Genomic DNA, 72,089 nt, shown 5'->3' with positions numbered 1-72,089 from the left:
CTTCTAGGACAGAGATGAAGATGTCTGGAGTGGAAACAGGTTGAGCCATTATTCTGTGAGAAAGCCAAGGTTGGGTGTTCAAGTGTGGATGAGATTCCAAACCTCTGTGGTGTGTTTGTGAAGGGAGCGGGTGTTAAGTAGTATGCATGCCAGTGGTTGTTGGTGGATGGTGGGTTAGTAGGTGTAATTGTCAGGAGTGGATCTGGGTGCTTGCGGGTGGCTGGGGTGTGAGTGAGATGAGAAGTGGCAGTGAGAGCAAAAGAACGGTCCTACCAGGGTGATTGGTGAGGTGTGGGAGCAGTGGTCAACACTCTGCCCAGGGTTCAGGCAATGGAGCTCAAGGGGAGGAGTAATTGTGAGTGATGCAGGGACCAGGGTTTCTAGCCTTGGCCATGTTCCAAGCACAGATGGGCTTGCCTTTGGAGTGTCCCCCGCATGGTCATGCTGCATTAAGTAGGTCGTGGTGGGGGTGGGGTCGAGAGGCAGAGGCAAACAATGGCAGAAAGCCACTGTGGAATGAGGGACAGCAGAGATTAAACAGAGGATTAAACAGAGGATTCATGCAGATTAAACAGAGGATTCATGCAGAAAATTACAATGAAAACTGAGCAGCGTGGTAGCAGCAGTGCAGGAACACTACAAACAGTAAGCAGCGGATTAAAAAGAGGATTAATACAAATTAAACAACGGATTAATGCAGAAATTTAAAAACTAACCAGCGTTGTAGCAGGAGCGCAACAAACAGCAAGCACTTGAGCAGGTTTATTGTTCGCAAGGGTAGGATTTTCTACGGATCCAGTGCCTTCTGCTATCTGAGCCAGATATCAGCAAATGGGTTTAGAGTGGAGATGTTATTTGAATGTTAAATAACTGGATCATCATTATGAAGAACTCGGGGACAGAGGAAGAGAGAGATAAGTAGCAGCATTCCATAATTTTGCTTTACTGTGATTATGGGGATTCTGGAAAAGTGTTTGCCAAAATGCATATCCTCCAAAAGGAAATGAGTCACTGTGCTGTAAATCTTGCGAGATTAAAGTATTGCCTTTTTGTTCTTTAGGAGCCATTGTCAATCACATGCAGTTTAAATTGCCATGGTTGAGTCAGTTTCAAACAGAAGACTTTCTTGCTTTATGGATTGAAGGATGGTTGAAGCAGGACTATGGAGAGATTTGTTTTCACCTCTAGGACTGAAAAGCTGCTTTTATAATGGTGGCACTAGGATTAAGTGGTCCTGGTAGTACAATTAACCCTCCTTCCCCCCTATGGACTATTTCTGCTTTGGCAGGAGAGCTATTAGTTCCTGGAGACAGAGGATACTTTGGCTACCAGCAAGAAAAGCAGTTGTTTGGCATCAATAGGATATGAAAACTACTTGCTTCTGTGACTGGGGAACCCTAAGTTTCCACTGGACAAAAGAGGCTGTGGCTACTGAACACAAATCCCAGGAGCAAGTTGTAGCTGGATATTTTTCATTTGACTTAAACTGGAGTTGTGGAGGCCCTTTGGGAAACTTTAATCAGTGAACTGAAGACAAAGGAACTTTTCTTTAAAAGTTGGGCACTTTCTGACATCCAGAAACAAAGTAGTAGAGCTTTTGGCTAGACATTGTGGCTTAGAAAAAAAGTTATACCTTGAAACAAGGAGACAATGGCACTCCTATCTGTAAAAGACTCAGGCCCTCATTATAACATTGGTGGCAAATGCCGCCTACCGCCACGGCGACAGCCTCTAACATACTGTTGCCGTGGCTACCGACCGTCCACCAAATTATGACCGTAGCTGGAATTCTGCCAGAAGGCTGGCAGAATTCCGGCTATGGTCATGGCGGCGGATGGTGGTAAAATGGAGCTGCTGCCAGCAGCAGCGCCACGCCAACAGAACGCTGCCGACCGTATCATGAGCCATGATACTGCCTGGCGGTGTTTTGCTGATGGAGGCTGCTGCTGGCAGCAGCGTAGCGTCCCGTCTCCTGCCGGAGGACCCCCTGAAATCAGGTAAGTCGGGTTCTCCGACAGGAGAGGTGGGTGGGGGGTGTTGTGTGCATGTGTGTGATTGTGTTTGAATGCGTGCATGCGTGTGTAATGCGTGTGTTCATGAATGGGTGTGTGTGCACGTGCATGTTGTGTTGTGTGATTGAGTGTGTGCCTGGATGTATGTTAGTGAGTGGTACAGTGAATGTGTATGAATGTATGCATGCGTGTGTGAATGTGGGAATGCGTGTGTGTATGGGTGTGTATGTATGTGTGTATATGTCGAGGGGTTGGGAGGGTGAGAGGGAGGTTGGGGGAGGACTGTGGGGAGGGGAAGGGGGGCGGAGGAGACCCCTATCAGTATCAGGGAAGGAATTCCCTGGCACTGATAGTGCCTATCGCCATAGTTTTCCTGGCAGTACAGAAACCACAGAAACCATGGCAGTGGGCGGGGTCAAAATGCCATGGGCGGCCTAGTGACGGCAGCCGAGCTGGAGACTTTAGACTCCAGCCCGGAGGTCGTTACCGCCATGGTGGTCGGTGTGTTAACTTGGCGGTTTGGCTTTGACCAAACTGCCAATGTCATAATAGTGGCGGTATGTACCGCCAGCCCGTTGGCGGTACTACCGCCACTATTACACCTACCGCTGGGGTCGTAATGCCCCCCTCACTCTTGGCAGCTTCATTTAACCACTGTTTGCAACTCTGATTTTTTTTAACTATAATGTATGAGCCAAACTAGTTGGCTTGGGGACCATAGCTTCCAGCCTTGGTCGGCTGAAGATTTTAAAAATCCAACATTTCGAAAGCCTGAAGGTATCTTTTTTGTCCAAGACATACTGTTATGTATGGGGAAAACATATTCAGCTACATTGGAATTTGCTCTAGTAGTACCCGGAACAGAGTTTCCTCTTTTCTATTCATCTCACTGATTTCAGAGGGGATATGTGAACTAATGTCCACATGTCCACTCTGTTTCATCCTTCCAAGCACCCTGTTATTTCCAATTTTTACACTAATAGGATATGTTATAACCAGTATTGATCATGTTGGTACCACCTTGCAACGGTTTAGTACCCAACATTCAGTTGACTTCTTAATGCTACAGGACGGTCTGTATTCCACTGAGAGGCATCAATATCTAGGGCTTCTTGGCCCACGGCCTATAAGCTCACATTCATGCGTCGATTTTCATCCTTCTCAGATCATTGGTCAAATACGTTTCCCTTTCCTTAAGGCCAGAAATATCATACTATTTTCCTCTATTCTCAGAGCATATGCTATCTCCACAACAGCTTAATTAATGCTTCACGAGCAAGGTGAAAACATATTAATAATTGAGACAGGACTACACAGAGCACACTATAATAGCACACACAGGAAAAGTCAATTATCCGATGTGTGTGGGCAAGGAAGCTCACGTTCCCTTATTCTCGTGGGCAGTACAACTTGCACATACAGATGTATCACAAAATAAATTAAAAATACTGTCTTTAATGTTCTACACCCTCCCTTCGTGGTTTCTTGTCATTTCGTCTTTGTTGGTATCAAATTATCTATATTATGTAGGGTGTGAGTGGAGTAGACATCATTTTGTCTCTGTCATCGCTCATTGATACTAGCCACTGTGGATTGTTGATTACTCACACAGTTCATTTCCCACATGCCTGGATGTATTTACCATGCTCTTCCTGCTACTGACTGTCAGTGTCATTGTTTCAGCCAAATCTACTTTTGCTTCTCCCAATCGATGCCCCCGGGGTCATACAAAGTAATATCTTGCTATTTCTTTAGTTGGTGCTGTTCTTTTCATCCTCTACACATTTAACACTTCCTTTCGGCTCTCTACTGCACTTCATATCCTTTTCACCATGCAGGAAACAATACTGTGGTAATTTTTTTAACATTGTTGGCTCTGCCCGATCATCCAACCCCTACATGCCATTGGTATCTTGCACGATTTTGGAATCAAAATCGTTGAATACACAATCGGTGTAAAAAGATTTGCCCCAAACTCACGGATGGTGATACAAGCATAAAAATGCATACAAAGTGATGAAAAGAAATGACTAACGATTAGCATATTCTCGGAGCACACTGACCTCCTGCGGACCCTATCTGCGCACACTCTGCATAACACTCACACAATGGTCTGCAATAATATACAATGGTGCTGAAAGAATATCTTCACAGCCACGACGCCACGATGATGCCCGAGGCAGAAATAAACAGTTATTTTCTTCAAAGAGAAAGGCATTTCAGGCTCTGGGAATAACACGTCATAAGTCATAACGTAAAACTGAGTAATGCTTTTATTGCAGAATATAGTCTTCGTCAAGGAAACCATTATATCACTGATATAGACCCGAAGCATAACAGAAATTGAGTGCCCGGCCTATTAGAAGCCTGGCTGCAAAAACTCTTATTCCTAAAGATAAGTATGTTTAAAATATAATAGCCGTGGCTAGTTGTTACCGTAAATGGAATCCACCCTAGGCCTTAGTGTCAAATCGCAATTGTACTCTTTTTCATGCACTAAGTATTCAATAGTATTCCCTACCCAAATGTTACAAACTTCTGAGCTATTCAGAGAATGGATTAGTGTAAAATGGTGCTAGTTGGCATATACAGAAAATACAATTTGATTGATAACACCTAGGGCCCATTCCACAAATTACATTTTGGATTGCCTAAAGTACTTCAGTAGCACTACTTACTTATTACAAACTGCAATTCATAAATATCCTGCCAGATAACCACAAATCTGCTTCTCCTATCTTTTCTATTTGGACATCTCCGCCATGTGGGTAGAAAACTCCACTCACATAGAAATAAGGTTTTGAAATTAATGTGGGACAGATAAGGGAAAGTGGTGTGAAAATTAATTTCACAAAATACTTAGGGGCAGATTTAAGAAAAGTGGTGCTGCACCCACTGCAGCGCCACTTTCCTTGTGCCCCTTAGTGCCTCCTACTGCCACCATGTTTGCACAGTATTTAATCCACGTGACAAGCCAATCTGCATAATGTGTAAGTGCAAGTCAAGGAAGCAAACACATCAGCAACAGCATGGCCCATACATGTAGATGAAGTTGTTGCAAGGTACTCATATCAAAATGGACACATGGTCAGTGAAATGTAAGAGAAGGTAGCACCATTGAACACCCTCCATGGGTGGACAAACAAAACACTCTCTTCCACTCATGAGACAAATGTATAATCCATATCAGGGGACAAGTCCAATACCATACATGCTAACATTGGCAAACCAAAGTTGAAATACTTACCATATCAAACATAACACAATGCAGAGACACCCCAATTGGATCACCATCCACAAATCCATACAGTGAACATCTGCCCTTTTCCTGAGGGACACCAGCACTCCCTACAAAGTCAAAATTTGCAAACAACAGCAACTGGATCAGCAATCAGGGTGAAACACACACAACTGTAGGCAAACAACACAAGTTACTCAGGAACAACAAAAAGGTAGAAAAGTAATGGCAGGACACATTTGTACCCAACAAAACAACAACTTGGGTTTATTAACACCAAACGTTTTAGATCAAAGGCCATTGGGGAGTCCATATTAGTTCATGCACTGTATTGTGCTCAAGCTTGACTCCAATCATTGCCAGTTAACCTCCACAGAAAGGGGCATCAAGTGGGCATGCAGGCACCCCAGAGATCATGCTTAGGTGGGGTTGGATTTGGAATGGGTGAGTTTGGGTTTGGGAGGCAGGGCTGTTTCTTCAGAGTGGTGTGCTTCTTCTTTGGGGAAGGGTATGGATGCTTGCAAGAGGACAGGTGTGACAGGGGAGGACTTGGATGTGGAAGGGATGGGCTGGGAAGTGGGTGGTGGCTTCTTGTGTTTGGGAGGGGGATAGAGGTAACAGGGGAAAGGACAAGGTCAAAAAGGAAACTTTCCCAGTGAAAACAGATGGGGTCATCAGAAGGGACTGGGGATTTGGAGGTTGAGGGAGTGGTGGTTTTATCTGTGTTGGGCTAGTGTGGCCTTGCCCCCACCGCCAGCGCCACATGCTAATGGACCTTTGTTGCTGAGTTCCAGCCCCACTGCCAGCGCTACTCTTCTCCGGTCTGAGCTCCCGTTCTCTGCTTCCCACAATCCCACTCTTTCATGCCTCTGGCCTCCACTTGCTCGTGCTCTCTTTGCTTTACTCCCTCTCTTCCTCGCTGCCTTGTCTGCTTCCTCAGCCTGACTTTCCATTCGCTTTAGCCACTCGGGCGGTTCTTTCCTTTTACTGCTTTTTGTGCCTTTACTGCCTTTCGTGCCTGTAACTGCTTTTTCTTGCCTTTTTCGGATCTTCTAGCTTTTTTCTGCTTCCTTTCTCCCGCTGTCTTCTCTAGTTTCCTGCGCTCTCCCCTGCCCCACACCACTCCCCACTGCCGTACCTGCTTCCTGCCCTCCCACTCCCAGCTGTGGCCCCTCCACCTGCCTCCATCCACTATTTATAGTGGCCGCTGTGTGGCTGTGTGCAGCAGGTGTGCTGCGGGTGCGCCAAAGACAAGCCCGTCTGCACCCATCTGCGCCTGGACAGCGCCCAGCGCCAGAAACCCTGGCCCCCGGACCTCCCACTTCCACAATGACCGCACCCTCCTCGCTCTCAACCCCGGCAGATTGCCCGCCTGCCACTCCACCTCTCCGAGAGACACCAAGGGACCCTTCACCTGCAGGAATTGCGACTTCACCAGCCTCCAGAGCACCACCGCAAGGACCCAAGGAGCAGGACGCAACCACCTAAACTGCATCCTTATAAACACCCGCTCCGTACACAAGCACGCTGTAGAGGTCTGGAACCTCCTCGACTCAACCTCCCCAGATGTCATCTTCCTCACAGAAACCTGGTTCAACCCCTCCTTGGCCACAAACTTTGCCACAGCTATCCATGACGGATACAAGATTGTATGCAAGGACCGCACCAATCGACCAGGAGGAGGCATCGCCATTGTCAACAAAGACATCCTCCGTGTCTCTACACACTCCGAAAACTCATCAGCCACCATGAGGCAACTCCACTTCCAGATCTGGACCAACCCCACCACCACACTCCGGGGAACCCTCATCTACAGTCCTGAAGGACCCCGCCCCCCATTCTGCGACTCCATCGCCGACCTTGCCAGCACCCACGCTCTCGCATCCAAGGACTACATCCTCCTGGGGGGACCTCAACTTCCACCTGGAAAACCCAAACAACAACAATTCCACTACCCTGATCGAAAACCTCACCAACCTCGGACTCAAGCAACTCATCACTACACCCACTCACTCGGCCACAAACACACTGGATCCCATCTCCTCCGCTAGCAATCACATCGCCGTCAGACACACCACTGAATTCCAATGGACCTGCCACCACTGCATCCACTGCACCTTCAGCAAGCCCATCGATCGCCATGACGCCCCCCAACTTCCCCCTCAGAAATTGAAACAAGGTCACCGAAGCCCAGCTAACCATCAGCCTCAATGCATCACTGACTGTGCCAACAACCTCGCCCCCCTCAAGACACCCCACAACAGAGGTACAGCCAAGAAAGCAAACTGGTTCACCCCGCACTCAAACAAACAAAGCAGGTCTGCAGAGGTCTAGAGAAGAAATGGCGCACCAACAAGACCTCCACAAACCACAAAACTTTCAAAAACGCCACCAAACATCACCACCAGCTCATCAGGACCACCCAAAAACTCATCCTGCAACAACGCATCAACAACAACGCCCACAACGGCAAGGAACTTTCCATCGCCATCAGCGAATTCACCAATCCCAACTCTGACGCCACCGACATCCCCCCTTCGCAAGAACTCTGCAAAAACCTTGCCAACTACTTCCACCGGAAGATCGCAGACATCTACGACAGCTTCACCATCCAGTGCCCCCACTACTTCCACCACCAGCTCGTCGACCGAAGCGTCACCACGCCCCCCGCCCTCATTTTGCTGGAACAACATCACTGACGATGAGATCCGCAACAACATGGCAACCATCCACTCAGGAGCACCCATGGACCCCTGCCCCCACTACATCTTCAACAAAGCCAGAAACGTCATCGCACCCAAACTCCGACACACCATCAGCTGCTCCGTCGAAACTGCCATCTTTCCAGAAAGTTGAAAACATGCCGAAATCAACCCTCCACTGAAGAAACCCTCCGCCGACCCTACAGACCTCAAGAACTACCGGCCCATCTCTCGGCTACCCTTCCCAGCCAAAGTTATCAAAAAGGCAGTCAACAAACAACTGACCGCCTTCCTGGAAGTCAAAAACATCCTAGACCCCTCTCAGTCACGATTCAAGAGCAACCATAACACCGATACCGACCTCCTCGGAGACACAGGTGACATCCACACCCTCCTCGACCGAGGCGAGACGTCACCCTCATCCTCCGGGACCTCCCTGCCGCCTTCAACATGGACTCCCATGACACACTACACACCCGACTCCATGACGCCAGCGTCCGAGACTCTGCACTACAATGGCTCTCCCCGTTCCTCACTGGCAGAACACAGAACGTCCGACTCCCCCCCTTTCTCTCAGAAGCCACCAAGATCAGCTGCATCGTCCCCCAAGGATCCTCACTGAGTCCCACTCTCTTCAACCTCTGCATGGCCCCGCTGGCCACCATTGTTAGAGGCCACGCACTCGACATTGTCTCCTACACCAACGACACCCAACTGATCGTCTCCCTCACCAACAACCCGACCACCACCAAGATCAATTTCCACGAAGGAATAAAAGCAGTCGCCACCTGGATGAAAGACAGTTGCCTCAAACTGAATTCAGACAAAACAGAAGTCCTCATCCTCGGTGCTACACCCTCAGCCTGGAACGACTCCTGGTGGCCCACGGCCCTCAGAAACACCCCTACCCCCACCGTCCACGCTCATAACCTCTGCATCATCTTAGACTCATCGCTCACTATGGACCGACAGGTGAGCGCTGTCTCATAAGGCTGATTCCACACCATGCGCATGCTCTGGAAAATCTACAAGTGGATCCCTACCGAAGCCAGGACAGTCACCCAGGCCCTCGTCAGCAGATGCCTTGACTACAGCAACACACTCTACACCAGAACCACCGCCAAGACCCAAAAAAGACTGCAACGCATCAAGAAAGCCTCCGCCCATCTCATCAAGAATGCCCCCCGATACAGCCACACCTCCGCCCTTCTCAGAGACCTACACTGGCTGTCTATCGACAAGAGAGTCACCTTCAAACTCCTGACACACACCTACAAGGCCCTACACAATGTCGGACCAGCCTACGTCAACCACAGACTCTCCTTCTACACTCCTGTCAGACAGCTCTGCTCCGCCGACCAGGTCCTCACCAACATCCCCCGCATCCGGAAGACCACAGCCGGAGGAAGATCCTTCTCCGACGTCGCCGCCAAGACCTGGAACACTCTCCCGATCCACCTCAGGCAGTCAACCACACTATAGCAGTCCAGGAAGGACCTCAACACCTGGCTCTTCGAATGATCCTCAGCAAGCCCCCTCCCTCAGCGCCTTGAGACCCTTACGGGTGAGTAGTCAAACTTTACAAATCCTTGATTGATTGATTGATCTGTCGGTGTTGATGCTGTTGGTGTGTGAGTGTGTGAGGTATGCTTGTGTTTGGGTGGTGTCTGTTGCGTGTGTGAGTGTGGGCATGTCTTGGTCTTGGCGGCTGTGAGGTAGAGGTACTGGGTGATGTGGGAATGGTGGATGTGTGTATCTGTTGGGGTGGTGTCTGTGGGTATGGTGGATGTTGTCTGTGTGTCTGTGTGCGTTGTGATGGTGTCTGTGGGTAAGGTGGATATGTCTGTGTTGGAGTGGTGTTGAGTGGTATGGTTGATGTGGTGGATGTGTCTGTGGGTGTCGTGGTGGTATCTGAGGGTATGGCATCTGAGGTGTTTGGGTCTGTGTGTTGTGTGTGTATGGTGAGTGTGGTGGATTTGTCCCTGGGTGTTTTCGTGGTGGTTGTGGTGTGTTGGTTGGTGGGGCGAAGGGGTGTCTTTCAAAATGGTGGCTGTTGTGGTGTCTGTGAGTGACTGTTGAGTGCTTGCGTGCCGGTGTGTCTTGTAGTGCTTGTGTCTATGTGTGCAGCTTGTGTGTGTTGAGGTGGGTACATGCGGATGTGTCTGTGTGCTTCGGACAGGTAGGAGAATAGGGAATTTGTATTGTATGGTACGCACTTGTCTGCTGAAGTAAGCTGCCCAAACCCTGGATGACATTCACAATGGCAGTCTGCCCCACAGAGATACTCCTCAGGAGGTCAATAGCCTCCTCACTCAGGGTAGCAGGTGCAGCAGAGGCTGGGGATGAGTAGCCTGGGATAAAGGAGAAGCCAACCCTCTTGGGTGAACAGGCACGGCCAACTGGGTGGGGAGCAATAGGGAGGGTGGAGATAGAACTCGGGATGGTGGACAAGGATGGTACAGGAGCAGGTCATTTTGGGTCCACCACCACTGGGGAGTGGCCACTGGAGACAGAATCTGAAGATGACAAGCTCAATCCTGTGTCCTCCGTGGCACCCCACTCACCCTCCAGGTTGCTGGGTTCCTCCGTGTTGTAGTAGCATACCTCAGTTACCTGTTGCCATACAATAGAAGGCCAATGCTAAGTTATTCCCACAGATCCCACACAAGATCATGCATACATCTATTTGTCACATACGCAATACCACAACAATAGGAAATGATGGTCCAAAATCCTGGCATGTTGCTGACAGAAGTACAGTAGCCTGAAGAAGGGGACATTGAAATACCCAAGTCACATTGGAAACAAATCATCAATGCTCCGTTCACCATGTGTAATTTCTCAAAATGGATTCATTGAGGTTGTACTAATGTCGCTCAGATATACAACACATCTTGCATGGAAATGTACACTGTAGACAAATTGTGCAAAATGTCAGGGAGATATGTATACAAAATGCACAATGAATCAGCTAGCTCCAGGGAAATCACCTCTCTTGGGTGGCACCCTTACATACTCTGATTGCATAAGTAGTAGCCAATAGTCCTTTGAATGTTGGAGAGGCCAGGGATTCTCATGTTGCTCTATGGGAAGCTAACTCCCAGTCTGCATTTTTGTCCTGCAAGCCTAGATTTCCGTGGCTGAATGGCTGTACACAACCACATGTGATTCCCACATAAATGCAAGTCACTCCCCAATGTATGCCAAGAGTCACGAGACGAACCTTCCACATATCACATGTGCAGAGCACTTTGCTACACAATGACACATCAATGGCACATAAATGCTCATTGTGGGAAAGCACTGTAGTCCTACCTGTCATGTCAATGATTGCTACTGCAGTTGTACATGCCAACTGACATGCAATGATGGGTGAGGGCATGTTTGAGTCATCAACCATTTGTGACACACTACTGTCTGGCATCACACGAAATGTAGCCCCATGACATGTGTCCAATTCCAAACACATATCAGCATGCACACATATGTGAGGTGTTAGAAATGGGGTCTTTGGTTGACTGTCAGGTTACCCCTGTTCAAGCAAAGACCCTCACTCTAGTCAAGGTAAAAGAGAATCACCCTCAGCTAACCCCTGCTTACCACCTTGGTAGCTTGGCAGAGAAGTAGGCTTAACTTCAGAGTGCTAGGTGTAAAGTATTTGTACCAACACACACAGTAACTTAATGAAAACACTACAAAATGACACAACACTAGAAAGATAGGAAATATTTATCTAAACAAAACAAGACCAAAACGACAAAAATCCGACATACACAAGTCAAGATATGAATTTTTAAAGATTAAATAAAAAAATAGCGCTTAGAAACACAAAATGCTTCGATGAGGTGTTAACACGGTGTCGTGACGGAGTAGTTCCCAACAATCCGACACCAGCGGCAGCAATCATGTAGTCACGCGGACCCCCAGGTACACCTTGGTGAAGAGTGAAGACAAGCCGATGCGGCAAGTCAGGGATCGCACTTCAAGCGGCGTTGGTCATGACGTGATGTGGCGACTTCCACGGAGTCACCGACTTCAGCGGGGCTGCAGCGATGTCGGGCCTGCGAAGGTCGTCGCGTTCCAGCGAAGATCACGGAGTCGGGTGCAGGCGGCATCACCGGATTCAACAGCGGCGTCAGTCCGAAGTCACCTGAAGTCGATTTCCTTGGATTTTCACCGGCTTTCCTTTCAAGGGCCCAGGGACTAGATAGGGCACCACTTGTCAGAGCAGGAGTCTCTCCAGAGACTCCAGGTGCTGGCAGAGCGACGTCTTTGCTGTCCCTGAGACTTCAAACAACAAGAGGCAAGCTCTAAATCAAGCCCTTGGACATTTCTTCACAAGATAGAAGCCACACAAAGTCCAGTCTTTGGCCTCTTACTCTGTCAGAGGCAGCAACTGCAGGATAGCTCCACAAAGCACAGTCACAGGCAGGGCAGCTCTTCTTCCTCAGCTCTTCAGCTCTTCTCCAGGCAGAGGTTCCTCTTGTTTACAGAAGTGTTCTAAAGTCTGTGGTTTTGGGTGCACTTCTTATACCCAATTTATCCTTTGAAGTAGGCTTACTTCAAAGTAAAGTCTCTTTTGAATGTGAAATCCTGCTTTGCCCAGGCCAGGCCCCAGACACTCACCAGGGGGTCAGAGACTGCATTGTGTGTGGACAGGCACAGCCCTTTCAGGTGTAAGTGACCACTCCTCCCCTCCCTCCTAGCACAGATGGCTCATCAGGAAATGCAGATTGCACCCCAGCTCCCTTTGTGTCACTGTCTAGTGTGAGGTGCAACCAGCCCAACTGTCCAACTGACCCAGACAGGGAAACCACAAACAGGCAGAGTCACAGAAATGGTATAAGCAAGAAAATGCTCACTTTCTAAAAGTGGCATTTTCAAACACACAATCTTAAAATCAACTTTACTAAAAGATGCATTAAATTGTGAGCTCATAGACCCCAAGCTCCACATGTCCTTCCGCTCCCAAATGGAATCTACACTTTAATCAGATTTTAAGGTAGCCCCGATGTTAACCTAGGAGAGGGACAGGCCTTACAACAGTGAAAAACAAATTTCACTGTCAGGTCATATAAAACACATTACTATATGTCCTACCTTAACCATACACTGCACCCTGCCCTTGGGGCTACCTAGGATCTACCTTAGGGGTGTCTGACATGTAAGAAAAGGGAAGGTTTAGGCCTGGCAAGTGGGTACACTTGCCAAGTCGAATTTACAGTTAAAACTGCACACACAGACACTGCAATGGCAGGTCTGGAACATGATTACAGAGGTTACTTATGTGGGTGGCACAACCAGTGCTGCAGGCCCACTAGTAGCATTTGGTTTACAGGTCCTGTCACTTCTAGTGCACTTTACTAGGGACTTACTAGTAAATCAATTATGCCAATCATCGATAAACCAATCAACCATACAATTTACACAGAGAGCATATGCACTTTAGCACTGGTTAGCAGTGGTAAAGTGCTCAGAGTTCAAAAACCAACAGCAACAGGTCAGAAAAAATAGGAGGCAGGAGGCAGGAGGCAGGAGGCAAAATGATTGGGGATGACACTACATAAGCAAAAAAGTCCAACACGCAGCCTGAGGTGGCTAGATTACAATGGCGCTGGAGCGGACAGGGTGTTATAGATGCGCAGGGGCGATATGTACTGGTGCGCGGACGCCTTGCTGGCCGCGCAGTGGTGCTGGGGTGTGTATATGCTCCGAACACAGACCAAGGAACTCATTACTTTGTACCACCAATGCGGCCTGAAATCCACTGGTCGTAATCTGATATCCCCGCAGAGTTTCCGTCTGCCAGCCCAGCGGGGATTACGGCCATAACATTCCAGCCGGCTCCTAAAGCAGCAGCACCCATCGCGCAATCCACTGCCCTTAATTTTGGCAGTGGATTGCGTGATGGGGCTGTCCATGGAACAGCTGTCGGATGGGGACTCGTAATCTGCAGCACTGCAAGCAGATTACAACCGGCAGGACCGCCAGGCTGGAGGCTGGCGGCAGCCTGGTGGTGTCGGCGGTATAACAGTGGTGGCTCCGCCACGTTCATAATATGGCGGTCGCACAGCCTCTTGGAATGAGGGCCCAAGTCTCATTCTTCCACATGTTATCCAGCCTCCTTTCTCACTGGAGTGACCGCCCCTGGCTATTAGGGGCAACTTTAATTGTATTGTGGACCTTTCTCTAGACCGCTCTTTCCTGCCGTTACCCACTGTGCCTACAGTTGCAGCTGCACATGCGCTATGCAACTGGCTCCAGCACTGGCATTTATTAGATGTGTGGCGCCAGCGTCATTCTAATGCTAGGGTTTACTCGTTCTTCTCTGCCCCACACCAACTACATGTCCGCCTTGACAGGATAATAAGTACCACTAACTTGTACCCCGCAATACTGGGGTCCGAAAATTTGGGACACATTCACTCAGATCACAATCCACAGCTTCTACAACTGGGATGGGACGCATCTCCTTCAAGCATCCCCACTTGGTGACTCCGCCCAGAGCACTTAGAGGATGCAGCATTTAGAGCATCGCTAGATGAGGCGATTCCTGAGTACTTTGAACATAATATGGGTACGGCATCTTCCGGACTTGTTGACTGGGAAGCATTTAAGGTCTTCTCACAAGTGTTACTATTCCCTATGCACCAGCTTTGGCACTGCTAGGTATGCAGCGTGGCCCATAGCTCACAATTGCCACTGAACTGGGGCCTTGGCAAGGAGCCGATCTACACACCCTGGTTGATCTTTATAACAAGAGTAGACTCATTCTGTTTAGTGAGCTCTCGGCAGGAAAGGACTACCGTCAGGTCAGTTTCTGCTGTACAACTCATTGTTAATGGTGCTATCACGCAGATGGGGATGTATGACATCTGAACCCTCAACACACTTACTAGTGCAATACATACAAGTTATGGGGCAAGATATGGTGGTTCACCGATGTGCTTAGAACGCACATGCTATATACCCACACTGCTTTGCATGCCAGCTGGGAGGGTGATCTGACTGAACCTTTTACTGAAGCTACATGGTCAGTGGCACTATCCAGCCATATTGATGTCCTCGTAATTCCAGATTTCGCCTTATTCAATTTTATATTCTTCACAGAGCTTACATCACACCAGCCCACATTAACAAATACTTTAATCGTGTAGACGTTGCTTGCCCCCGCTGTAACGTCATCCTTCACAATCTATGGTCTTGCCCTTCCTTAAACATTTATTGGCATGGAGTCACATCATCCCTATCAATGTGCACATGACGCCCATTGTTGACGGATTGGGGCTCCTGTCTCCTGGGTCTCTTCCTGAGAAATAAAAAGCAAAAATCTTCCACAAGATTCCTGGACCTGGGACTTCTGACAGCCAAGCGCCTCATCACTAAGAGATGGAAAGCCACTGAGCCTCCATCAGGACTAGCTTGGGAACGCTCCTTCCTGATATGGGCAGAGGGGGGTTGCACTGCGACGATGCTATAGGTGTGCGTAAATATCCCCTGTCTGCTAGCTGGGACGAGATGCTGACCCATTTACACAAAGTGGAACATGGCACAGACCCTGAGGACGCAGTTGCACATAACACTGAACTAATGCTGGATTAGTCAACTCATATGCTACAATTGCTACCAGGACCATTAATAGCATATTTTCCCACATAAACCCTTCATGGCAAGCCAAATTGATAATAATCCATTTGCCTGTCGTGCCTTGGACACGAGTGGAGATACAGTTATGCAGACGCAATGGGAGGCCCCTGGGCGGTGGAGATGGGGACAGTGAAACTGGGCTCTAAGTTTAGTTATCTGTTTTTCTTGTTTCATATAATTCTCTTTATTATCATTGCTGAATCTACAAGTTTATTAGTGGCTTTCTGAGCGAGAGACTTAGTTTACACCAGAAATGAGTAAACACTTTGTTTTCTGGAGATAGTTTACCGTATGTATTGAGCTACAATTAGCATGATGCTGATCACAAGTGCACTCTCCGCTATATGTCATTCCAATATTATTGTGCAGCTAGTCAATATAACTATTCCTTTATAGAACCAAACACAATTCATTGATCCTCCCACAGGGAGTTCAAGTGTATAGATAATGTACTTACTATATATGTATACAGAATGTCACTGCCAGATGTGCCTGTATTAAAAACAAATCTACATGGAATAAATAAAACCAATAAAAAGATTTTTTTTTAAAAAGGGCCACCGTTGCATAGCCACAGTGACTCTCTCACAGCCTGGAGTATGTCCGATACTGTGAGATATAGAACCTACATGATATTCACATTTCCCCCACTTCCATGCATGCTAGTACATCATGTGACCATCATCAATGTGGCTTGTGTGGAAACCTGAAGGGCATGGTGAGTCATGATATGCCTTCCAGACAACAGTTTGGCAGTGCCAGATGTGAGGTGAAAGATCTGTGGCACAATACACATTGCTTATAAGATCCTCAAATTACTCAGACAAGATGCATACACAGCACATGCTGTCATGCACATACATGTTGTCTGACATTTGCAACAATCATGAACAAAGAAATTTCATTGTATGGCAGTAAGGTTCCCTTGCTTAGTTATATGCATCCAATACAAGGAGGATCTAGGGCCATAGAGAACATCATACAACACAATGTGAATGTCCACAACATATATGACTGGTCTCCAATACCTACACCATGTACATCCCATTGATGCCACACAAACTGCAACTACAGGCATAGAAGAAGTCTAACTAGCACACAGGAGCACATTGTTGCCTGTGAGGAGGTAAATGGTGGTGTTGAACAGAGTCAATTGTGTCTATGATGTACTTATCTGCTCTTCTGGTGAGCCACAGAGCTGATCATACAGGGGAAGGACCTCATCCACAAGCCTCTCCAGCTACTCTGAAGAGAAGGCATGGGGCCCTTTCACCTGCTGGCAGTGGCATGATTGCCCCCACAGTTGGCACACAGTAGCTGTGGTGGTGGAGCTGCTGATGGCCGCAGCATCAGGAGTCAAGTGACTGATTTGCCAAAACCTGGTGTGCACGTACACCACGTATGCAGTCATCACTGCCAACGGCCATTGGGCTGTGACCACCAAAGGCAACAAAATTTGCCTATGGCTGTGTCTACCTCTGTTGGTAGTGCCCACTGCGCGAATCACTTCCGTCGGCGGTTGTGGGTGGTTCCTAATGTCCTAATGTCCAGTGCAGTAGGTCAGGCATCTGATATTTTGGAGGTTGCAAATACAGTAAATTGACTTGTTAAATGTGTCACAAAAACAAAAGATGTGTGTGTGATTGTCACAAACATCCCAAATAAATCTTGTTGTGTAGGTCCTACCACACAATCACCAGTGTAGTGTATTGCTGGGCACAGATGCCATATGACGGCGGTGCACTGTCCACCGCTGCTGATGGAGTTTCTGGCTACGGTGTGCCCATGATGATAAGGATGTCATCCCTTGCAGTGATGAGGGACATGTGAGTACTGTGGTTGCTGCAAAATCCAGATTGTGAGTTGTCTCTTTGTGCTATTCGATGAATGGGGAAAGCTGGCTGTTGATGGATTTTTTCAGGATTTTTCCAGGAAAGGGAATCAGGGAAATAGGTCAATAGTTGCTGAGGACTTCTGGGTCTGCAGAAGGTTTCTTGAGGAGGCGGGTGACCTCTGTGTGTTTCCAGGTGTCCGGGAATGAGGCTGTAGCAATGGATGTGTTGATATTGGATTATAATAATGGGCTCAGTGTGATGCTGCTGAGGTTGAAGAGGTGGTGCAGGAATGGATCTGAGGGGCTCTTGAGTGGGTGGATGCCATGAGCTTTGTGGTTTCTCCGGTGGTCAGTGGGGTTCTACCTTGAGAGGTTTGGTCCTCCTCTGGGGAGGGCCTGAAGTGCAGGCTGGGGGGTTATGGGAGTAGGAGGAGGGTTGAAGTTGTTGTACTGTATAAGTTTGAGATTATGTCATTGAAGAAATCTGAGAGTTGATTGCAGAGGTCTTGCGATGAGATGATGCTGTTGTACATAGATTCAGGGTGGGTGAATTAGTTAACGATCATGAAAAGCTCTTTAGGGCTGTTGTTGCTGACTTCAATTCCCTGGAACAATGCCCTCTTCTTGCCCTCTGGCAGCTCATAGTGGTAGGATCTGAGTGCATCTTTGTAGGTACTTTGGTCTGAGGCTTTTTTAGAGTAGCACCACTTCTTTTCAAGCTGTCTGTAGTGTCTCTTTGAGTTCCTAAGGTTGTCTGTGTACCAGTTTGCATGGTTAGGGGATTTCCTGGGTTTGTTGTATTTGAGGGGAGCTAGACTGTTGGCACAGGTGGTGAGCCGGTCATTGAGGCACTGGGCATTTATGTCAACATGGTCGGAGAGAGAAGGATGGTGTAGGTTGAGAGTGTTGATCCATGTTTGTTGAGTGATGTTCTTCCAGTTGAGGTTCATGGAGGGGGGTGTCGCTGTTGGCATACTTGCAGGGGTGAAGATGGTGAAATGGATGATGAATATTCCCTTGGTGGTTGAATTGCTGTCCGTTTGGATTTTGAAGTGGAGGTGCTCAATGATAGTGGCATCTGGGTCATGGGTGGCGATGCACTTTATGTTGTCTTTGGGGATTATTGCGATGCCTCCTCCTGGTTTTGAATTTCTGTCTTGGTGCAGGGTCTTGTAGCCTGCTGGGGCAGTGTTGAAGATGTCTGGAGCAGTGACAAGGTTGAGCCATTATTCCGTGAGAAAGGCAAGGTCAGGTGTGCATGTGTGGTTAAGGTCCCAAACCTCTGTGGTGTGTTTGTGGAGGGAGCAGGTGTTGAGTTGTGTGCATGGCAGTGAGGCATGGAAGCAGTGGTTGACACTCAGCCTGGAGTTCAAGCAAGGGCGTTCGGGGGAGGAGTAATTGTGGGTGGTGCAGGGACCAGGGTTTCTAGTGCTGGCTGTGGCTCATGCGCAGATGGGCTTGCCTTTGACTCATCTTTGGCACGCCAGTGACATACCCACTGTGCATGTCCCCGCGTGACCATGCTACAGCTGCCACTAAGTAGGTCCTGGGGGAGGCAGGGTCAGGAGGCAGGTAAAAAATGGCAAGAAGCCACAGTGAAATGAGGGACAACAAAGATTACGCAGAGGATTAAACAGAGGATTGAAGCAGGTAAACAGAGGATAAATGCAGAATATTAAAATAAAAACAAACCACTGGGATATCATTAGTGCAGGAGCACTACAAATAGTAGGCAAGCAGATGGCAAGAGAGCGGCCCTGATACAGCTGGGGCAGGAGGCACCTACTCAATTGGGTTGTGCGGTGGCTGCCATTAAGTAGGCCTGGTTGTGGGGAATCACAAAAGGGCAGGAAGGAACTGTGACATGCAGGCAGGACCCAACGCCAAAAGGGTATAATAATGAGGGACAGCAGGCATTAAACAAAGGATTAAGGCAGAAAACTTAAAATAAAATCTAACCAGCACAGTAGCAGCAGCACACTTGAGCATGTTTATTGTGAGCAAGGGTATGATTGGTGCTCTTTATGGATCCAGAGCCTTCTGCCATCTGAGCTAAATAGCAGAGATAAGGTTTAGAACGAAGATGGTATTTGACTGTTAATTGAACTAACTGGATCATCATTATGAAGAATTTGGAGACAGAAAAACAGAGAGATGAGTGGCAGCATTCTATTATTTTGTTTTTCTGTGATTATAGGGATTCTGGAATAGTGTTTGCCAGAATGCATATCCCTTCAAAAGGAAATGAGTCACTTTGTTGTAAATCTTGGGAGATGACAGCATTGCATTTTTGTTCCATAGGGGCCATCGTCAATCACATGCAGTTGAAATAGACATAGTTGAGTCAGTTTCAAGCAAAGAGTTGACAGGAAGAAAAGAAGAATTCTTGCATCATGGATTGAAGGGTGCCTCAAGCCTGACTATGGGGAGATTTGTTTCCAGCCAGGGGACTGAAAAGCTGCTTTGATAATGGTGGTGCTAGCTTCTTTTGCTCCCAATGACTAAGTGGTTCTGGTAGTACAATTAAGCCTCCGTGGACCCTGTGGAATATTTCTGTTTTGAATGGAGAGCTGTTAGTTGCTGGAGAAACAGGGTACATTTGCTACCAACAAGAAAAGCAGTGGTTCGGCATCAATAAGAAATTAAAACTGCTTGCTTATGTGAATAGGGAATACAAAGGTTCCACTGGACAAAGGAGGCTGTGGCTACTGAAAAAGAATCACAGGAGCAAGTTGTAACAGGACATTTTTCAGTTGACTTAAACTGGCGTTCTGGTGACCCGTTGGGCAACTTTAACCAGGGAACTGTAGTCACAGGGCCCTTTCTTTAAAAGCTGGGCACTTTCTGACATCCAGAAACAAAGTAACAGAGCGTTTTGCTAAACATTGTGGTTCAGAAAAAAGTCATACTTTGAGTACAGGGGACGATAGCACGCCTATCAGTCTTGGCAGCTTCATTTAATAACTGTTTGCAACTCTGATTTTTTTCACTATAAATTATGTGCAGAGCTAGTAGTCCTTGGGGACAACAGCTTGCAGCCTTGCTCAGCTGAAGATTTTTAAAATCCAACATTTCGAAAGCCTAAAGGTGTGTTTTTGCCCAAGACTAACTCTTCAGTGGAATTTGCTCTAGTTGTACCCTGGACACATGTTCCTCTTTTATAATCATGTCACTGTCTTCAGAGGACATATTTGGACTAGTGTCCACATGTCCACTCTGTTTCACCCTTCCAAGCACCCTGTTATATCTAATTTTTACAGTAATAGGATAATACACAACCGGTATTGATCTTGTTGGACCAACTCAAGTTACTACCCAACATTGAGTTGACTTCTTAGTGCTACAGTACTGTCTGTATTCCACTGAGAGGCATCAATATCCAGGGCTTCTTGGCCCACGGCCTATAAGCTCACATGCATGCGTCGATGTTCATCCTTCTCAGGTCATTGGTCAAATACTTTTTCCTTTTCTTAAGGCCAGCAATATCATACTATTTTCTCAGAGCATATGCTATGTCTACAACAGTTTAATTAATGCTTCACAATCAGTAGGCACGAGCAAGGTGAAAACATATGAATAATTGAGACACGACTGCACAGAGCACACTATGATGGCACACTCCGGATAAGTCAACAATCCGATGTGTGTGGACAAGGAAGCTCACGTTCCCTTATTCTCATGGGCAGTACAACTTGCACATTCAGATGTATCACATAACAAATTAACAATACTGCCTTATATGTTCTACACCCTCCCTTCGTGGTTTCTTTTCATTTCGTCTTTGTTGGTGTCAAATTATCTATATTATTTAGAGTGTGAGTGAAGTAGACATCATTTTCTCTCTGTCATCGCTCATTGATACTAGCCATTGTGGATTGTTGATTGCTCACACAGTTCATTTCCCACATGCCTGGCTGTATTTACCACGTTCTTCCTGCTACTGAAAGTTTCAGCCAAATCTACTTTTCCTTCTCCCAATCGATGCCCCCAGGTCATACAAAGTAATATCTTGCTATTTCTGTAACTGGTGCTGTTCTCTTCATCCTTAACACATTGAGGACTTCCTTTCGGCTCCCTGCTCTTCCATACCCTTTTCACCATGCAGGAAACAATACTGTGGTAATTTTTGAAACATTGTTGGCTCTACCTGATTAACCAACCCCGACATGCCATTGGCAACTTCCAAGAGTTTGGAATCAAAATCGTTGAATACACAGGCGGTGTACAAAAAAAAAGATTTGCCCCAAATTCACGTATGGTAATAAAAGCATAAACATGCATACAAAGTAATAAAAACAAATAACTAATAATTATCATATTCTCAGAGCACGTTGACCTCCTGCTGACCTTATCTGCCCACACTCTACAAAGCACTCTAACAATGGTCTGCAATAATATAGGAGAACACCACAATCGTGCTGAAATGATATCTTTACAGCCAGGGCGGCAAGATGATGCCCCAGGCAGAAATAAAAAGTTATTTTCTTCAAAAATAAATAGGAGGGTACTTCAGGCTCTGGGAATAACATGGCCACAAGTCATAGCGTAAAACTGAGTAATGCTTTTATTGCGGAATATAGTCTTCGTCAACGGAGAAATAACAAAAGGAAACCACAATATCACTGATATAGACCAGAAACATAATAGAAATTAAGTGCCGCTCATATTAGAAGCCTGGCTGCAAAAACCTTTATTCCTAATGAGTATGTCTAAAATATAATAGCTATGGGTCGTTGTTACCATAAACGGAATCCACTCTAGTCCTTGGTGTCAAATCGCAATTGTACTCTTTTTCATGCAGAAAGTATTCAATAATATTCCCTACCCAAATGTTACAACCTTGCGGACTGTTCAGAGAATGGATTAGTGCAACATTGTGCTAGTTGGCAAACTATATGAAATACAATTTGAATGATAACACCTAAGGCCCATTTCACAAACTGCATTTTGGACTGTGTAAAGTACTTAAGTAGTACTACTTACTTATTACAAACTGCAATTCATAAATATCCTGCCAGATAACCACAAATCTGCTTCTTCTATCTTTTCTGTTTGGACATCTCCGCCATGTGGGTAGAGAACTCTACTTACATAGATATAAGGTTTTGTAATAAATGTGGTACAGATAAAGAAGTGGCTTGAAAAGGAATTCCACAAAATACCTAGGGGCAGATTTAAGAAAAGTGGCCCTGCACCCAGTGCAGTGCCACTGTCCTTGTGCCCCTTAGCGCTCCCTACAGTATTTAAAATATGGTGCACCATGGTGCAGGGCAGGGGGAAATAGCATAAACATTTTTGAATCTATTGATGGACTGATCAGGGTTAGCACCAAAATTTCGGCTCTAACCCTGAACAGTACATAGGCGCCTATTGTAACCAATGGTGTGCCCCCTTTTAACGCCTGCTCTGAGCAGGCATTAAAAAGGCCACAAAAAATGGCACAAATAAATCTTTTTGATTTCTTTGTGCCATTTTTTCATCCCCTCTAATGGGGGAACGCAAAAATAATGCTACTGTGGTGCAAGGAGGAGCTAGGCCGTCTTAAATCTGGGCCTTAGACTTTAGGGAAATAGACAAAGGTTTAGGAAGGGCCATGTTAATACAACACGCACCCACAAAAGGGTTGAACAAATGCTATTCACAAAATACACTTCTATACCTCTAATAGAGACACAAAAGGCTCTAATGTGCTCCAGACAAACCTACGAGTAAGTAAAGCTCCACCCATGACCAATCAATGGGACAGTAATATAGGGCCTGATTGCGACTTTGGCGGTCCGTGGTCTGCCATTGGGGCGGCAGGGGTCCTACTGCCATCGGCTTGGAAGTTGGACCACCGTATTATGATGCATGCAGTCCCATACAGGAAAGACTGCAGCGGTCCCGCCGCGCTGCCAGGCAGCACAGACCGCCATGGTGGTGAGACAGGCCAATGAAGCCTTCAGAGACAGTGTTTCTACCGACGTTACTGTGGTGGTCCAACCACCATGTACCAGCTGGCAAAAACGGAGAGTATAAAGGAAGGAACTCACCTGCAGGTAGTGTCACACATCTTGTGCCGCCATGGAGCCCATCACACACGTTCTGGCGCTGCTGCTCATAGATGGAGCACAAAATCCACGCTACTGTGGATGCAGCCGACAGTAAGAACACACACCTACCTGTGTCAGTAAGCTGAACAACAGATCGTCACACCATCATACACATGATACGGGGGTCAGGCTATGTGGGCCAAGTACACTTGTCATTGTGCTCTGGGTCGGAGTCATTCACAATGAATGACACATCCACAGCCTTAAAACACCCCCTTTGAGCACGTCACTGACATTGCACAACCGCACTCCACGATAACACACCCCTATCTATCTTATTCACAGGGACAATCAAGTGTACAAAACATTGTGTCACACAACAGCCACACTAAATCAACATCACATGTAATTCAAATGACACCCACACATTGATCACATGCCATGGACTGTCGGCAGATTGAAGACACATATGCATGAATGTGTAATTTAACACAAATACCCCTCCCACTAAACATCCCTGTAATGGACCCACAAATATCCCCCTTATTGCAACACAATAGAAGGTCAATGGGATACACAATGTATTGTGAGACACATAGCCAAAGCTCACAATGCAAGAAACACCTGCACAATAGGGATGGGCTATCAGGAGCACTCATAGAAGAATGTTGCCCTGGGACACATTTCACTTTGCACATGCCCTAAAACACCATTTGCACAGGAACTGGACATACATGTACCTCTGGGACAAAAACTAGTAGAGCCAAGTGACATGCCAAGCTTATTAATGTGTGAGTGCAAGTCAAGGAAGCAAATACACCAGCAACAGAAAGGGCCATACATGTAGATGGCGTAGCTACAAGGTACACACATCAAAACTGACACACGGTTAGTAAAATGTAAGGGAAGGTAGCACAATTGAACACCCTCCATGTGTGGACAAACAAAACTCTGACTTCCACACATGAGACAAATGTACAATCCATATCAGGGGACAATTCTAATACCATACATGCCAACATTGGCCAAACAAAGATAAAATACTTACCATATCAAACATAACACAAAGTAAAGACACCCCAATTGGATCACCTTTCACAGATCCATACAGTGAACAGCTACCCTTTTCATGGGGGACACCAGCACTCCCCACAAAGTCTGATTTTGCAAATAACTGCAAATGGATCAGCTATCAGGTGAAACACACGCAACTGTAGGCATACAACACAAGTTACTTAGGAACATCAAAAAGGTAGGAAAGTAATGGCAGCACAGATTTGTACCCAACAAAACAACAACTTGGGTTTATCAACACCAAATGTTTTAGATTAAAGGCCATTGGTGAGTCCATATTAGTCCATGCACAGTATTGGGCTCAAGCTTGACTCCAATCACTGCCAGGGAATCTACACAGAAAGGGCATCAAGTGGGCATTCAGAAGCCTCAGGGATCATGCTTGAGTTGGGTGGGGTTGGATTTGGAATGGGTGGTTTGGGGTTTGGGCGGCAGGGCTGTTTCTTAGGAGTGGTGGGTTTCTTCTTTGGGGAAGGGTATGGGTGCTTGCTGGGGGGCAGGTGTGACAGGGAAGGACTTGGATGTGTAAGGGACGATTTGGGATGTGGGTGGGGGCCTCTTGGCTTGGGAGGGGGATAGAGGTAACAGGGGAAAGAGCAAGGTCAAAAGGAAACTTTCTTTGTGAAAACAGGTGGGGTCATCAGAAGCTACTGGGGATTTGGAGGTTGAAGGAGTGGTAGCTTGATCTGTGGGTGTTGATGCTGTTGGTGTGTGAGTATGTAAGGTATGCTTGAGTCTGGGTAGTGTCCGTTGCATGTGTGAGTGTGGGCATGTGCATGTCTTGGGGGCTGTGAGGTGGAGGTGCTGGGTGATGTGGAAGTGGTGGATTTCTTCATCTGTTGGGTGGTGTCTGTGGGTATGCTGGATGTTGTCTATGTGTCTGTGTGTGTTTTGATGGTGTCTGCGGATATGGTGGATGTGTCTGTTTGTGTCGGGGTGGTGTCTAGGGGTGGATGTGTCCGTGGGTGTTGTGGTGGTATCTGGGGGTATGTTGTCTGAGGTGTGTGGGTCTGTGTGTTGTGGGTGTATGGTGGTTGTACTGGATGTGTCGCTGGGTGCTGTGGTGGTGTCTGTGAGTATGGTGGCAGTTGTGGTGTCTGTGGGGGGCTGTTGAGTGCTTACGTGCCAGTGTGTCTTGTAGTGCTTGTGTCTATGTGTGCCACTTGTGTGTGTTGAGGTGGGTGCATAGGGATGTGTCTGTGTGCTTGGGACAGGTAGGGGAAAAGGGAATTTGTATTTGAAAGAGGGAGGTGGTGGGGGGAGGATTGTGGGGTGGTAAATGGTTGCGTCAATGAGGTGGCCAGAGCCTGAAAAGGTCTCTCTAGGCCAGGCATGTTACTATGAATGCCTTCCAAGTACACATTTGTCTCCTGAAGTAAGCTGGCCAAACCCTTGATGACATTCATAATGGCAGTCTGTCCTACAGAGATACTTCTCAGGAGGTCAATAGCCTCCTCACTCAGGCCAGCTGGGGTAACAGGGGCTGGGAATGAGGTGTCTGGGACAAAGGAGACACCTACCTTCTTGGTGAACAGGCACGGACAACTGGGTGGGGAGCAACAGGGAGGGTGGAGATAGACCTGGGGGTGGCAGATAAGGATGGTACAGGAGCAGGTCATGATGGGTCTGCCACCACTATTGAGTGACCACTGGAGGTAAAATCCAAAGCTCGATCCTGTGTCCTCTGCAGCACTCCTCTCACCCTCCAGGCTGCCGGGTTCTTCCATGTCTGTGTTAGAATACCTCAGTTACCTGTTGCTATACAATTGAAGGCCAATGCCAAGTTCATTCCCACAGATCCCAAACAAGGTTATGCATACATCTATTTGTACATAGTACCACAATAACAAGAAATGATGGTCCAAAATCCAGGCATTTCTGGCAGAACTACAGTAGCCTGAAGAAGGGGACATGGAAATACCCAAGTCACACTGGAAACAAATCAACAATGCTCACTTCACCATGTGTAAATTCTCATAATGGAGTCATGGAGATTGTACTAATGTCGCTTAGATATACTACACATCTAGCATGGAAATGTACATTTTAGACATATTGTGCAAAATATCAGGGAGATATATCTGCAAAATGCACAATGAATCAGCTAACTCCAGAGAAATCACCTCTCTTGTGTGGCGCCCCCTAACATGACATACTCTGATTACATCAGTAGTAACCAATAGTCCTCTGAATGTTGGAGAGGCCAAGGGATTCTCAAGTACTTGTTGAAGGCTCTCAAAATATTGCCCAATGGGAAGCTAAATCACAGTCTCCATTTTGGTCCTACAAGCCCAGATTTCCATGGCTGAATGGCTGTACACAACCACATAACTACAAGTCACTCCATGATGCATGCCAACAGACGGACCTTCCACGTTTCACATGTGCACAGCACTTTGCTACATGATGCCACATCAATGGCATAGAAATACTCAATATGGGAAAACACTGTGGTCCTACCTGTCATGTCTCTCATTGCTACTGCAGTTGTTCATGCCAAATGACATGCAATGATGGGTGAGGGTATGTGTGAGTCATCAATCATTTGTGAGACACTACTGTTTTGCCCCACAAGAAATGTAGCCACATGACATATGTCAAATTCCAAACACATATCTGCATTCACACATGTGTAAGGGAATACATGAATCATCCCATTAACACTGGTAGGCCATGCATGAAACAGCAGTGAATATGAGTTGTCAAAAGTGAAAGGAACACATGCTAACTTGTAGACACAAGGAATGATAGCAACGGTGATGTCACACAAATCATGTCAATGGATATTACCCACTTCAAGGGAAAGTATTGATCTGTAGCTGCACCCAAAGAACAATGTATGCTCTGTCACATGTATGATGGCCACCTTCACATGATAGACAGTAATGAGGCACCAGCACTCCTGACACACTAGAGACAAGTGGCCTCTGGGGGGAAGATGCCAATTTACTCACTTGAGCAGACACATGGCTGAGGACAGTGATCGATCACTTCATTTTGTTTGGGCTGTCACACTGAAGAGTAGTGGACTGTTGCGCACAAATTATACCCACAACAACAACCCACATTACCTGATTGATCACTGTACACAGCCATGTGCTGGCCCTGGAGAGCAAACTGTGGACTGTACTCGTTGCGTACTAAGTAGCTGGTCTAATAGGCAAAGCACATCAGTATGCATCAACTTCCATACATACACAAACAGTTGCTCATCTTGTGTGTCACACATGGCCAATCCTACATGATACTCACATTTCCCTCACTTCCATGCATGCTAGTACATTATGTAGCCATCATCAATGTGGCTTGTGTAGCAACCTGAAGGACACAGTGAGTCATGATGTGCCTTCCAGACAACAGTTTGGCAATGCCAGATGTGAGGTGAAATATCTGTGGCACAATACACATTGCTTATAAGATCCTCAAATGACTCAGACAAGATGCATACACAGCACATGCTGTCATGCACATACATGTTGTCTGACATTTGCAACAATCATAAACAAATAAATGTCATTGTATGTCAGTAAAGTCTCCTTGCTTAGTTATATGCATCCAATACAAGGATGATCTAGGGCCTCAGAAAACATCACACAACACAATGTGAATGTCCACAAAATATAGTACTAGTCTCCAATACCTGCACCATGTGCATCCCATTGATGCCACACACATTGCAACAACAGGCACACAAGAAGTCTAACTGGCACACAGGGGCACATTGTAGCCTGTGAGAAGGGAAAGGATGGTGTTGAACAGAGTTCATTGTGTCTATGAGGTACTTACTTGCTCCTCTGGTGAGCCATTGAGCTGACCATAGAGGGGAAGGACCTCATCCACAAGCCTCTCCAGCTCCTCTGGAGAGAAGGCAGTGGGCCCTTTCACCTGCTGGCTGTGGCATGATTGCTCCTATAGGTGGCACACAGCAGCTGTAGTGGTGAAAGTGTTGCTGGCAGCAGGGTCAGGAGTTAAGTGGCTGGTTTTCCAAAACCTGGTGAACACGCATGCCACGTATGCAGTCATCACCGCCAATGGCCATTGGGCCGTGACCACCACGGGTAACAATGGTTGCCTATGGCTGTGTCTAATGCTGTTGGTACTGCCTACTGCGCGGACGACTTTCACAGGCGGTTGCGGGCGGTTCCTAATGTCCAGTGGAGTAGGTCAGGCATCTGGCATTTTGGAGGTTGGAAATACAGTAAATTGACCTGTTAAATATGTCAAAACAACAAAATATGTGTGTGATCATCACAAACATCCCAAATCAGTCTTGTGTGGGTCCTAGCAAACAACCACTAGTGTAGTGTATTGCTGGGCAAAGATGGCATATGACGATGGTGCACTGTCTACCGCCATTGACTAAGCTTTTAGCTGCAGTGTGTCTATGATGATACGGATGTCATCCTGTTGCAGCGATGAGGGCCGTTTCAGTACTATGGATGCTGCAAAATCCAGATTGTGCATTGTCTAGGAGTTTGTACTGTTCAATGACTGGGGAAAGCTGGGTGCTGATGGCTTTTATCAGGATTTTTCCAGGAAAAGGATACAGAGAAATAGGTCAATAGATGCTAAGGACTTCCCGGTCTGCAAAAGGTTTCTAAAGGAGGGGGTTACCTCTGTGTGTTTTCAGGTGTTCAGGAATAAGGCTGTAGCAATGGATGTGTGGATATTGGATTGTAGTACTGGGCTTTGTGTGATGCTGCTGAGCTTGAAGAGGCAGTGCAGGCATGGATCTAAGGGGATCCTGAGTGGGTGAATGCCATGAACGTTGTAGTTTCTTCGGTGGTCACTGGGGGTCCAGCTTGAGAGGTTTGGTGCTCGTCAGGAGAGGGCCTGAAGTGCAGGCAAGGGGCTAATGGGGATGGGAGGAAGGTCGAAGTTGTTGTATATGTTTTAGATTTTGTCATGGAAGAAGTCTGAGAGTTGATTGCAGAGGTCTTGCGATGAGATGATGGCAATGTACACAGCTTCGGGTGGGTGAATTCTTTAACAATCATGAAAAGCTCTTTAGGGCTGTTGTTGATGACTTCAATTCCCTGGGACAGTGCCCTCTTCTTGCCTTCAAGCACCTCATGTTGGTAGGATCTGAGTGCATCCTTGTAGGTACTTTGGTCTGAGTTTTTTAGAGGACCTACAATTCCTTCACAGGTGTCCTCAGTGTCTCTTTGAGTTCCTGAGGTGGTCTGTGTACCAGTTTGCCTAATTACAGGTTTTCCCGGGTTTGTTGTCTTTGAGGGGAGCTAGACTGTTGGCACAGGTGGTGAGCCAGTCATTGAGGCACTGGGTGTTTCTGTCAGCATTGTCAGAGAGAGTAGGATGGTGTAGGTTGAGGGTGTTGATCCATGTTTGTTAGGTGATGTTCTTCCAGCTGCGGTTCTTGGAGGCAGGTGTCACTGTTGCCATACTTGTAGGGGCGAAGATGTTGAAATAAATGATGAATATTCCCTTGGTGGTTGAATTGCTGTTCATTTGCAATTTAAAGTGGAGGTGCTCAATGAAGGTGGCATCCGGGTCATTGGTGGCGGTGCACTTTATGTTACCTTTGTAGATTTTTGCAATGCCTCCTTCAGGTTTTTAAGTTCGGTCTTGGTGCAGGACCTTGTAGCCTGTTGGGACAGTGTTGAATATGTCTGGAGCAGAGACAGGTTGAGCCATTATTTCATGAGTGGATAAGGTCCCAAACCTCTGTGGTGTGTTTGTGGAGGGAGCAGGTGTTGAATTGTATGCATGCCAGTGAGGCATGGAAGCAGTGGTCAACAGCCTGGGGTATAGCAAAGGAGATCAGGGGATGAGTAATTGTGGGTGATGCAGGAACCAGGGATTCTAGTGCTGACTCTGGTCCAGGTGTAGATGGGCTTGCCTTTGGCATACCGGTTGCATGCCCACTGCATGTGTCCTTTGCACGGTCATGCTATAGCTGCCATTAAGTAGGTCCTGGTGGAGGCAGGGTCAGGAGGCGGGGCAAAAAATGGCAGGAAGCCACTGTGGAATGAGGGACAGCAGTGATTAAACAGAGAATTAAAGAGAGAATTGGCACAGTGGCTGCCATTATGTAGGTCCTGTTTGGGGGGGGGGGCTAAAAAAACGGCAAGAAGCACCTGAGGCATGCAGGAAGGAGTCAACGCCAAAAGCTTGTAAGAATGTGGGACAGCAGACATTAAACAGAGGATTAATGCAGAAAATTTAAATATAAACTAACCAGTGTGGTAGCAGCAGAGCAGGAGCACTACAAACAACAGGCAGATGATTAAACAGAGGATTTATGCAGAAAATGAAAATAAAAACTAGCCCTCACAGTAGCAGCGACGCACTTGAGCATGTTTATTCTGAGCAAGGGTAGGATTGGTGTCGGGGAGCGGCCCCTTGGGCACGGGTCGCTCCTCTTTTGGGGGCAACTAATTACGGCCATTTCTGCCCCCCTTGGGGGCAGATTGGCCTACTATTTTAGGTGGATCTGCCCCCCAGGGGGGCAGAAACCACTGGAACGCCCAAGGGGGCATAGAACTGTTGGCCTTTTCTGCCCCCCTTGGGGGCAGATCGGCCTATTTCTTTTAGGTCCATCTGCCCCCAAGGGGGGCAGAAGCCACTTAGGCACCAGGGATTGTGTGTGTAGTGGATGGGGGGGGCAGCCCCTTGGGGAAGGGTCGCTCCCCTTTGGGGGGCATGTCTTTTAGGGCCATTTCTGCCCCCTTTGGGGGCAGATAAGCCTATTATTTTTAGGCTGATCTGCCCCAAGGGGGGCAGAAACCACTAGAACACCAGGGATTTTATTTTATTTGTTTATTTTTGTGGGGGGGCGTCCCCTTGGTCACGGGGCGCCACCCCAAGGGGGGCATTGACCTGTTGGCCATTTCTGCCCCCCTTGGGGGCAGATGGACCTATTTTTTTAGGCCCATCTGGCCCCAAGGGGGGCAGAAGCCACTTAGACACCAGGGGTAGTGCATGTGTGTTACTGGATGGGGAGGGGGTGGCCCTTGGGCAAGGGTCGCCCCCCACTTTTGGGGCACATGTACCAAGGCCATTTCTGCACCCCTTGGAGACAGATCGGCCTATTACTTTTAGGCTGATCTGCCCCCAAGGGGGGCAGAAACCACTAGAACGCCAGGGATTTTTTTTATTTGTTTATTTTTGTGGGGGGGCGTCCCCTTGGTTACGGGGCACTCTCCCAAGGGAGGCATTGACCTGTTGGGCATTTCTGCCCCCCTTGGGGGCAAATGGGCCTATTTTGTTAGGCCCATCTGCCCCCAAGGGGGGCAGAAGCCACTTAGACACCAGGGATAGTGTGTGTGTTAGTAGATTGGGGGCCTTGGACAAGGGTCGCCCCCCACTCTGGGGGCACATGTACCGAGGCCATTTCTGCACCCCTTGGAGACAGATCAGCCTATTATTTTTAGGCTGATCTGCCCCCAAGGGGGGCAGAAACCACTAGAACACCAGGGATTTTTTTTTATTAGTTTATTTTTGTGGGGGGCGTCCCCTTGGGCACGGGGCGCCCCCACAAGGGGGGCATTGAACTGTTGCCCATTTCTGCCCCCCCTGGGGGCAGATTGGCCTATTTTTTTAGTAGACCCATCTGCCCCTACGGCAGAATCCACTTAGGCACCAATTTCTAAATGTTTGATGGTGGGGTGTTTGTCAACTGATGAAGTATTTGCATTTGTGATAAAAAATGTTTTCCTCCTTTTTGTTCTAGTTCAAAGCTTTTGTTTTATTTGCTGTGGCTCCTTGCGGTTTTGGCGGTGGTTGACCTGCAGTTTGCACAGTTGCATGTTTTAGGTAAGTAAAAACAATTTACTCCAAAGGAGTATTGTTGCCATGCATAAATGACATGTTTGTAGGGGGTGTACTAAATGCAGGATTGTGTGTGAAATTGTCCTTAGATTTGTGCACAATGATATTTGTTTTGTCTTACTTCTAATTTGCCTTTCTTTCTTTCTTTCTTTTTAGTGGGATATCATTGGTGATTGCTGTGTCTGTGCAGAGTAGTTGCTGGTGAATCAAGCTTTTTTAGGCAATTGAGCGGTATAGTTTTTGAGTTTATAACTCTTACTAACAAAGCTATACTTTGGGGGTGATTCCAACCCTGGCGGGCGGCGATAGCCGTCCGCCAGGCGGGAACCGCCATTTGGCCGCCATGCGGCCAAAATACCACTGCCCCCATTCCAACATTCCCGCTGGGCCGACGGGAATGACCAAGTTAGCCGAGCGGGAATGAGGCCTGCAACACAGGAGCCGGCTCCGAATGGAGCCGGCGGTGTTGCGGCCGTGCGACGGGTGCAGTTGCACCCGTCGCGCTTTTCACTGTCTGCTAGGCAGACAGTGAAAAGCTGGCCGGGGCCCTGTTAGGGGACCCCTGCACTGCCCATGCCAGTGGCATGGGCAGTGCAGGGGCCCCCAGGGGCCACAGGACACCCCTTACCGCCAGCCTCCTCCTGGCGGTGAAAACCGCCAGAAACAGGCTGGCGGTAAGGGGGTCAGAATCCCCAGGGCAGCGCAGCTTGCAGCGCTGCCCTGGCGGATTCTCCCAGCCGGGGCAAAAATGGGGGAAATCCGCCGGCCCCGGTGGGGCGACCGCGGCTTTACCGCTGCGGTCAGAATGGCATGTGAAGCACCGCCAGCCTGTTGGCGGTGCTTCCGTCATTCGTGACCCTGGCGGTCCAAGACCGCCAGGGTCAGAATGACCCCCTTTGTTACTTGTCTTACACAGTGCTGGTTGTTGGTGGTGAATTTGTCCAGTTAATTTTAGTATGAAAGATCATGGCTAGCCGCAGGATGACCGCTCAGCAGGTGGTTGGTATGCTTTTTGAGTCATTGTCTGATCATGATTGTGAGACAGACTCTGCATCTGAGGCAGAGGAGGAAGTGAGAGATTCTGGCAGTGATGTTTCTGTTGGAGGGGAATCTTCTGATGATGAAGCCACACTCAGTGCAGATGAAGGGCCTGTTTTAGAGGAGGACACTGATGTGCCATTAGTGCAGCAACCTGGGGCTGAAAGGTTTCCCGTTATAAGACCTGATGTCTGGGTTGCCCCAAACATGGAGCAGCCAGAGTTGCCTGCCTTTACTGGTCTCCCGGGGTGTAACGTCAATACAGAGAACTTTTTGCCTATCAATTTCTTTGAGTTATTCATGGATGATGTGTTTTTGGAAGAGATTGTTGAGCAGACTAATTTGTATGCGTAGCAGCATTTGAGGGACAACGCTGCTAGACTTAGGCCACACTCTAGAGCTGCCCAGTGGATTCCCAAAATTTTGGAGGAGATAAAAAAGTTTTTGGGTTTGACTTTTTTTATGGGGTTGATAAGGAAGCCGTCACTGGCTACTTATTGGTCTACTAGTCCCTTGATGGCAACAGCTATATTTCCTGCGCCCATGAGTTGTAATCGGTATTTGCTTCTTCTTAGGATGCTGCATTTTGTTGACAATGCATTAGCCTTGCCACGAGATCACCCAGATTCTGACCGTCTTTTTAAGATTAGGCCTGTCCTTGATAATTTTGTAGATCGTTTTTCTGAGGTCTATGTTCCAGGCAAAGAGATAAGTGTGGACGAGTCTTTGGTCCTCTTCAAGGGTCGTTTGATTTTTAGGCAGTACATTCCTAGCAAAAGGGCATGATCTGGAATTAAATTGTATATGCTGTCTGAAAGTAGTACAGGATATGTGTATAGTATCCGTGTCTACACTGGTAGGGATTCCAATATTGACCCCCCTGGTTGTCCTCCCACCTTTGGAGTTACTGAGAAAATTGTGTGGGATCTTGGTAGACGACTGTTCAACAAAGGTCACCATTTGTATGTAGATAACTTCTACACTGGAGTGCAGTTGTTCAAGAAATTTTTTAAAGTGGACACTGTTGCTTGTGGCACAATTCGTTGTAACCGGAAAGGCTATCCAAGGGAGCTTGTTTGTAAAAAACTTGAGAGGGGACAGTGCTGTGCCTTGCGGAATGATGAGCTGCTAGCTTTGAAATTTTCAGACAAGAGGGATGTCTACATGCTAAGTACCATCCATGATGAGAGTACTTCCCCCGTGACTGTTTGGGGGCAGGTTGCTGAAGTGCACAAACCTGTGTGCATTTTAGATTATAATAAGCACATGGGAGGTGTAGATAGAGTTGATCAGAGGTTGGAACCTTATACTGCTATTCGTAAGTCTTACGTTTGGTATAAGAAGTTAGCAATTCACCTCTTCCACTTAGCAACCTTCAATGCTTTTATTGTGTTTAGGGATAGGTCTCCAGAGTCAAAGATGACATTTGTGAAATTTCAGGAGTCAGTGATAGGGAGCCTTATTGTGGTGGAACAGGCCAGAGTTCCTAGAGAAGCAGTGGTGGAGGATGTGGCTAGATTGAAAGATCGCCACTTTGCTGAGCACATTCCTCCCACACCCAAAAAAGACTTTCCAGCTAAGAAATGTAGAGTGTGTTTTCGAAGAGGAATCCTGAGGGAGACTCGAATGTACTGCCCAGATTGTCCTTCAAAGCCTGGGCTGTGTGTGGGTGGTTGTTTTAAGAACTACCACACCCAGAAGAATTTCTGGGAACAACCATGAGTGTAAACTCATGTCTGTTTTGTATTTTCATGTGTTCAGTTGTTAGCATTTCTGTCATGTACTTAGTTAGAGCTTTTGTGTTTGTAGTTTTGTAATTCTTTCTACTTAGTTAGGGGTTCCTCTGTTTAAAAAAAAAAAATTATGCCATTGTGTGTGGAGTGGGGCTTGGCTGAGAGTGTACATATTGACTTGCTGTTGGCTACTGCAACACACTGCCAGCCAAACACCAGTTCACACACTCCCATCAGCTGGTGTGATTGTTGTATCAGGCATGTGGGCGTATGTAAGTGATGGGCCCTTGAGTGGCGCTGTCTGTCGATGTGAGTGTTGTAATGTGCTGGGCCCGTGGCTGGCGGTGTGAATGGTCTTGTGCGTGTCATGTATGAAAGTTGTGTGAATGGACTGTAAAGCGGTTGGTGCCTTGTCGCGGCTTTACAGCTCTCGAGCTGTGAGTCATTGGTTCCGTTTTTTGCCTTTCAGTTATTAACAGTGCATTTCATTTTTGTGAAATCTCTTGTTAATAAAATTTGATCCACTGAACCATCACTCACCCTTGTGCCAAATCCAACCAGTATGTGTGGTAAAAATGACAAAACCTGCTCTGCTGTAATCAGGCGTCGCAGCACACCTGTGACACGCTAGGTGCCTCAGGTGGGACCCCGATGATGAAGCATGCCACCAACTTGGTTGGTGGGTGAGGGGTCTTTTTCACATAACCTAAGTGCGTTTCTTTTCACAATTTTAGTGTTTGGCACATCACGGACGTATGTGGACACATCAAAATGATATATTACAAAACTACCAGTGTTTGGGGGGGGAGGCACCTATGTTTTTGGTCCTGGGTGCGGCCTTCATCTAGGGAAACCTACCAAACCCAGACATTTTTTAAAACTAGACACCCCAAGGAGTCCAGGGAGGTGTGGCTTGCGTGGATCCCCCAACATTTTCTTACCCAGACTCCTCTGTAAACCTCAAAATTTGCTTAAAATATTTTCCTGACTTTTCTTTGTAGGATCACCACTCCAGCACAAAATTCCTACTCCCCAGTGTTCCCCTCAGTCTCCCAAGTAAAATTACACCTCACTTATGTGGGTCCCCAAAGCAGAGTCAGTCTAAAGATGTATAAAAGAATATGTCCTTATAAACTTGCTGTGCTATCCCCTCTATCTCTACAAGTTTTGGGCCTTATTCTGTTGCAGGCACCTGGCCCACCCACACAAGTGAGGTATCATTTTTACCGGGAGACTTGGGGGAACGCTGGGTGGAAGGAAATTTGTGGCTCCTCTCAGATTCCAGAACTTTCTGTCACCGAAATGTGAGGAAAATGTGTTTTTTTATCCAAAGTTTGAGGTTTGCAAAGGTTTCTGGGTAACAGAACCTGGTCAGAGCCCCCAAGTCACCCCATCTTGGATTACCCTAAGTCTCTAGTTTTCAAAAATGCACAGGTTTGGTAGGTTTCCCTAGGTGCTGGGTGAGCTAGAGGCCAAAATCTACAGGTAGGCACTTTGCAAAAAACACCTCTGTTTTCTTTCAAAAAATGTGATGTGTCCACGTTGTGTTTTGGGACGTTTCCTGTCGCGGGCGCTAGGCCTACCCACACAAGTGAGGTATCATTTTTATCGGGAGACTTGGGGGAACGCTGGGTGGAAGGAAATTTGTCGCTCCTCTCAGATTCCAGAACTTTCTGTCACCGAAATGTAAGGAAAATGTGTTTTTTTAGCCAGATTTTGAGGTTTGCAAAGGATTCTGGGAAACAGAACCTGATCAGAGCCCCACAAGTCACCCCATCTTGGATTCCCCTAGGTCTCTAGTTTAAAAAAATGCACAGGTTTGGTAGGTTTCCCTAGGTGCCGGCTGAGCTAGAGGCCAAAATCTACATGTAGGCACTTTGCAAAAAACACCTCTGTTTTCTTTAAAAAAATGGGATGTGTCCACGTTGTGTTTTGGGGCGTTTCCTGTCGCGGGCGCTAGGCCTACCCACACAAGTGAGGTATCATTTTTATCGGGAGACTTGGGGGAACATAGATTAGCAAAACAAGTGTTATTGCCCCATGTCTTTCTCAACATTTTTCCCTTCCAAATATAAGAGAGTGTGTAAAAAAGACATCTATTTGAGAAATGCCCTGTAATTCACATGCTAGTATGGTCACCCCGGAATTCAGAGATGTGCAAATAAACACTGCTCTTCAACACCTTATCTTGTGCCCATTTTGGAAATACAAAGGTTTTCTTGATAGCTCTTTTTCACTCTTTATATTTCAGCAAATGAATTTCTGTATACCCGGTCTAGAATGAAAACGCACTGCAGGGTGCAGCTCATTTATTGGCTCTGGGTACCTAGGGTTCTTGATGAACCTACAAGCCCTATATATCCCTGCAACCAGAGGAGTCCAGCAGACGTAACGGTATATTGCTTTCGAAAATCTGTCATTGCAGGAAAAAGTTACAGAGTATAACGTAGAGAAAAATTGATGTTTTTTTCACCTAAATTTCAATATTTTTCTTTTTCAGTTGTTGTTTTCTGTAGGAAACGCTTGTAGGATCTACACAAATTACCCCTTGCTGAATTCAGAATTTTATCTACTTTTCAGTAATGTTGCGGTTTCTGGGATCCAGCGTTGGTTTCATGCCCATTTCTGTCAGTGACTGGAAGGAGGCTGAAAGCACAAAAAATCGTAAAAATGGAGTATGTCCAGTAAAATGCCAAAATTGTGTTGAAAAATTGGGTTTTCTGATTCAAGTCTGCCTGTTCCTGAAACTGGGAAGCTGGTGATTTTAGCACTGCAAACCCTTTGTTCATGCCCTTTTCAGGGAAAAAACCACAAGCCTTCTTCTGCAGCCCCTTTTTCAATTTTTTTTTTAAAAAACGAGATTTTCACAGTATTTTGGCTAATTTCTTGGCCTCCTTCTGGGGAACCCACAAAGTCTGGGTACCTCTAGAATCCCTAGGATGTTGGGAAAAAAAGGACGCAAATTTGGCGTGGGTAGCTTATGTGAACAAAAAGTTATGAGTGCCTAAGCACGAACTGCCCCAAATAGCCAAAAAAAGGCTCGGCACGGGAGGGGTAAAAGGCCTGGCAGCGAAGGGGTTAAGGCCATCAATATTATATTATTTTCCTCTATTCTCAGAGCACTTGCTATCTGTACAACGGCTTAATAAATGCTTCACAATCAGTAGGCACGAGCGAGGTGAAAATATATGAATAATTGAGACACGACTACACAGAGCACACTATAATAGCACACTCAAGTCAATTATCCGGTGTGTGTGGACAAGGAAGCTCACGTTCCCTTATCCTCATGGGCAGTACATCCTGCACATACAGATGTATCAGAAAACAAATTAACAATACTGCCTTATATGTTCTACACCCTCCCTTCCTGGTTTCTTGTCATTTTGTCTTTGTTGGTGTCAAATTATCTATATTATTTAGGGTGTGAGTGGAGTAGACATCATTTTGTCTCTGTCATCGCTCATTGATACTAGCCACTCTGGATTGTTGATGGTTCACGCAGTTCATTTCCCACATGCCTGGCTGTATTCACTACGCCCTTCCTGCTACTGACTGTCAGTGTCATTGTTTCAACCAAATCTACTTTCCCATTTCCCAATCCATGCCACCGGGGTCATACAAAGTAATATCCCGCTATTTCTATAACTAGTGCTGTTCTCTTCATCCTTGACACGTACAGGACTTTCTTTCGGCTCTCTGCTCTTCTATATCGTTTTCACCATGCAGGAAACAAATCTGTGGTAAATTTTGAAACATTATTGGCTCTGCCCCATTAACTAACCTCTACAAGCCATTGGTAACTTGCAAGAGTTTGGAAGCAAAATCGTTGAATACAAAGTCTGAGCAAAAATATTTGCCCTAGTTCCCCTATGGTAATAAAAGCATAATAATGCATCCAAAGCAATGAAAACAAATACCTAACAATTAGCATAATCTTAGAGCACACTGACCTGCTGACCCTATCTGCTCACACTCCAAACCACTGACAATGGTCTGCAATAATATACGAGAACACCACAATCGTGCTAAAAGCATATCTTTACAGCAAGGGCGACAAGATGATGCCAGAGGCAGACAGAAACAGTTATTTTCTTCAAAAAGAAATACGAAGGCATTTCAGGCTCTGGGAATAACACGCCCACAAGTCATAACGTAAAACTGAGTAATTCTTTTATTGAGGAATATATTCTTCGTCAACGGAGAAATAAGTCAAGGAAACCACAATATCACTGATATAGACCAGAGACATAACAGGAATTGAGTGTCCAGCCTATTAGAAGTCTGGCTGCAAAACCCTAATTGCTAAAGGTAAGCATGTAAACAAGTACAAGTTGCCTGCAATGCTTCACTCGCGTATGCTGCCTTCCCTGGAAAGACACCACAGTAATTATATGTTTGATCAGTCACCTCTTCCATGTGAGTTACTTGCTGAGGTTGTTGTAACGTATGGCTAGAATGTAAGTTAGGTAGCAACCACACACTCAGGCTGTGTTTGCTTCTAGGGTATGGTGTTCCAAACATGTTCAATCATTACACATTAAAACACAGTAAACCCACATTACTCTGCCACCAAGCTGCTTGTGTGCATAGATGATGTACTATAGTTAGAATAGAACCACGTTTTAAGAAATATTTCATGTTTTGTTGCAGGTCATGCCAGTTTTGCTCTATCTCCCTATCTCCTCGCACTCTGCTCACATTCAATGTGTACAAGTCATAATTGAATGCACTTTTGATGTATGTAAGTCGTGCTTCAGATTTTTTGAATGGGGGGGCTCAGCTGAGTACCCAGACGTTCTGTGCAAGATAGCATTAGTCTGTTGTGTCCTGCACAATATCGCTATATGGCGGACAGGGGTTGGACAGTGTCTAGTCAATGAAGAATGATAGATTCGTAAATCGTGTACAAATACCATCCTGAGACAATGCTGTTGCACCGCCACGCTGCACTCAAACATGCCTTGCACTATTTAATAATACATAACACTTCACCTAATGCTCATTCTATCATATTTATAGAAAATGATTCACCTACTTTACACACATATTTGCACATGCTTGTGAAACAACTTGATTTACAGTTTGGGGAAGAGGGTACTGCGTCACAGTACCCTTTCCACCATGCTGAAAGTCCGCCCGCCTCATTTACAGTTGAATAGACCTACTGTATGTCAGTGGCGGAGACTACTCCATCTCCACCGCTGACATACACCCCTGACAGCCTGATAGAGAAAAGGTCTTGGCCATTCGACCACCAGTCTGATTTAGAGTAGGCAGTCAAAAGGCCAGTTTTCATTATCAAGCACTGCAAGGTAAAATCTAAAATGCAGTTGTTAGAAATGGGGTCTTTGGTTGGCAGTCAGGTTACCCCCTGTCCAAGCAAGGACCCTCACTCTAGTCAGGGTAAGTCACACACAATCCAAATTTTCCTGTGCCCACCCTCTGGTAGCTTGGCACTGAGCAGCCAGGCTTAACTTAGAAGGCAATGTGCAAAGTATTTGTGTAATTAATCATACAATAACACAATATAGCACCACAAAAATACACCACACAGTGTTTGGAAAAATATATAATATTTATCTGGATATTTGCAGGTCAAAACGATAAAAGATGCAATTAGAAATTGTAGAGTTATCACTGAAAAGTGATATGAAGTGTCTTAAGTCTTTTAAAAAGCAAACAAAGTCTCTTTCAAGCACAAGTACTTGGTTTGGAGTGAAAAATCTCCGCAGAGGGCCGCAGAGGAGGAGATGCGTGGAAAATGGTGTGTGCGTCGTTTTCGCCCCTTCACACACGGACTAGCGTTGTTATTTTTCACGCCGGGAAGACGTTGCATCGATTTTCGGCGCGCGGACAGTCTCCTCTGTGTGTCACAGGGTTTTTAGACGCCCCGGGGTCTGTGCGTGGAATCCTGGGCTTGTTGTCCAGCTGCGCATCGTTCCGGTGGGCTGTGCGTGGAATTTTCTTCCTCACGGCAGGCGCTGCGTCGATTTCCTCTCTGGAAGTCGGGCGGCGTTGTCCAGGCAGGCTGTGCGTCGAAGTTCCGGTCGCACCGCAGGCGCAGCGTCAATCTTTTCTTTGCGAAGTCGAGCGCCGTGGTCCTGGGTCGGCGTGCAGTGAATTTTTCACCGCAGAGCAAGCTGTGCATCAAATGTTTCGCCGCACAAGGAGTCCAATTGAAAGAAAGAAGTATTTTTGGTCCTGAGACTTCAGGAAACAGGAGGCAAGCTCTATCCAAGCCCTTGGAGAGCACTTCTGCAGCAAGGCAAGAGTTCAGCAAGGCAGCAGGGCAACAGCAAGGCAGCAGTCCTCTGTAGAAAGCAGTCAGGTGAGTCCTTTGGGCAGCCAGGCAGTTCTTCTTGGCAGGATGCAGGTTCTGGTTCAGATTTCTTCTCCAGCAAGTGTCTGTGGTGGTAGGGCAGAGGCCCTGTTTTATACCCAAATGTGCCTTTGAAGTGGGGGAGACTTCAAAGAGTGGCTTAGAAGTGCACCAGGTCCCCTTTCAGTTCAATCCTGTCTGCCAGGGTCCCAGAAGGGGGTGTGGCAGTCCTTTGTGTGAGGGCAGGCCCTCCACCCTCCCAGCCCAGGAAGACCCATTCAAAATGCATATGTATGCAAGTGAGGCTGAGTACCGTGTTTGGGGTGTGTCTGAGTGAATGCACAAGGAGCTGTCAACTAAACCCAGCCAGACGTGGACTGTAAGGCACAGAAAGATTTAAGTGCAAAGAAATGCTCACCTTCTAAAAGAGGCATTGCTAGAATACTAATATTAAATCCAACTTCACCAGTCAGCAGGACTTTGTATTACCATTCTGGCCATACTAAATATGATCTTCCTACTCCTTTCAGATCAGCAGCTACCACTTCAATAATGTATGAGGGCATCCCCAATGTTAGCCTATGAAGGGAGCAGGACTCACAGTAGTGTAAAAACGAGTTTAGGAGTTTTACACTACCAGGACATGTAAACTACACAGGTACATGTCCTTCCTTTTACCCACACATCACCCTGCTCTAGGGGTTACCTAGGGCACACATTAGAGGTGACTTATATGTAGAGAAAGGGGAGGTTTAGGCTTGGCAAGTACTGTTAAATGCCAAGTTGAAGTGGCAGTGAAACTGCACACACAGGCCTTGCAATGGCAGGCCTGAGACAAGGTAAAGGGGCTACTTGAGTGGGTGGCACAACCAGTGGCCAGTAAAGGGAGAGGGCATATGCACTTTAGCACTGGTTAGCAGTGGTAAAGTGCACAGAGTCTAAAAGCCAGCAAAAACAGTGTCCAAAAAGTGGAGGGAGGCAGGCAAAAAGTTGGGGGTGACCACCTTAAGGCTGTCAAGTCTAACAGCAGTGCAAACAGCAAAATGACCGCCACACCATAGGGAACATCTCCCATGGTGCTGGGGTCATTAGTTCTTTTTTTTATTTTAAATCCTCCTTCAGGATTTTGGTTTTGAAAATAAGAAAAACAGTTAAAAGTTTGATGGATAATACTGTCATGTTGAAGGTTGTTCCCACTAATGTTGGAGATGTATGCTGGGCTGACAGACATTTCTAGATTTGGATGACAGGTACTCACTCGGTCAGAGCAAAAGAGTATATTTACCCTGCCACCCTGATGGCATAGAGTCCCTCCTCTGGGTTCTACATCGGCCCCATAAATCGGTGAATCTGGTTTTGCATATTATTAATCAACTCCCTTTAACCATTCAAACTCCCCTTACTTTTTTGAGGACCTCTGCATGTAGGCTTCGGATCTCTTCAAGAATGACAGAGACATCCACATGTGGGAATGAGACCTCCATTCTTGGATCTCCACCTACAGTTACAAACAGGAATTTCCATACGGGAAGTCAGTCTTTTAAGACCATATGAGGAATCCTCTCCCCACAGCATCATCCTCCTTTATCATGTTGCCCCTTAGTGATTTAAATCCGACAAAATGGCAGAGGAACAAGACGTGAGGCATTCCCAGCTTTACTGATGAGGAACTGAATATAATTTGCAAAGGGATCCTCCAGAATTGCCCTCAACCTATGAGGGCCCAGAAGCAGCAGAGCTTTCCAGTGCAGGCTCAGGCTGGGAGAGACATCCGTATGCGCTGTATTGCACCCACAGAGAACATGAGTGTAGCATGCGTTGAGAAATATTTCAGTGCTGGGTACTTATTAAAGCTCAGGATGCGCTTTGCTTGTTTTCCCACACAACATCGGGGAACCACCAAATGATACTCTACCCAGAGGGGTCCACAGAAAAGCCTGGCGAAACGCCAGAAGCTTCCACCGTGGTCTGATAATATGTGTGTATTTGTTTTGAGTGCGCTGTGCAAGTATTTCGAACTGTTTTTAGAATTCTGTATATTGTGAAAGTAATATTATATTAGGTCAATGGGAAATAATTGTGACCACCATATTTTGGGCAAATATCTGAACAGTTACCATACTTTGAACATTGAATTATGTTCAAGTTACATTTCTATTTTGCCAATGTAGTTGTATGTAAGGCTAACATTGTTTAACTTTAACTCGCTGTCCCACATGCAATGTGTTTTTAACAAATGCCAAGATTCGTTTCCAGTATTTGTGTTTGGATAATGTTTCTTTGCAATTGTATTTTTTATGTATATGTATATTTTAATTAATTATAGATAAACAAAACGCAAGAGCTTATGCTACCACTAAATCATTTCCATGCTACGTAGCATTCTATGGGGATTTTTGTTGAATACGTTTTTTGCCATGACCTATTTCAACATGTGTGCCCTCTTTTCAATAAATGTGTCCTGCATAAAAGGACTGGCTTAACATTTCTGTAATCATAGCTGAATATTTTTCTAAATAATTTGCATAACTTCAGCAAAGTGACAAATGGCAGGTTTGGTTTAGGCGTTACCATTCCAAATGATCGTCAAAATCTTAACGATTGGCATCTTTCTCATATTTGTTGATTTAATTTTCTGGAAAAATATTTTAATATACACCAAGTAGTGGACACATGTACTCGTCAGTGGTTTTATTTTTCTTCATTCCTTTTCATTGGATAGAGCAGGCCGAAAACAGAGCAGGACATTGGACGAAGAAAGAAATACTCAGCTAAACGAGCATAAGTACCAGCAGGGAAAGTGTACCTGCAACAAGGCAAACTAGATCTACCCAACTAACAGAAGACACTATGGGAAGGCTGTCAAGCCCACTGTTGGAATGCTCCACCAGCCAGGAGGATGGGAATAATGGGGCTTCTCCTGTGCTAGAGTGAGACATCTCAATGCTGTCCCCAGAGCAGACACTATCATCACCCCTACTTAGCTATGGCCCATGCTATGTCTCTTCTTCCTCTTACTCCAAGTGACCACCCAGAACAGTATCAGTCAAGGGGCACTTTTAACCCCTGACATCCAAAGTCCCCACGTGTTCCCCTCTCTTCCCCATCAATATGTCCAAATGGCTGCTTTCAAGAAGGTCATGAGGCTGATAGCAGATGGTCAGACAGTGACGTCTGGGGATGTATAAAAGTTGAAAGGTGAAGTGAGGGCTCTCTGGGAGATGCTGTCAGGCCAACATAAAAGCTATGTAGTCTCCTAACTTCCTTAATTGAAGGTATTGCACCTCACCTGCCTCCATAACACACCCCACCTCACCTACTGTTGTCACATCTCCCAGTTGATCAGTGTTGTTTACACCTCAGGGCCTGAATATGGAATTTTTCATGGAGTGTCCAGTCGTACAACGGCCACCACATTACGTCTGCATCTGTGATGATTTTAAGATGGTGAAAAATGAACAGGAATGGCCAACAACATTTGTCCCCAAATCAGGAATTGTGCTCTGATACTCCCTCCTTTTTTAAATAATTTGGTCTACAGACCTTCATTTTAAAATTTCACTTTCTTTTAGTACTTTTTCTCAGTTTTTGAACTGTTGTGCTAGGACTATGATTGTCATATTAGTTCTGTTAGTATACCCTTTTTAAAATAGATTTGGACTCTGAGGTTCGTAAGGTGATTTTATAATTTACCTTCCCCACCCCTCCAACCTCAACTGTCCCCTTCTGATTGAAGGCACTAATGTTTAGTTTCGCCCTGCCCCTTGGACTGTTAATTAGTATTTTGGTTTAATATTATACACACTGTAATGGGAAATTATTTTATGCATTTTTATCTTTTTGGAGTAAGTGATGAACTAATATTCAGTTTTTTTATCTGCCTGTGAAGTGTTTAGTCATATAGGTTTCAGGCTTTTTTTTAAAAGATACTCAAAGGATAGATTTTCAGCAATGTAAATTTGTGAATGGGACGTTCAAAATTCAAATGATTGTTTGTGTGAATGAATTGCTCAGATAGTAGGGAAGTGAATTGGTGAATGATTTTAATATTCCTGGGTGGAGGGGATAAGCATCCACATTTCCACCATATTGGTTGAAATTCTGGTTGTGGTGGTACCCGTGACTGTGCTTGTGATGATGATAGCCCACCATTTCCAAAGAGATGAAAAGGTTCTGAGATATAGCATTATTGATTGTGTACCCACGACAATGAGGGGAAGAGATCGAGAAAGAGATCTGCAGAGACATTACTCACATCAGATAACATTGTATCTTATAAATGGACTTAAAATAATCAAAGGGACTGAATGTGGATGAAGAAATGTATGTGTACCTTTAGACAACCTTTTAATGAAGTTGCTGAATGTAAGTAAATGTGTTATTTTAAAGCTTTGATGTTTACAGACACTGCTGGGTGGATGACAACCAGGCAATGCAGAGGATGTTTGCTAGTAAAACACACAAATTTCAGGAGAGACAGATTGATTTGTCTCATTCGAAAGATTTAGACTTCAGCTGATTTGGGCAGAATTGTTTTTATTCTTATTAATGAAATGTAATGAGATCGATGTATGTCCTCTCTGAGCCATTATACATGTGTAAATATGTTGAGATTAATATGCAAGTGAGGATCTAGGATGGATTGGTTGCAGTGTAAAGATGTGTCTATGTAATGTGTCTGCATATGAGATATGCCCAAAATGGTACTCTTAATTGTAAGAGGGGCAGCTTTTTGACTACTTCAAGAGAATTGACATAACAAGATCGATGTATGGCTCCTCTGAGTTAATTTTGGATTTGTAAATAGGCTGTGCTTAACACGTAATGATGAACATTAATGTCATTTACACTGTGTTCCTGCATATAATGTACCTTTAAAATGGTGTGAGTAATTACATGAAGAGCAGTGTTTCTTATGTTTATTTTTCTGTATAAGTGGGGATAAGATAGTGGCCATATATATTATTTTATATAGATATTATAGTTAGGTGAAAATGTAAGCTTTTAAGCTAAAATATATCAATAACAAAATCACCAGTGATAGTTAACTGAAGTAACTGTAACTTGCACCCCTACCATACACAGTGCTGTCATCAATGATGTCTTTTCCGTTATCATCAGTGATGTTATTCATGATGTCATAGAATATCTCAAGAGTGGTGTAATATGTGAAGTCATAAGCAGCACATGAAGAGGCTATGGGTTATAGTTACATCAGTTATTATACTTGGGACATACATGTCCAGCTCAGTAAGCTCTCCAGGGGGCATGCATTTAATGACCAGGAAACATAGGGCCTCGTTATGAGTTTGGCGATCCAAGGACCGCCATGTTGGCGGTGGTGGTCTGACCGCCAACAGGCTGGTGGAGAGCACCGCCAAATTAGGAAATGTGCGGTGATGCACACAGGATCCTGCCAAAGCAACGTAGGCACCGCCAGTGCGGCCAGACCGCCGCTGTCGAATAGAGCCACCGTCAGTCCAGTGGAGACCATGTTTCCGCCGGACTCATTACGAGGTTGTACACCATCAACATAACTGTCGTGGTCGGACCACCACATAATACCAGGTGGAAAAGAACAGAATAAAAGTGGACTCTCACCTCCAGGAAGCCATTTTCATCCGGATCCGCCGTAGAACCACTACTAGATGTCATCCCACTGCTCCTGCTCTCCAAAAGTCAACGGAATCATCGCCGACGAGGACAACGACAACCATAAGTACACACACTCATTTGTAAAACGTATGAATTACAACTGTTACATAACATGCCATGGTGAGGGGGGTGAGAGGGCTATATTCACATGTACCAGTACAGTGAGACACATACAGCAAAAAACACACCCACACATACATCGCACACACACTGCAGCCAGCACACACATGCACCACACGTCAAGGAGGCACACTTATGCACAGCGACACAGCACAGGGCCAGCCCCACCAATTCACATTCAATAAACAAACTTGTAACAACAACATCACAATGGCACAAATATGTACACATGTCAAACTCTCACAACCAACACTGGACAGGAGCTCCACTCCCATAGCGGTCTCCTCCCAATGGGTCTGGAGTGCGGTGGGTCGGCCCACCAAAATCGGAACGAGGGTCATCTTACCTAAAGTCCCCAAACACATCACAGGCCAACTACCACCTACCCCACTTTAAAAACATTTAATTGCACAAACTAAAATAAATTACTGCCCCTAGACGATACTAAGACATACCTTTACCTATACCTGAACATTTAAGAATGACACATAATGAGGAAACTTTTTTTTTACATGACAACCTGACTACCAAAAATTGAATCTTAGTATTTTTCACAGCAGATAACTTGCTAAAACTGAGACAAGATGAAACGTAGATGATAGATGGGACCCTCAAAGTGTGTCCCAAATCATTCATTCAGATATACACCATACATGGTGGATACCAAAACACAAATATCCCTTTTATGCATGCCCTACTACCAAATAAACAAAGCAAAACTTACTAAAACCTCTTAAACCATTTCAAAACAATATTATTACTCTCCCAAAACAATCAGACACTTTGAGCAAAACATTGATTCAAACCATTCTAAGCTTCTAAAAATGTACCCTCACACAGCCCTACATGGCTTTTACTATCATTTCAATCAAAGTATATGGAGGTATCTCCAAACATCTGCACTAAGTGTAGAATATTCAACAGAAAATTTGCTTTTGAAATAAAATACATGATAGCACTAGACTATAGGCCTGAGTTCGAGTTTGGTGGTTCTGGGACCACCATGTTGGCGGTCTGACTGCCAACAGTCTGTCGGAGCAGATCGCTGTATTACGAGTTTGGTGGTCGTACCCACAGAAGACTGCCAGTGGTTCGCCACCACCACCAGGCAGCACAGACCGCCACGGTCACAAGCAAGCACAAACAGGCTGGCAGAGCCTGTGTTTCTGTCCGGACACATTACGAGGTTGCGCACTTCCAATGTGTCGATGGCGGTCTAACCACCATGCACAAGCTGGCGGAAATGGACAGTATAAAGGGAGACACTCACTTGCAGGAAGCCTCACATGTACAGAGCCACCAAGGAGCCCTTCCAAACATCATGCCACTTCTCATGCTCATCCAGAGACAACAGAATCAACTTCGACATGGGTGACACCAACTGTAGGAACACACACCTACCTGTATCATTAACCCTTAAAAACTGCATATAGCGCCAGCAAACACACAATGAGGGGGGCCGCATGGGCAGCAGGCACGCATTTTATACAAGACACACTCACTGACACACAGCAACATGGACACATACACACTCACAATATGCACACTTTGGCCAGCACACACACAGGGCATGGCAGCACCACACAAATACACATGACTACACAGATCTGGCACAGGGACACTGAAGGCTACACAACATTGTCACACACAACACATATACAAATACAACTCTCACACATCCAACACTGGCCAGGGACTGTTCACACATATCAACTTCTGTGTCACGGAACACAAACACCACCAGTAAACAACTCTGCAATGGACACACGTAACACACACATCACACCACACTGGAAGCACAATTCCATGCACAAAACACAGAGAGACAAGTACACCAGGAACAACTTCACAACTATACGTACATATTTGGGATAAGGCCAACTGGGACACCCAGGGGAGGAGTCTGCACTGGAAATATCACACTCCCAACAGGACCCTCAATCAACATGTGCACAGGAAATGGTCCTACATAGGTCAAAGGGGCAAACAATGCTAAATACATGTGTCATGTGCATCTAAACAATGGGGAAGAGCAAGTCAACAAAGTGCCACAACTCCTACTGCATGTCTGCACATACAAAACTTAAGATCATACACATAACATCAGTAGAGAAGCCATATCATGGGGACAAGTCTAACACAATGAGAAATACATACCACAACATACACTACACAATGTCACGATACCAACATTGCTATTACACACACATACTTACACACACAACACATAGGCCCTCATTCTGACCTTGGCGGTCGGCGGAGAGACGGCGGTCGGACCGCGAACAGACCGGCGGTATTAAAAATGGCATTCTGACCGCGGCGGTCACCGCCGTGACCGACCGCCACTTCCCCACTCCGACAGCCACGGCGGTCATGACCGACGGGCTGGAGTCTGCGCACTCCGGTCCGGCGGTCGACCCAAGACCGCCAACGGTATCATGACCCTGCTTACCGCCGCGGTTTCTGGCGGTCGGGAACCGCCATGCGAACCATGGCGGTAGGCACTATCGGGGCCAGGGAATTCCTTCCCTGGCACTGATAGGGATCTCCCCCACCCCCCACTGCCCCCCGAGTCCTCCCCTCACACCCTCCACCCCCCTGCCACCCCCCAGAGGTGGTACAAACCCCCTCCCCACCCCCACCCCGACATGCACATACACGCACCCCGACATGCACACACCCCCTACATGCACATATACACACCCCCTACACACACACATACACAACGGGGACACATACCCGCACACATACATGCCGACATGCGCACCCGCCGAACTACACACATTGCCCATAGGCACAGCAGCACTCCCCGCCCGCATGCACGCACTCACACACCCCCTCTACACACTCCCACGCACACCCCCATGCACGCACACATCACACAACACCCCCCTACCCCCTCCCCTCACGGACGATCAACTTACCTTGTGCGTTGGTCCTCCGGGAGGTGACAGGAGCCATGGGGAGGTGACCGCCAACAGAAGACCGCCAACAGAAGACCGCCACACAGAAATGTGGGTCGTAATTCTGTGGGCGGTGTTCTGCTGGCGTGGCGGTGGAGGTTGACCAGTCTCCACTTTCCCGCCGACCGCCAGTGTGGCTGCTGGCGGTTTTCCGGCGGTACGCTCCCAGCGGTCAGAATGCGCACAGCGGCATACCGCCGCGGTCGGCGGTCTTCACCGCGGCGGTAACTCGGCGGTCTTGCGAAAAGACCGCCAAGGTCAGAATGAGGGCCATAATCTCCACTTGGGAGACACCAGCACTGAACACAAACTCACATACTACAAACAACACCACACGGGACAGCAGGCATGGTCAAACACACACAACTGCAGGCACACTACTAAAGTCATTTAGAACCTACATAAAGCTAGAAAATAAAGTGCAGGACATAGGTGTACCCCAACATAAACAACTGTATAGGTTTATTATGTGTAAAAACTCAGAAAGTCCAAGGCAATAGATCAGTCCATCAATTCTGCCTAAATGGCACAGTGTTTTATCCATGCTTGACTCCTGACTCCCATGTAAACTCCACAGGAAGGAGCATCAAGGAGGCAGGCAGGCATCTGAAGAATTATCTGGGGGTGGAGAGCTGGACTTGAGAGGGGGTTTGGGTTTAGAAGGGGAGGCTTTTCTTGGGAAGGTGGGAGGAGGGGTATAGGTGCTTGCAGAGGGGGCAGGGGAGGCCTATGAGATGGAAGGGACGGCTTTGAACAACACAGTGGACCTTTTGGGTGTGGTATGGGCGGAGGACAGGGGGAGGACAGGGGTAAGGCCAAGATCACACAGGAAAAGCTTCTTCGACACACAGGCGGTCATCAGAAGGGGGAAGGGATTTGGAGATTGTGGGAGTGGACATATGACATGTAGATGTCGTGGGTGCGTTTTTGTGGCCGGAATGCTTGTGTGTGGTGGGTGTTTTTTAGGTGGGGGAGTGAGGGAGTTTATGTGTCTTGGGCTGGGGGCTGGAGGTGCTGAGAGATGCCTGGTGGGTATGTGGCTGTTTGCTGGGGCGGTGACTGCAGGTATGGTGGATGTGCTGGATGTAGGTGTGTCTGTAGTTATGGTGTTTGTGGGTGTGATAATTGAGGTGGATCTCAGAGAGTCTGTTAGAGTGGAGTCTGCAGGTTCGATGGGTGTGGTTGCTTTATCAGTGACTGTTGATGGGGTGTCTGTAGGTATGCTTGGTGTTGTGAGTATAATGCTCGGGGTGATGGAAGTGTCAGGGAAGTTGTGACTTCTGCTGTGTCTGTGGGTGGATGTTCTCTGTATGCATGCCGGTGTGTCTTGTGGTGCTTGTGTTTGTGTGCACCACCTTTGTCTGTTGAGGAGGTTTCTTGAGGGTCTGTTTGCGTGCTTTGGGTAAGTCTGGGAAGGGGGGTGTGGACTGGGAAGAAGGAAGTGGAGGGGGGACGGAAGGTGGGAGCTGCTGTCAGTGTGGAGGCCTGAGCCTCAAAAGATATCTGTAGCCCAGCTATTAAACCGTGAATGCCCTCCAGTTGCGAGTTCTGTCACCAGTTCCTTGATGACGTTCACAATGGCTGACTGACCTGCAGAGATTGTCCTCAGGAGGTCAGTACCCTCCTCACTCAGGGCAGCAGGAGTAAGAGGTGCTAGGGAAGAGGTACCTGTGGCAAAGGAATCTTACACCCTCTTAGGTGAGCGGGCACGGCCAACTGAGTGGGGAGCAACAGGGAGGTCGGCAATAGAACGGGGTGGTGGATAAGGATGGTACGGGGGTCCCGATGGGTCCGCCACCACTAGGGAGTGGCCAGTGGAGGAAGAATCTGAAGATGATGACCTGGTCTTAACCTCCCCCGTGGCACTCCCCTCACCATCCAGGCCACTGGGTCCGTCTGTTGGTTGTATCTTTACCTGAGGTCCTGTGGCCAGATGCTGTCCCACTCAGCTCAGTCTTATTTCTTTCATCTGCCTGTGCTGATGCTGCACATACAAAGAGTAATAAGGTCATAACAAGTACATGACTACCCTTCAGCCACAATTCTGAGTGACAGACAATACCATCATGCCAACTAGCAAATCCTCTAACTAAATGGCACATTCATGTGCCTTCACATATACATGCATTCCTAACTGGACTTACCAAAGTTACCAACCAGAAAATTAGCATCTCAGACAACTAAAACTGATTGGATGAAGTCTAGCAACCACACAAACATACCTACAACTAGGTGACTTCTCCATCCTCCAAGATGTGCCACATGCAGCAGACCCCAGTCATCTTGCAGCCAACAATGGTATCCTACCGTAAACTACTCTGCCCTATTTAACACACAAGCAAAAGCACACATCTAACTTGCAGTTACATGATGTACCAGCAATTAGAGATGATGGAAATGATAACCAGCTTACTCAGATTCCTATCTGTAATATCCTGGAGTAGGTGACATGGAAATACCCATGTCACAATGGGCACATATCGACAGTGTCCAGCTCAATAAGTTACACCTGTCACAACTGAGTCAAGAAGGTAGTAGCAAGGTCACCCAGATAGGCCTCACATGTGGCATGAAAAGGATCAACATTGATGTCAGGTCTAAAATGTGAGGGAGATATGTCTCGGGAAAACACACAAGAATGAATCAGCAAGCCACAGTATAGCCACCACTAATGTCTGACACCAATTCCAATGACATGATCTGAGTGTCTCTGTAGTAAGGATCTGTTCCTTGCATGTTGGAGAGTCATAGAACATGCAATGACCAATTAAAGGACCCAACCCATTGTCCAGCATGAAGCCACATCACTACCCACATCTCAGAAATGGCAAACCTGCCCTCTGTCTGTGGATGAACACCTTAACCCAAACACATGTGGTGTCAACATCACTGCAAGTCACTCTACGATGCATGCCTACATTCAGGGCACAATCCCCAATAACTACACACATGCAGTGTACTAATCAACATTAAGCCATTGTGAAACACAGAGTTGTTCCACAATCTTGGTCTACCTGCCATGTTCCTCAGTGTAACTGCAGTCCTGCATGCCAAATGACATACAGTGACAGAAGAAGGTATCAGTCAGGCGATAGCCAAAGATTGTACACTCCTGTTTGTGGCACAATAGGAAATGGACCACTTTTGTAAATGTACCAATAAATTAACTGTTTTCCATGCACTAATATATGTGTGACTACATGCACCATCCCATCAACATGGGTAGAACATGCATGGAATTGCAGAAAGGAATGCATCTGTAAGAGAAAAAGACATATGATGGCATGTGGGCACAATGGTATGTTGGCTGCAGTCATGGGACATAGGGGGTCATTATGACCCCGGTGGTAGGTGATAATGTGGCGGTAGTACCGCCAACAGGCTGGCGTTACATACTGCCACATTATGACATTGGCGGGTTGGCTGCAGCCAACCTGCCAATTTACCATTCCTACCTCCATGGTGGTAGCAGCCGCCGGGTCAGAAATAACAATCTCCAGCCCGCGGCCGCTATTGTACCGCCAGCTGCATTTTGACCCTGTCTACCGCCATGGTTTTTGTGGCATTCGCAATGTCATGAAATTCATGGTGGTAGGCCCTACCAGTGACAAGGAATTCATCCCCTATCACTGGTAGGAGGCTCACTACCAAAAGGCCCCCACCCCCCTCCATCCACGCTCCCCCCTTCCGATCCCCACCCCCATACACGCACTCACACGCAGACATGAATCACGCATGCACACACTCACTCACACTGGCATACACGTATTCATTCACACATGCATCCATTCATTCTCACACAGATCCATACACACAATCACATGGATATGAAGACACGCATTCACATTTCCATTTGTACACACATTCTCACACATGCATACACCCACTACACACACAGTTGCATTCACGCACACACTCACACATTCATGCACACAACCCCACACACCCACACACAATACCCCCACCCCCTCCCCTGTCGGAAGCCCAACTCACCTGCATCCAGGGTGTCTTCAGGCAGGGAACGGGATGGGGCGCTGCTATCACCAGCAGTACCTGCCAGCAGAACACAGTCAGGCCGTATCATGTGTCATGATAGGGCTGGCCGCGGTCTACTGGCGTGAAGCTGCTGGTGGTAGCAGCATTGCCTTACCACCATCCGCCAGTATGGCCACAGCCGTATTTCTGTCCTTATTGTGGCGGAAAGTCTAGCTGTGGTCATAATCTGGCAAACGGATGGCAGCTGCGGTGACGGTCTTTTGGCAGCCGTCACCGCATCGGTAGGTGGCTTATACCGCCATTCTCATAATGTGGCCCATAATTCTTGTCTATGGACATTCCCCACTTACCAAGGCAAAGTAGTTTTCTACACCTGCTGGCCCTTAGCCATGTAAGCCATGTCACAACTATTCTGGAGACTAATGTATCACAGACTGCAGTGAGGCACCAGAATCAATCACACACTGAAGATCACTTGCTTCCGGGTGGCAGATGTCTGCATACACATATGACCAGACACATAGTAAAGGACAGTGATCCCTCCCCCACTTACCCATTGTCTGTCACATTCAGGGGACATGATCAGTGGGTCAGAAATCACATCCATCCCAACTACAAATAGTACATGATTGTTCACTGCATACGGCCATTTGTTGACCCTGCAGAGGAATTGGCTTGGCTTGGGGAATCGCAACAGGTTTGTACTAGATTCCAGGTTCAGAAGATAAGGTATCCCAGTTTGATACACATCACATGTCAACACAAACAATCTACTATCAACTGTATGACACATGGCTCAGCCCTCATTGTCAGAGGGAGCAGTCTGTACCCCACTCATTCACCTCACAATGAGCAGGCAGGAACTTGCTGTGTACTTCCCCCTTGTGGTTGCTGTGCTGCCCTCAAATGCCCATCCAGTTCCAGGTGGGCCACCACCAGAAGGAGGACCATTAGGGGGTTCATGGCCTGATGGGTAGGCCACCTAGGCTGGAAGAACAGCCCCAGCTGGGCCTCTGTGATCTTCCGGGCCCAGCAGCTTAGCTCCTCTTACCTCTTGCGACAGTGGGCACACTGCTGGCTGTGGACCCCCGTGGCCTGCACCTTCTTGGTGATGGCTCTCCAAATCCCCTTTTTCTGATGGGTGTTGACCTTCATGGCTGCAAAAGACAATATAGGAAATCATGTCAAGAAGTGTCTCATCCAAAATGGCAGAGTCACATACATGTCTGTACACTAAGCTAAGCACATCATGTGTTTGCCAGACTGGCCTGGTGTGGCACATACCAGTCATTGACAACAGGCACATGACAACAAAAACTTCCTAATCAGCAGACCAATCCACCACCCTGCTCAGGCCCTCCACTAACCAGGCAGGCCAACTGACATCATGCCCAAGCAATCAGAGTAAGCTCAGAAGTACAATGGGACACATGACAACTATTTGGTTGCTGAGAGGTGGATTCCATAGGAACAAAGGCTTCAGTTTACTCACACTCTGTGAGGATGGTTTTCCAGCAACATTTACTCCAACCTAGTGCTAGGGCACAAGACATGCCACAAACCCCACAAATGTGGATACCAATGAAGGGACTGGCATGGTGCGTATAGGAGGTTCCTAACCTGTCCATGTGTGGACATGTGGACTCACAGATGTATACTCATTCCACCTCAGGGGGTGGGGTAATGTATAATCAACCTGTGACATAGGACATGCTTCTAGAAATATGGAATCCAACAAACAAAGACATGCTTTGTCCATTGTCAGCCATGTAACACAACAATCAGGTCAGATATCATGGCATCACAGGATTCCTCACACTGTCTGCACTGTGAGACTGACATGTATGCTATAAGCCTGCACAAGACAAATTTGACCTGTGTAAGGATGACAACGGGGCTGTGGGAGTAAGGGACTTGTCAAGGGTTAGATATACACATTGACAGTAATACCTAGTGCACATTGATCACAGAGCTTTAACTCTCCATCCAGTACCATCTACATACTCCTCAGCGAAAGAACCTCAGGAAGCTGCATCTTGGCACAGAAACCAGAGTGGTCCACAGGATAGGAAGTCCTGCGAGACAGGTAGTGGACAAAGTGTCCATATATAGTCTAAATGACTCAACTCACTCCTAGACTTGGAGCCATACACTGAGATACAGTTTGAAGGCACTAGTCTCTGCAGGCTGAGAAGACAGAACCTGCATGATAATCGTTTCCCATCAATTTAATGCATAACAGAACATCATGTATCCAACAGTCATTTCCCATATGATATGTATGTGGCAAACAGAAGGACAGAATGAGTCCGCATTTGCTTCCAAAATGACAGATTAGCAAGGCCAGACATGGTCTGAAGCTCAGTGGAAACATACACATGGCTTAGTTTACACATGTACAACATGCCCACGCTACCCATGCTGTAATGGATGTACATGTGCTATCACATTGTCGACATTCATGTGTCAAGTTTGATATGGCCAGGGTTGAGGAGTGTCCTCACCTAGCTTAGTGCATCCCACATAAGCAACAACATGGTACACTCAAAACACACACACGTCAGATGCCTCAACATCTGGCACTGATCCAAGTTACATACACAATAAGTCTCCCATTGACGTCACACCAACGACACACCCATGGCCCATGACTTTACATACTGTTCACCATGGCCTCAATCTAGCCTGTGAGGAGTTGAAATATGGGGAAGCACAGGGTAAAATAGTGTACATGGGGCACTTACCTGCTCCTCTGATGCACCATAAAGTTGTTTATACAGGGGTAGGACCTTCTTGAGAAGCTTCACAAGTTCTTCCGGGAAGAAGGCTGAGGCCCTATCACCTGCTGGACGTGGCATGATTACTCCCAGAGGTGGTACACAGCAGCTCAGGTAGTGGAGGTCTTGCTGGCAGCAGTGTCAGGAGTCAAGTGAGGGATGTTGCAGAACCTGGCGGTCACGTCTGCCATCTGCACTGCCATCACCACTGGCAGACACAGCCATTGGCCCAAGACCTCACCTGGCAACAATCTTAGCCGGTAGCAATGTCTGCCTCAGTAGCATCTGCCTACCACCATGATGACTTTCACCAGCTGTCAAGGGCAGTTCATAATGTCCAGTGGAGTGGGTCAGACGGCCCCCATTTTATAGGCATAAAATGTGGTCTATGGCCAAACACAATGCAGTACACAAATGTTGTTAATGCTAGTGGTAAGTGCTGGTCTTGCCCTGGCATGTAGGTCCTTCGACTTTTACACCCTTTTGGGCATTCGCCAGCATATTTGGCTACTTGCTCTGGGACACAGCCCCCCCCACAAAAATTATGATATGTGACATAAACTGACAGTCCAAGTGTCAAGTCTCATGCACAAATAGTTGCTGTCTGGGTATATGATGAGTACACAGTTCTAGGAATGCAAGACGGGAACGTTACTTCTGTGTGATTGACAGTGGTGATGTGTACTGTGCATCATCTCCTCAACCTCTGACATGCCTTGTCACAGTTTGGTTATGACATGCATATATGTATGATGCAAGGAACAGATTGAACTATGCCTATACTCATTTTTTGTCCCACATTGGTACCCAGGGAGAATAAGGATCAGACATCCTCCTATGTACCGTCCACTGGCAGACCTTCAGGCCATGGAAAAGAGACACATCATCCATATCTATCCCCTGAAAATGCAAACAATCGTGGTTCTCTGTTGTCAGTTGAAGCCAGATCAGATGCCTGCCATTAGTCATCCAAATAGCATACAACCCATCACACAAGTCATCGCAGTGTGTTGCACTTACTGACCACAGGGTCCTTCCAGAATACAATGGCACTATCTGCTGTGATGTCCCAGCCTATGTTCAGTATAGTACCAAAGGATGTACTCTCAGCAATGTTGAAACACTTGGACAGCTACATCCGATTTCTCAATGTGAGGATTTTGCCCAAGTAAAGACTGACTTCTATGGTTTGGCACACATCCCACATGTAGTGGGAGCCATTGATGGTATACATGTAGCCTTGGTTCCACCACATGGCAATGAACAAGTCTATCAGAACACAAAGAATTTCCATTCCATCAATGTCCAGGTTGTTTGTTTGGCAGACCTCTACATTTCATAGGTCTGTGCCCGTTATCTAAAATCAGTCCATGATGTCTTCATCATGCGGAACAGCACAGTTCCTCAGCTGATGTCACAACTGTACCCAGAGAGGGCCTGGCTGGTTGATAAGTTTCATATGTCATGCCATTTTTCTCAGGCAATGTCTGTTGCTAAGAAAATTATGAGAGGGACTCATAGTGGCATATATTTCACATTCCCTTACAGGGGGCTCTGCATACCCAAACGGTCCATGATTGTTGACACCGGTGAGCAACCCAGCTACACCAGGGGAAGTCCGCTTCAGCAAGCCCATGGAAGAACATGTGCATGGAGTGGGATTTTGGGCTCCTGAAAGCCAGATTTCACTGACTGGACAAGGTAGGTGGAACCCTCCTCTACTTACCCAAAAAAGTTTGTAAGATCATTGTGGCCTGCTACGTGCTACACAACACTGCCCTAGAAGGAACATCCCATATATACCAGATGAGGGGGAGTTTGCAGTGATACCAGGTGAGCCCCCTGAAATGCCAAGAGAGAAAAAACAGTGATGAGGAGGGTGAAGAATTATGGGCAGATCTCATCAATGACTACTTCGCTTGAGTGTAAATATGTCAGGTGATGTGATTTCTGTGACTGTCCGGGGAAGTGCAGGGGTCAGGATGTGTTGAGTGGGCTTATTTCCCACAAACGACAGGGCATCCTGTCGCGTTGGCTCTCATTATCCTAAATGAGACTACTGGATTTTTAGGTAGCAGGATCGTTCACAGTGTGGGGGACTGAGTCTGACCCACTTGGAAGGACCTCTGTCACCCTAAATCCGGTTTTGCTCCGGCTAACTAGCAGTGCCTCATCTCTCCCAAGGGGAAGGGATGATTGGGCAGCCGAGCGCATGACATCTTTGGAACTTCTCAGGGAAGTCGTGGTCACTCAGATCCGTACCAGCTCTCTCATTTACAGTATGATCTCATATACAAATGACAAAGGCAGTTTAAGTTTTATATATTGTTTTAATAAAACGACTGCATTTTAGATATTAAGGCGTGAGCCGCAATAACCAGAACCATACAACACAGTAGGATTGAAATAGTCACGAGGAGAGTGAAACATAAGAATAACGCTATCATGGTGTTAACAATTTCTACTCTATCTCAGCTAGTTCTATTTCGAGCACAGCATGTTAAGCTTCTAACTTGCCTTTCAGTTTCCCTGGGAAGCCATCAACCCTCATACCTGAGCAAAGGCCTGTGATCTGGTTCAGCATCTGCAATGAGGCAGTCAGCGTCTAGCTGTGGTTCTCTGGTCGGAATCCCCCTCTTCCGTGTATTGGGACAAGGAAGTGTTTTTATAACTAACATGTCAGTGTGATCACAAAATGTCCCTACGCAAGAATGCCAAAGACTAAACTCCTACCACGTCTATCGGCAATGTACCAGACTGTATCCTTAACTGAAGCACAGAGTGAACAGGAATGTGTTATTGAGAACTCCAGTGCTGAAGTAGGCTAAACAGTGTGATATAAAAAATAAAACAAGACCGTAGAACTGGTTATTTGAAAAATAACAGTATGAAGCTGAATAAAAAGCATTTAGAGCAAAGTGCACAGAGGTTCTAAGCTACGAGCAAAGGAATAAAATACATCCGGGGCAAAGTGCACAAAGGCCTAAAGCCTGAAGCTAATGCGCAAAGGATACATAAAACTGACCACACTTCACCCTCCCCTTGTCTGTAGCAAGTGGTTCTAATAATATAAAAATATGCCCCAGATACAAAAAATACATCAAATAGATTTTGACAAGTTCAGAGGACAGCAAAGCAGAAAACTAATTTAAATTGGGAAGCATGTGACTGTAAAGCCAAATTTGATACAATGTCAATGTTAATAAAAAAATCAAATTCTTAGACAGAAGCCACGGAAAGCAGGAGATCCTCCACTTCGACAGATGTCAATATCGGAAAATCCACGCCAACAACTATCATGGAGCAGGTGTGTTCCAAACCCCCAGAACCATCCAGAGCGGCACCCCGTGCAGGGCCTATGAATGAGACAATACCATCTTTCTCCAGGAAGGGAATCTCATAAACTGCCTCACGAAGCAAACGCAACCGTAGTGCACAAGTCTGGGAATGAGCCCTAATCGGGAACATCAACAGATCAGTATCGACCACTGGGGGGCGCTGCAGTGAGAGACAGAGAGTCAGTGCATGTTCAAACGAGCACCAAAGGCATCGAAACACGGGTTGCACACAATCCAAAACCGCTCGGAATGACAGAGACCAGTCACACTCCAACTGTCCCAGGAGTGTTGCTCCAAAATGCTGCATCATGCGTTCACGACACAGCTGCGCTGATGGGAGTGCCAATATGGGATCTCATCGCGGTGGGACAGCCATTGCGGAAGAACAACAGCAACAGCAAAACACCAGCCAACAAAGCCAAAGTAATCGGAAATCCCCCAAAAATGCTTCCGAAAATAGAATGAATAGCCGAAGGTATTAAACCGAATATGGAAGAGAAGGTATGAGCAAAACCAACACCAACGGCTTTGAAAAAATGTGCAATTCCAGCAGTGCTGGACGCATTAAATATACGTTCCACGAGTTCACCAAAGTGGCTCGTAAAGTTAGTATTTAATAAGGACTGTATTTCCGCTGATGACCTTGCCACCTGAAGTGCGTAGGTCTCGCTTGCAGATGTAAGGGCCACATGCTTTTGAAACAATAGAGCTTTCAGTCGACTCAACTTGTCGAAATTCACCTTGGAAGTAGCAATATGAGGCCAGATGTCCGCTACCTCCTTAATTTGAGTGGGGGGAACAACACATTCCCGCAGCACGTAACGGCCTTGGTGACAATGACTACGTAAACTATTCCGGCACGCATGCCACAACAGGGTTCACTGTTAAGAAGGACGTAACTGCCGTTTGAAAGCACCTGGAAAGTGTTTTTAATTACCGGGACTGGAACTCCCTTAAGATAACAAGCTAAGTTAGCAATCGAGGCATTACACGCCCCGTGCAAAGACAGCTGTTTACAAACCATCGAATGGCTGACAGAAGTTTCGCATTCGCTACCGCTAAGAAAAACCTCCATCATGCCATTAAGACATCTGTATAGAAAGGGAAGCTCCCACACCTCATGTATGTAACTGTCTCCCAACTGTTCATATCTACCCACCGGAATGTGCTTTAAACAAGAAGTAAATTGCAGAGTGGAGATAGGCAAATTAATAACCCCGTGAAGGCAACTTCTCAAATTTTTCAATATTTAACATAACATACGTCGCTTCCTTCTTAGCCATCAGCTGTTGTTGACGTGTCAAATTAAACAAAATAAATATCTCGCTGGCACGAATGTGCTGCCACGGAACGCGACCTGCCTTCAATGTCTGTAGAGTCCAACCCAACTGCATGAAGGACCGCGTTTGACTTTGCCCATGATATAAAGAAGACATATCAGATTTAATAATGTCTATAGCAGAGGAAACAATGTTGTCAATTGTATATACACGGTCTGAAAGGGTATGCATCCCATTATCCACAACAGACGAAGCTTGTATCAAATTTTCCTGATCAATTTGCCTCAACCGGGCCGCTGCCTCTTGTTGTGAAAGCTTCCAAATCTCATTATATACTTCATACAAAACACGTTTCTTCCGTGGTACTCTTGGTCCTGACAAAAAATCTTGCAAGTCAGTATCATTAGACAGTAACGTGAGATGTGTCTTAACTGCATCCAGCGTGGATGACTTCAACCATTGTTGACAAAGTTTCCCCACGCTGTATGTAGTAATGATATCAGCATGTTCTGGTGATATGTAGCGAGGGTCTGCCCTACTAGTCCTGAACCCCCCCGAAGAGGTGACAAAACGCTGATGACACCCATTAGTGTCTATGAGCCACAATAACCACCCGCCCGGACGTATCAATGAAGTGTTAAGCGTACCATTCTGGACCCAGTCCGTAAGCTCACTAAACATGGCCTTAATATATTGTTGCCAATTTTTCAATTTGGAAGGGACAGGTATGCTAGGCAAATTCAAGTCTCTAATTGTTGCTAAGCCCAAACAGCTAGTCTGTTGTACAGTGTCATTTAGGAAAATCATTTGGACAGGAATAATACATGCCCTAAACAATATGTCCCTACCCCGCATTTGCCAATTTTTCGTTCCCCAGACACTTTTCAAATCAACAGTTTTGGACCAGTATTCATACCCCTCAACTGAAAGTTTGGATACAAACAAATTTGAATACAGTAATTTAGTATCAGTCAATAACATTTGCTTATTAGTATGCGGAGTAAAATTATAATAGTAAGACTTAGCACCCTGTTGATTATGCCCAGAAAAATATGCAAATTTATCAGAATATGTTTTAGATCTCCCCAGTGGAGGAGTCGGGCAATGTTCCCATTGCATATATTCAAATATTGATTTAGGGCTACTAGCTTTATGAATAAAATGGTGTCCATAATAATTGTAGCAAAACATGTCACCATAATTATCTCTAAATTGGTAAGCATCTTCATTTTCATAGACAGTATAATATTGCAAATCTGTCAACATAGAATCCACTGTTTTTACGTCCCAATCATCAGAAACAATGCCTGGTATAACAATATCATTCATTGACCATTTGAGAACATACAGTATCTGAATCATCTCAGTGGGACCATATATATCAAACATCACTCTATCCCACACAATCCCATCCGGAATTGGTACAGCAGAAATGTTCACAAAGGACAAGTCTCTTTGAACCATATGTGACGAAAAATGTGGTTTCAACACCGTCTCCACGTGCTCAATGTCAGATCGTTCAGGAAGAAAATGACCATGTATCACCAGAAAAAAGGTAACTACAAACCCCAGCCATAGGAAAAGAGTCATTACAGTCGTAAAAAGCCACAGATAGTTCCAAGGAACAACAAAATATGTAAGTTTGAGCCAACACAGCAGCGTACGTGGACCCAGGACTGAGGTTGAAGAGGACGAGGAGTCCGACACAGTATCATCAGTGGTGTTGAAGCAGCCGGAGGCAGTTCTCGTAAAAGGTGCAACCGTAAACAAAGAAGCAGATGGTGGCTCTCGCCTTGGCATGCTATAAACCACATGTTCAGCAATATCAGTAGAACTTACAGCAACTTGATCAAAAGATTCCAAATTATTCGCCTTCAGTGGAACAATCGCAAGATCAGCTTCCACCCTCCCCAAGCTCGGAGAGGAAATAGCGGCGGTGCAAATCACCTGCAGCGGAACGTCTTCCCCAGTAGTGAGAGGGATTCCGGAACTACTGGGCGTCCCTCTTGGTCTGATGTGCAGAATCAGCCACATGTTGTAACTTGACATTATCAATGGAAACAAAGCGATTTCCTTTGGCCCCTTGCAACAGTGGCAAAATTACAGTTCTTGTGCCGTGGATCCCTAACACAGGGACAGGCACCTGATAGGAAGGACCAAATTATTTTTTCACTGCAACCTTCTCACGCACAAGATCCCCAATCCTGGGAATCCAACCAGTAGGAGTTACTGGTTCATCCTTAATTCCTGTGGAGGCAGCACTTGCAGAAGAGTTATCTTCACGAAATTGTTGTAAATCCTGCAAAACAGTGACACGATCATTTATGTCAAAGGGCGTATCTGCTGTCTCCACACCAGAACCATCTAGATCAGGAACATACATTTGTGTTCCAAACAGGCACTCATATCAAGTACGACCCCCCAGGGACCTCCTAGGCAAGTAAATAAGTGCTCTCTGTACTCCATACAGGTGGGCTAGCCAACTACGACCCTTACCTATAACTCTGGCCGTTAAGGATTGCTTTAAATCGCGATTTAAACGCTCCATGACAGAATTTCCCTCGGGATGAAAAGGAGACGAGAACTGGAGCTGGACCCCCAACGAAGCCATGGTGTCCCTGAATGCCTTAGAGGCAAAAGCAGGGCCCTGGTCCGAATGAAAAGCCGCAACTGCATATGTATCGACAAAGATGCGCAAATCTTTAATAACAGTTTGAGCGTCAGCCGAGCGCTGTGGCCAGACCCACACAAATCTGGAGCAGGAATCTACAGCAACCAATATATATTTGTATGCATTATCTGGCATCAGCGGACCACAATGATCCAAGTACACACACTGTAAAGGTTTATTTGATATGAGAAGGGGCGTCTGCTGTGGGCTTCTAGCCGTGGAAACTTTAATTTGTTGGCAGACATCACCACAAAGGACATACTGCTTTGTCTCCTTATAGCGACCAGGCCACCAATAACGAGCCTGTAAAAGTGAAATGGTGGCAGCCACGCCTGCATGTGCAGATGCCGCCCCCTCATGTGCTGCAGTAATTAATCGAGGTCGCTCAATTTTATTGGCCATTTCACGTACACCAACGCCTGGGATTTTAACTACAGCGTTTAGCATACCACCCATACAGTAACTATATTTAGAAGGGAATCCTTCAGGAAATGGCGTGCCATCAGCCGTAGCCTTTATGGCAGCCAAAATCTCTGTTTCTGGTTTGGAACTCGAACGAGTCACTGCGGCTACAGTGGCAACTGCCACTGCCGATTTTGCAGCTTCACCAGCCAATGTATTCCCAGCAACGTGTATCCCAACGCGCTGGTGTCCAAGTGTATGCACAACATGGACTTTAGGAAGTGTTTCCTTCAGATCCACAACCTTCCCCCACAGCAATTTGTGTTTAATGGTGTTACCTTTGGAATCTCTGAACCCATTCAACTTCCAGTAGTTTAAATATTCATTGAAAGACTGAACACAGTAATAGGAATCACAAACCAGCAATGTAAATATTGCCGGATCCGCATGTTCCAAGGCTAACAACAGAGCTTTCAGTTCAGCCAACTGTGCCATACAATCTCCCAAGGTCTGTGTATAAGTATGTCGGGGCAGAACACTGCCCCCTCCATATAACCGCTCACCACCGCACATGCAGCAGAATACTGTTGTCTAGTCCCAACCGCTGGTTGAGCAGAGCCATCGGTATACATGACCACCTGATATTGGTCAATAGGCAATGTGCCAGCGGGAACTGGGTACTCCATTTCATATTGAAGAAATTCTTGAGTCTGCAGTTTAGTGTCAAATATGTAATCTACATCAGTGGCTGTCAAAGACGTCGCCCATTGTATCCATCGCGGGTGTAAAGCTTTCGAATTAGGAACACTCGCTTTTGTAACAGCCTCTAAGGCTGGAATCGGGAAAACGACAATGATGCGTTGGCCCTGAGGAAGAGGTCGTTCTTTAATAACAGCCATCTGTACAGCAGTGAGAATTTTTTCAGTTTGTGCAAAATGTTGTTCTGCAGCCGAATACAAGTGGGACTTGTATGCTATCGGGACTGTCTCACCCTCATTAAAGGTGACATATGTAAACCCAACGGCACCAGGTATTACTCTGATGACCAGATGCGTTTTATTGTCCCGGGTGTGTAAATGTTTTACTGCTAAGAGATCAGTTTGCAAATCTCGAAGAATATGTGTATGCTCATTCGTCCAAAATCTACATGAAAAATTCTGGCGAATCAACTCGTATAATGGTTTTATACGTGTAGCGTAATCAGGAATGTAAGTTCTGCCAAAATTTAGAAACCCCAATAACGACTGGAGTTTCCGAACCGTATTAGGAGGTTGCAACTGAGCACATTTCTCCATAAAGTTTGGCGCTAAGCTCTTGCCCTCATTCGACAACTCATACCCCAGGAAAATGACGCTGAGGAAGGCAATCTTCGATTTTTTTTAATTAAATTTGTAGCCAATTTCAGCAAATCCCACAACAATGCGCGCTACCCGCCTTAAATGTTGCAGTAACTCATCGTCCGTCAGATATATATCATCAACATATGATAAAGCTTCAGGGTCCAACTCGTGCAGAATTTCAGTTACACAAGCCGAAAATAGTCCTGGGCTATTCTTATACCCCTGAGGCAGACGACAAAACTTTTTTTGAGAGCCAAACGCACTAAAGCTCGTATAGTCCCTACTTTCGGGCGCTATATTTTGGCAGAAGAATCCATTCAAGATGTCTAATGTTGTTTTGTATTTCTTACGCACAATATTATTCATGAGCGCTGCGCTGTATGAATTCTGTATTGCATATGTGCGTGTATGTCTGTTTAAATGTCTGTAATCCACCACTATCCTATAAGAATGGTCCGGTTTAACTACTGGAAATTAGGGATTATTCATCGGCGAGACACAGGGTTCAATTACCCCCTGGTACTCCAATTGTGTAAGTATTTTCCTTACCGATGCCCTGATATTGCGGTTGCGGGTGAGGTTCGCCCTTTATCGGAATTACATGATAAGGTGAATTTCTATCCCACCCTACATTATTTCTATATAGGGCAGGAGCCTGTGCTAGAGCCCATGCTTTACTATAGGACTCTACTAGTTCTCCCGGAACAAGTGGTGAGAATGAAGGTGTAATGACCTCCTCCCCAACTGGACAGTCACGAACAAAGTCAGATGGCCAATCCTGTTCGGCCAGCAGAATGTCATACAATTTCCCAAAAGATGGCTTTTATAGTGCGCTCAATGTCCCCTTCTGATTGTAAAGTTACTGTATAAACTCTATCGGGATCAGAGACACGCATATCTGCTGTTTCGACTTGTATGAAGTCATCAGTTGCTTTCACCTCCAGATGCTCTAGAAGATTCCGGCGAACTATTGTGACCTCTGCCGCGCTGTCTAACAGTGCTAACGCCCATGTCATGTTCTTCAAGAGAACTCTCTTCTTGAGTGGCATGTCAAACTGAGACCGCCGCCAACTTCTTCTTTTTAAATTGCTGCTTTTGTTGGACCGGATTCTCTTCTTTTTTGACAGAAACCTCCGTTGAGCGTTGTGATTTCTGTCTCGGTTTCACGTACTCTGTTCTTCGCTCTGACCGCACACCTCTCTCATTTCTCTTTTCCGATGAGTCCTGAAAGGAACGAGATTGGCATGTATCAGTATATTGATATCTATCAGGCGTCTTCAAATTATCCATATTCCTGAGATTATACCTATTCTGCGGGGTCTCCGGTTGCGGAGATTGTCCCCTATCTTTTTTAGGTGTCTGTTGTTTTTTCTCCCAGCGCTTTTTAGTACCCTCAAGTTGCTGTTGTTTAGTAGTATCTTTACTATTCTTACCCTGTAACTGGGGTTTTTGCGGTCTAGCCCCAAGGCTATCACAAACGATACTTGAATATGTTTCTGCTATTATTCTCGGCAGCTCCCGCTCTTGATTAAGTTGCGGACGTCTCGAAGACGCATACGCACTGCTAGCGCTACCGCCTCTCCTTTGAGATTACTCAAAATAATAGAAGAAACTGCGGTAAAATTGCCCATCAGCTGCATCCCTAAATCTAAGGCTGGGGCAGCCCCATATTCATCTCGAATTTGTTTGAGCACCTCTGGTAAATTAGCCAATGTCGGAGTACCGTGTGCTGTAGTGTAGAGCGCGGCAAACACTGTGCCCCATGTATTACAATGGTCCACAGTAGGAACCATACCAAACGGTAAACACATCGTCAATATTCTATGTTTATCCTGAGGTCCCGTATGGGGAAATACTGCTTCCAGCGTATTCATTTTTTGCGCCAGCCAAAATTGAGTTTCCTCTTGTTTTGCCGGTACTTTACCCATAACTGAGTGTACAGTGGCCGGATTGAGACCCGGAACCACTGCATGTGGTTGCGCCGGAGCAGCACGCGCTGGGTTTGTGTTCAGTGTCTGCATCACAAATTGAACTAAACTTCTATATGTAGCTGTTAATTCCGTATATAAGCGACGAACTTCAGCCACTGCCAATTGAGCAACCGCAGGATGTGGTGTATATGTAGCCAATAAAGGCCAGGTAGGACCATCATTACTCAGTGGACCTAACGTAACTTGTGCTATGGTGTGTGGGAGGGCTCCATCAAGCCAATTATGGTGTCCTTGATAAGATAAAGGTATCTCTAAGTATGCATATGCCCTGTATTGTCCAGGGACATTTGCAAGAGTGTAATCGTGAAATGTGTGTGTATTCCCATCAACTGCTGGAAATACTACCCAAGAATAAAAAAGTTCTGTTCTATAGGCTGCATGGGCGTCCACCACAAACATGACTGGACCCCCCTGGTTCGTTAGACCATGTGCTAACAGGTGCCCCGTGAGCGGTTGTCGCATATTAACTGCAATGTTCATTACTTGGGGATTCGCCATTATGAAAACAGCGCTGGTTCAGAGAAGGCACACCAATATCGGGGTTTTCCTTTCAAAGTTCAAGCTTGAACAACGACCACTAAGTAATAGGATGTACCTATCTCGTGGTGGTGGTGGAAATCCTCAGCCCCACAGACGTCTCCGTTAACGGAACCGAGTAGTCAATATATATATGAGACCGAGAGAGTCAGCCGGACCCGAAAATTAGAGCCAGACCAATCGTTGGCGGCGCCATGTTGCGTTGGCTCTCATTATCCTAAATGAGACTACTGGATATCTAGGTAGCAGGATCGTTCACGGTGTGGGGGACTGAGTCTGACCCACTTGGAAGGACCTCTGTCACCCTAAATCTGGTTTTGCTCCTGCTAACTAGCAGTGCCTCATCTCTCCCAAGGGGAAGGGATGATTGGGCAGCCGAGCGCATGACATCTTTGGAACTTCTCAGGGAAGTCGTGGTCACTCAGATCCGTACCAGCTCTGTCATTTACAGTATGATCTCATATACAAATGACAAAGGCAGTTTAAGTTTTATATATTGTTTTAATAAAACAACTGCATTTTAGATATTAAAGCGTGAGCCGCAATAACCAGAACCATACAACACAGTAGGATTGAAATAGTCACGAGGAGAGTGAAACATAAGAATAACGCTATCATGGTGTTAACAATTTCTACTCTCTCTCAGCTAGTTCTATTTCGAGCACAGCATGTTAAGCTTCTAACTTGCCTTTCAGTTTCCCTGGGAAGCCATCAACCCTCATATCTGAGCAAAGGCCTGTGATCTGGTTCAGCATCTGCAACGAGGCAGTCAGCGTCTAGTTGTGGTTCCCTGGTCAGAATCTCCCTCTTCCGTGTATTGGGACAAGGAAGTGTTTTTATAACTAACATGTCAGTGTGATCACAAAATGTCCCTATGCAAGAATGCCAAAGACTAAACTCCTACCACGTCTATCGGCAATGTACCAGACTGTATCCTTGACTGAAGCACAGAGTGAACAGGAATGTGTTATTGAGAACTCCAGTGCTGAAGTAGGCTAAACAGTGTGATATAAAAAATAAAACAAGACCGTAGAAATGGTTATTTGAAAAATAACAGTACGAAGTCGAATAAAAAGCATTTAGAGCAAAGTGCACAGAGGCTCTAAGCTACGAGCAAAGGAATAAAATACATCCGGGGCAAAGTGCACAAAGGCCTAAAGCCTGAAGCTAATGCGCAAAGGATACATAAAACTGAACACACTACAATCCCATGCTACAAAATATACAGCCAAGCTTTGCTGCCTAAGTCAGACTAGGACATGTAACTACCTTTATGAACTGCCTTGTTTGCGTCAGTCTCATTGCAATGTGAGTGGATCCACAGTAGTTTGTGATGTAGTGTGGGTCATATGTATGAATTTTCATGCCTTAACTCCCCGTATTCCAATTTTTCACCCAGGTTTCTTCATCATGCCATCCTCATGTGGGCATTTTCAGGGATGTTGAATTTGCAGGTAGCTGTAGCTGTTCATACATGTGAAGTGGACATGGATTGTTCCAGGTAATGTTGTTCACAGGTTTGGGGTGTATCAAAGGAGCCTAGACAGTGGATGGGGGAGGTCTGAAGTGCACAACAGATTTGTGATTTGTGGTGTGACAGGTCAATTGTTCCATATGTGTGACCATGTTGCCTTGGTACATGTCATCCAGTGCAATCCATGCATTCTCCCTTCACAGTGTATGTACAGTGACCCTGTATGATCTTTTTGTGGCTGTCAATTTGTTTCCACATAGCAGGCCAGAGTGCCTGTGTTGTAACACTGACACAGGTTAGCATCATACCACCAGATGCTTGGTCATTGTCATAGGATGGACCTAGGATCAGGAAACGTTGTACTGCCCTCTGGCTGTGCCATGGGGTATGTAGAGTTGGCAGAGCTGCTTTGGTATGTGGTAAGGCTCAAGCTAGTGACAAAATCCACTAATCTGTGGGCCTATTCTACAGGACAAGGTCTGACAAAGCACAGTCTACTGTGGTCTGGGTGACGGTCTGTTTGTGATATCTGGCCTGACTCAATGTGGGTCAGATGTACTTGGCTACGGTAGTCCAGACCTTTTAGCAGCCTATGTGCAGTAAAGTGCAATAAAATGTTTGGTGTGACCAGACCCCTGTGACATTGTGTTGCCTCTAGTCCTCAGCATGACACTATCTGAGACCTCTTCCTCCTTCCAATACCATTGTATGTCTTCCTCGTGTGCATTACATAGGTTTAAAATTCGACATTTCAACATTCTTAAAAAAAATAGACAGTAGGCAGTTTTTTTGTGATCGGTGTGTTATAAACATATGTATATGGAATAATTGTGAAACTGAAAAAAAGTAAGGTGAAGTGAAGAGTCATGAAGGATGTAATCAATTGAGTAGATGCCACAACATTTGAAGTCCAAAGTCCAGCGTCGTACTACCATGGCAAATGGAAAGTGGTAAAAGGTCAGTCAACAGAGTGAATCAGTGGCACACGAAGGAGTTCCATCAGGAAGAGGCCAGTTCCTGCCAGTGGTTAGTGTCTTGCCATCCGCACCTCCTGGAGTCTTGGGTGGACATCCCGCTTGCAGGGTGTTCAGAAGTTACAGCGACAGAGGTGTCGGAGGCAGGTGCTTCCCCTGACAGGGCCTACCTTCCAGTGGCTGTCACAGATATTGAAAGGGCTGTTGTTGCTGGGTCACAGGAAGGGGTATGTTGTTGTTCACCGTCCCTGATCAGGGTACTGCTGATCTCCTTGAATACCCTTGTTAGGTTGGCCAAGATGATGTTGGAGGCCTCCCACTTTTCCACGGCTTTCTGATAGAATTCCCTCTGCAGCTGCTTTATCTCCTTGAGTTTGGCAAGTACCTGGCCCATCATGCCTTGGGATTGTTGGTAGGCTCCCAGAATTTGCCTGATGGTGTCCTGGCTTGGAGCATCACCAGCAGCTTCTTGCGGCTGGGCCACACCACCTCTCCCATGCACCTTACCCCCATATGCCTGTGCCCTTGGTGCAGCCTATCCCCTTCCTCTGGTTCCAGATCCTTCATTGTCGGAGTTGGCTCGCTGTGACTCAGGAACCTTGACTGTGGGCATAAGATGTTAGTGACTGTCCTTGGGATACAGGTTTGGGGGCAACTGGCTGCCTGAAATGTTGAGGCCACAGAGCTGGGAGGCATCAATGTGGTCAGGGTGAGGCTCACTGGTGTTGTCTGACCAGGTTGCCCCGATGGGTCAGAACCATCCTCAATGTCCACATGTCCAGGAGTGGTGCTCTTACTGAGGGCTTCATCTATGGGGGTTGTGGCAGTCTCTTCAGTGGTGTCAGTGTCGCAGTGGCTGCTCGGCCTGTTGATGTGAAAGATACAATGTTACAAGTTGTATTGTGACATCTACCTTCAATAGGTGACTGTGACATTTGTCTAGGGCCATGTACACATTGGGGTAAGCAGCTTTCCTTTATGTGACAGGTTCACATGCTTTCTTTTGCAGTGACCTCAAATTTGAGTAATAGACCTATTCCAGTTCATCAATTGGCTTCAGAATGTCTGAGTACCTTAGTACTTAGTGGGATGGTCATAGACTTATATCTTGCCAGCAGTGCAGGCAAAACAGTGGCTGGGCATGATGT

This window comes from Pleurodeles waltl, chromosome 8, assembly GCF_031143425.1.
Source record: "Pleurodeles waltl isolate 20211129_DDA chromosome 8, aPleWal1.hap1.20221129, whole genome shotgun sequence".
In the NCBI taxonomy this organism is placed as follows: domain Eukaryota; kingdom Metazoa; phylum Chordata; class Amphibia; order Caudata; family Salamandridae; genus Pleurodeles; species Pleurodeles waltl.
This window is presented reverse-complemented; position numbering follows the sequence as displayed.